This window comes from Salvelinus fontinalis, chromosome 5 (genome assembly GCF_029448725.1).
Source record: "Salvelinus fontinalis isolate EN_2023a chromosome 5, ASM2944872v1, whole genome shotgun sequence".
NCBI classification, from domain to species: Eukaryota; Metazoa; Chordata; class Actinopteri; order Salmoniformes; family Salmonidae; genus Salvelinus; species Salvelinus fontinalis.
The window spans coordinates 54,246,228-54,309,083 of NC_074669.1; the positions used below are offsets into that span (position 1 = coordinate 54,246,228).

At 42.0% G+C, this 62,856-nt stretch overlaps 1 protein-coding gene across 1 annotated transcript; it reads right to left on the reverse strand.

The window, feature by feature from the left end:
- Positions 1–10,679: 10,679 nt before the first annotated feature.
- LOC129856122 (GATA zinc finger domain-containing protein 14-like) lies at positions 10,680–53,546 on the reverse strand. The gene is made up of 5 exons (XM_055924227.1): positions 53,491–53,546; positions 14,265–15,404; positions 12,484–12,726; positions 11,830–12,249; positions 10,680–11,595 (listed from the first exon to the last, which is right to left on the reverse strand). The coding sequence occupies exons 1-5, from the start codon at positions 53,544–53,546 to the stop codon at positions 10,680–10,682; spliced, it is 2,775 nt and encodes a 924-aa protein (XP_055780202.1).
- Between the last annotated feature and the right edge of the window lie 9,310 nt (positions 53,547–62,856).

The following is a 62,856-nucleotide window of genomic DNA, read 5'->3' on the forward strand; positions in this document are numbered from 1 at the left end:
GTTATATATGTCCATTTAAATATTCATGCTTAAGTCAATTATCAACATTTACCTCAGTTGTCAGATTTGAAGCCAAATTCAGGTACTCATTGGACTGTGGACTTTTGTAGGCTTCCAAAAATGTACGATTCAGCCGGAAATGCAGAATAAGTACACCTTCATTTGCTGTTGGAGGGTCAGTGGAATCACTGGTTGGGGCAACAGTAGTTGTTGGAGCAACATGTGTTGTTGTTGTAAGTGCAGCTGTTGTTGTCGTAGCAGCTACGGTTGTTGTGGGGGAAGCTGTGGGTGTTGTGGCGGCAGCTGTGGTTGTGGGGGTAGCTATAGTTGTTGTACGAACAGCTGTGGATGTTGTGGGGACGGCTGTTGTCGTAGCAGAATCTGTGGTTGATGTGGGGGAAACTTTAAATGTTGTGGGGCTTGCTGTGGTTGTCGCAGCTGCGGCTGTGGTTGTCGTTGTGGACGTGGTTGTTGCGGGAGCATCTGTGGTTGTGGGGATGTCTTTGGTTGTTGTAGCTGCAGCTGTTGTTGTCGTAGCAGCTACAGTTGTTGTGGGGGAAGCTGTGGGTGTTGTGGCGGCAGCCTTGGTTGTGGGGGTAGCTATAGTTGTTGTATGAACAGCTGTGGATCTTGTGGGGATGGCTGTTGTCTTAGAAGAATATGTTGTTGATGTGGGGGAAGCTGTGGATTTTGTGGGGCTGGCTGTGGTTGTCGGAGCTGCGACTGTGGTTGTCTTTGTGGACGTGGTTGTTGCGGTTGCATCTGTGGTTGTTGTAGCTGCAGCTGTTGTTGTCGTAGCAGCTATGGTTGTTATGGGGGAAGCTGTGAGTGTTGTGGGGGTAGCTATAGTTGTTGTACGAACAGCTGTGGATGTTGTCGGGGCGGCTGTTGTCGTAGCAGGCTGTGTGGTTGATGTGGGGGAAACTTTGGATGTTGTGGGGCTGGCTGTGGTTGTTGGAGCTGCGGCTGTGGTTGTCGTTGGGGACGTGGTTGTTGCGGGAGCATCTGTGGTTGTGGGTATGTCTTTGGTTGTTGTAGCTGCAGCTGTTGTTGTCGTAGCAGCTACGATTGTTGTGGGGGAAGCTGTGGGTGTTTTGGCGGCAGCTGTGGTTGTGGCGGTAGCTAAAGTTGTTGTATGAACAGCTGTGGATGTTGTGGGGATGGCTGTTGTCGTAGCAGAATATGTGGTTGATGTGGGGTAAGCTGTGGATGTTGTGGGGCTGGCTGTGGTTGTCGGAGCTGCGACTGTGGTTGTCTTTGTGGACGTGGTTGTTGCGGGAGCATCTGTGGTTGTGGGGATGTCTTTGGTTGTTGTAGCTGCAGCTGTTGATGTCGTAGCAGCTACGGTTGCTGTATGGGAAGCTGTTGGTGTTGTGGGGGTAGCTATAGTTGTTGTACGAACAGCTGTGGATGTTGTGGGGACGGCTGTTGTCGTAGCAGAATCTGTGGTTGATGTGGGGGAAACTTTGGATGTTGTGGGGCTGGCTGTGGTTGTCGCAGCTGCGGCTGTGGTTGTCGTTGTGGACGTGGTTGTTGCGGGAGCATCTGTGGTTGTGGGGATGTCTTTGGTTGTTTTAGCTGCAGTTGTTGTTGTCGTAGCAGCTATGGTTGTTGTGGGGGAAGCTGTGGGTGTTGTGGGGGTAGCTATAGTTGTTGTACGAACAGCTGTGGATGTTGTGGGGACGGCTGTGGTTGTGGGGGTAGCTATAATTGTTGTATGAACAGCTGTGGATGTTGTGGGGATGGCTGTGGTTGTCGGAGCAGCGGCTGTGGTTGTCGTTGTGGACGTTGTAGTTGCGGGAGCATCTGTGGTTGTGGGGATGTCTTTGGTTGTTGTAGATGCAGCTGTTGTTGTCGTAGCAGCTACGGTTGTTGTGGGGGAAGCTGTGGTTGTTGTGGTAACAGCTGTTGTTGTTAGGACTGCTGTTGTTGTTGTAGCCACAGTTTTAGTTGTCGTAGCAGAAGCAGCTGTGGTTGTTGTTGGAGCAGCTGTGGTTTTTGTGGGAACGACTGTGGTTGTTAGTTCTTGGCATGGTTTTGGGTGTTGTTGCCCCTGCTGTTGTTGATGTTTCGGCTTATGTGGATCTGGGTGCAGCTGTGGTTTGTGAGGGTGCAGTTCTTCTTCTTGTGTCTGCAGTGTGGTTGTTGTGGGAGCACCTGTAGTCGCTGTTGGTGCTGCTGTGGTTGTTTTTGGAGAAACTGTTGTTTTTGTAACCACAGCTGTAGATGTTGTAGCTGCAGCAACTGTGGTTGTTGTGGAAGTTGTGAGTACAGCTGTGGCTGTTGTGGGAGAAGCTGTTGTGGTTCTGGGAGCTGATGTAGTTGTTGTCAACATTTTTGTGATTGTTGTGGGTGCATCTGTGGTTGTTGTATCCGCAGCTGTTGTTGAAGTAGCAGCAACTGTGGTTGTTGTGGGGAAAGCTGTGGTTGTTGAAGAGGATAGTGTTGTGGTTTTTGGAATTGCTGAAGTTGTTGTTGGAAAATATGTGGTTGTTGTGGGTTCATCTGTGGTTGTTGTGGGGCCAACTTTGGTTGTTGGTTCTGTGGCTGTGGTTGTCGGAGCTACGGCTGTGGTTGTCGTTGATGCCGATGTGGTTGTTTCGATTGCAGCTGTGATTGTTGTAGCCACTGCTGTACTTTTCGTAGCAACAGCTGTAGATGGCATTGGTGTGGCTGGGGTTGTTGTTGGATCATTTGTTGTTTGGGGAGCAGCTGTGGTTGTTGTTGTAATGGCTGTGGTTGTTGTAGCAGCAGCCGTTGTTGTCGTAGCCGCAGCGGTGGTTGTTGTGTGGGAAGATGTGGTAATTGTGGGAGCAGCTGTCATTGTGTTGGTAGTCGTAGTAGCAGTCGTGTTATTCTGGAGTTCTGTATAAAAAGAAATTGATTACGACCATTAAAATGCTCTACAAAATCTGAAAAACGTGCTGAACTAAATTTGTTTGGCAACCCAATACCAAAGTCCCGGGACAACTCGGACAACTACTCTACCCCCCATAATGTGTTTGAATTGTATTATGTGTTGTGTTTAGATGAATCCTTACCAGCTTTGATACTGCCAATAATAACATCTAAGAAGACTGTGAACGTGTCGATCAAAATCTTGAGGGAGACCTCTACAATTGTAACGTTAGGGACCACAGGCTGGCTTGTGAAGATCAAGATAGCTGTCACACCCACAGAACCAGACCTAAATATCAAAGAACAGAATTGATGTGAAATGCAATAAAAGTTATTACTGTTGTTAGTAGTAGTATTAATAATATTAGTATTGTTAAAGAATGGTTTACATGTGACTAATAATCTTTGTCTACCTGCAAATAAGTACGTTGTAGAAATGTGGACCAAAAAGAAAACTGAACATACCAGAAACTGATGATGTTGCATCTGAGGAAGATATCAGGATATATTCTTTTGAATCCTTGATTCAACTGTAGAAAAATAGCAGTGCACACAATAAGCATTAAACGGACAAGAAAAATAGTATATACAACTCACAAACAAGTTTTGTTATATATGTCCATTTAAATATTCATGCTTAAGTCAATTATCAACATTTACCTCAGTTGTCAGATTTGAAGCCAAATTCAGGTACTCATTGGACTGTGGACTTTTGTAGGCTTCCAAAAATGTACGATTCAGCCGGAAATGCAGAATAAGTACACCTTCATTTGCTGTTGGAGGGTCAGTGGAATCACTGGTTGGGGCAACAGTAGTTGTTGGAGCAACATGTGTTGTTGTTGTAAGTGCAGCTGTTGTTGTCGTAGCAGCTACGGTTGTTGTGGGGGAAGCTGTGGGTGTTGTGGCGGCAGCTGTGGTTGTGGGGGTAGCCATAGTTGTTGTACGAACAGCTGTGGATGTTGTGGGGACGGCTGTTGTCGTAGCAGAATCTGTGGTTGATGTGGGGGAAACTTTAAATGTTGTGGGGCTGGCTGTGGTTGTCGCAGCTGCGGCTGTGGTTGTCGTTGTGGACGTGGTTGTTGCGGGAGCATCTGTGGTTGTGGGGATGTCTTTGGTTGTTGTAGCTGCAGCTGTTGTTGTCGTAGCAGCTACAGTTGTTGTGGGGGAAGCTGTGGGTGTTGTGGCGGCAGCCTTGGTTGTGGGGGTAGCTATAGTTGTTGTATGAACAGCTGTGGATGTTGTGGGGATGGCTGTTGTCGTAGCAGAATATGTGGTTGATGTGGGGGAAGCTGTGGATGTTGTGGGGCTGGCTGTGGTTGTCGGAGCTGCGACTGTGGTTGTCTTTGTGGACGTGGTTGTTGCGGGAGCATCTGTGGTTGTGGGGATGTCTTTGGTTGTTGTAGCTGCAGCTGTTGATGTCGTAGCAGCTACGGTTGTTGTGGCGGCAGCCTTGGTTGTGGGGGTAGCTATAGTTGTTGTATGAACAGCTGTGGATGTTGTGGGGATGGCTGTTGTCGTAGCAGAATATGTGGTTGATGTGGGGGAAGCTGTGGATGTTGTGGGGCTGGCTGTGGTTGTCGGAGCTGCGACTGTGGTTGTCTTTGTGGACGTGGTTGTTGCGGGAGCATCTGTGGTTGTGGGGATGTCTTTGGTTGTTGTAGCTGCAGCTGTTGTTGTCGTAGCAGCTACGGTTGTTATGGGGGAAGCTGTGGGTGTTGTGGCGGTAGCTGTGGTTGTGGCGGTAGCTAAAGTTGTTGTATGAACAGCTGTGGATGTTGTGGGGATGGCTGTTGTCGTAGCAGAATATGTGGTTGATGTGGGGGAAGCTGTGGATGTTGTGGGGCTGGCTGTGGTTGTCGGAGCTGCGACTGTGGTTGTCGTTGTGAATGTGGTTGTTGCGGGAGCATCTGTGGTTGTGGGGATGTCTTTGGTTGTTGTAGCTGCAGCTGTTGTTGTCGTAGCAGCTACGGTTGTTATGGGGGAAGCTGTGGGTGTTGTGGGGGTAGCTATAGTTGTTGTACGAACAGCTGTGAATGTTGTGGGGACGGCTGTGGTTGTGGGGGTAGCTATAATTGTTGTATGAACAGCTGTGGATGTTGTGGGGATGGCTGTGGTTGTCGGAGCAGCGGCTGTGGTTGTCGTTGTGGACGTTGTAGTTGCGGGAGCATCTGTGGTTGTGGGGATGTGTTTGGTTGTTGTAGATGCAGCTGTTGTTGTCGTAGCAGCTACGGTTGTTGTGGGGGAAGCTGTGGTTGTTGTTGTAACAGCTGTTGTTGTTAGGACTGCTGTTGTTGTTGTAGCCACAGTTTTAGTTGTCGTAGCAGAAGCAGCTGTGGTTGTTGTTGGAGCAGCTGTGGTTTTTGTGGCAACGACTGTGGTTGTTAGTTCTTGGCATGGTTTTGGGTGTTGTTGCCCCTGCTGTTGTTGATGTTTCGGCTTATGTGGATCTGGGTGCAGCTGTGGTTTGTGAGGGTGCAGTTCTTCTTCTTGTGTCTGCAGTGTGGTTATTGTGGGAGCACCTGTAGTCGCTGTTGGTGCTGCTGTGGTTGTTTTTGGAGAAACGGTTGTTTTTGTAACCACAGCTGTAGATGTTGTAGCAGCAGCAACTGTGGTTGTTGTGGAAGTTGTGAGTACAGCTGTGGCTGTTGTGGGAGAAGCTGTTGTGGTTCTGGGAGCTGATGTAGTTGTTGTCAACATTTTTGTGATTGTTGTGGGTGCATCTGTGGTTGTTGTATCCGCAGCTGTTGTTGAAGTAGCAGCAACTGTGGTTGTTGTGGGGAAAGCTGTGGTTGTTGAAGAGGATAGTGTTGTGGTTTTTGGAATTGCTGAAGTTGTTGTTGGAAAATATGTGGTTGTTGTGGGTTCATCTGTGGTTGTTGTGGGGCCAACTTTGGTTGTTGGTTCTGTGGCTGTGGTTGTCGGAGCTACGGCTGTGATTGTCGTTGATGCCGATGTGGTTGTTTCGATTGCAGCTGTGATTGTTGTAGCCACTGCTGTACTTTTCGTAGCAACAGCTGTAGATGGCATTGGTGTGGCTGTGGTTGTTGTTGGATCATTTGTTGTTTGGGGAGCAGCTGTGGTTGTTGTTGTAATGGCTGTGGTTGTTGTAGCAGCAGCCGTTGTTGTCGTAGCCGCAGCGGTGGTTGTTGTGTGGGAAGATGTGGTAATTGTGGGAGCAGCTGTCATTGTGTTGGTAGTCGTAGTAGCAGTCGTGTTATTCTGGAGTTCTGTATAAAAAGAAATTGATTACGACCATTAAAATGCTCTACAAAATCTGAAAAACGTGCTGAACTAAATTTGTTTGGCAACCCAATACCAAAGTCCCGGGACAACTCGGACAACTACTCTACCCCCCATAATGTGTTTGAATTGTATTATGTGTTGTGTTTAGATGAATCCTTACCAGCTTTGATACTGCCAATAATAACATCTAAGAAGACTGTGAACGTGTCGATCAAAATCTTGAGGGAGACCTCTACAATTGTAACGTTAGGGACCACAGGCTGGCTTGTGAAGATCAAGATAGCTGTCACACCCACAGAACCAGACCTAAATATCAAAGAACAGAATTGATGTGAAATGCAATAAAAGTTATTACTGTTGTTAGTAGTAGTATTAATAATATTAGTATTGTTAAAGAATGGTTTACATGTGACTAATAATCTTTGTCTACCTGCAAATAAGTACGTTGTAGAAATGTGGACCAAAAAGAAAACTGAACATACCAGAAACTGATGATGTTGCATCTGAGGAAGATATCAGGATATATTCTTTTGAATCCTTGATTCAACTGTAGAAAAATAGCAGTGCACACAATAAGCATTAAACGGACAAGAAAAATAGTATATACAACTCACAAACAAGTTTTGTTATATATGTCCATTTAAATATTCATGCTTAAGTCAATTATCAACATTTACCTCAGTTGTCAGATTTGAAGCCAAATTCAGGTACTCATTGGACTGTGGACTTTTGTAGGCTTCCAAAAATGTACGATTCAGCCGGAAATGCAGAATAAGTACACCTTCATTTGCTGTTGGAGGGTCAGTGGAATCACTGGTTGGGGCAACAGTAGTTGTTGGAGCAACATGTGTTGTTGTTGTAAGTGCAGCTGTTGTTGTCGTAGCAGCTACGGTTGTTGTGGGGGAAGCTGTGGGTGTTGTGGCGGCAGCTGTGGTTGTGGGGGTAGCCATAGTTGTTGTACGAACAGCTGTGGATGTTGTGGGGACGGCTGTTGTCGTAGCAGAATCTGTGGTTGATGTGGGGGAAACTTTAAATGTTGTGGGGCTGGCTGTGGTTGTCGCAGCTGCGGCTGTGGTTGTCGTTGTGGACGTGGTTGTTGCGGGAGCATCTGTGGTTGTGGGGATGTCTTTGGTTGTTGTAGCTGCAGCTGTTGTTGTCGTAGCAGCTACAGTTGTTGTGGGGGAAGCTGTGGGTGTTGTGGCGGCAGCCTTGGTTGTGGGGGTAGCTATAGTTGTTGTATGAACAGCTGTGGATGTTGTGGGGATGGCTGTTGTCTTAGCAGAATATGTGGTTGATGTGGGGGAAGCTGTGGATGTTGTGGGGCTGGCTGTGGTTGTCGGAGCTGCGACTGTGGTTGTCTTTGTGGACGTGGTTGTTGCGGGAGCATCTGTGGTTGTGGGGATGTCTTTGGTTGTTGTAGCTGCAGCTGTTGATGTCGTAGCAGCTACGGTTGTTGTGGGGGAAGCTGTGGGTGTTGTGGGGGTAGCTATAGTTGTTGTACGAACAGCTGTGGATGTTGTGGGGACGGCTGTTGTCGTAGCAGAATCTGTGGTTGATGTGGGGGAAACTTTGGATGTTGTGGGACTGGCTGTGGTTGTCGCAGCTGCGGATGTGGTTGTCGTTGTGGACGTGGTTGTTGCGGGAGCATCTGTGGTTGTGGGGATGTCTTTGGTTGTTGTAGCTGCAGCTGTTGTTGTCGTAGCAGCTACGGTTGTTATGGGGGAAGCTGTGGGTGTTGTGGCGGTAGCTGTGGTTGTGGCGGTAGCTAAAGTTGTTGTATGAACAGCTGTGGATGTTGTGGGGATGGCTGTTGTCGTAGCAGAATATGTGGTTGATGTGGGGGAAGCTGTGGATGTTGTGGGGCTGGCTGTGGTTGTCGGAGCTGCGACTGTGGTTGTCGTTGTGAATGTGGTTGTTGCGGGAGCATCTGTGGTTGTGGGGATGTCTTTGGTTGTTGTAGCTGCAGCTGTTGTTGTCGTAGCAGCTACGGCTGTTATGGGGGAAGCTGTGGGTGTTGTGGGGGTAGCTATAGTTGTTGTACGAACAGCTGTGAATGTTGTGGGGACGGCTGTGGTTGTGGGGGTAGCTATAATTGTTGTATGAACAGCTGTGGATGTTGTGGGGATGGCTGTGGTTGTCGGAGCAGCGGCTGTGGTTGTCGTTGTGGACGTTGTAGTTGCGGGAGCATCTGTGGTTGTGGGGATGTGTTTGGTTGTTGTAGATGCAGCTGTTGTTGTCGTAGCAGCTACGGTTGTTGTGGGGGAAGCTGTGGTTGTTGTTGTAACAGCTGTTGTTGTTAGGACTGCTGTTGTTGTTGTAGCCACAGTTTTAGTTGTCGTAGCAGAAGCAGCTGTGGTTGTTGTTGGAGCAGCTGTGGTTTTTGTGGCAACGACTGTGGTTGTTAGTTCTTGGCATGGTTTTGGGTGTTGTTGCCCCTGCTGTTGTTGATGTTTCGGCTCATGTGGATCTGGGTGCAGCTGTGGTTTGTGAGGGTGCAGCTCTTCTTCTTGTGTCTGCAGTGTGGTTGTTGTGGGAGCACCTGTAGTCGCTTTTGGTGCTGCTGTGGTTGTTTTTGGAGAAACGGTTGTTTTTGTAACCACAGCTGTAGATGTTGTAGCAGCAGCAACTGTGGTTGTTGTGGAAGTTGTGAGTACAGCTGTGGCTGTTGTGGGAGAAGCTGTTGTGGTTCTGGGAGCTGATGTAGTTGTTGTCAACATTTTTGTGATTGTTGTGGGTGCATCTGTGGTTGTTGTATCCGCAGCTGTTGTTGAAGTAGCAGCAACTGTGGTTGTTGTGGGGAAAGCTGTGGTTGTTGAAGAGGATAGTGTTGTGGTTTTTGGAATTGCTGAAGTTGTTGTTGGAAAATATGTGGTTGTTGTGGGTTCATCTGTGGTTGTTGTGGGGCCAACTTTGGTTGTTGGTTCTGTGGCTGTGGTTGTCGGAGCTACGGCTGTGATTGTCGTTGATGCCGATGTGGTTGTTTCGATTGCAGCTGTGATTGTTGTAGCCACTGCTGTACTTTTCGTAGCAACAGCTGTAGATGGCATTGGTGTGGCTGTGGTTGTTGTTGGATCATTTGTTGTTTGGGGAGCAGCTGTGGTTGTTGTTGTAATGGCTGTGGTTGTTGTAGCAGCAGCCGTTGTTGTCGTAGCCGCAGCGGTGGTTGTTGTGTGGGAAGATGTGGTAATTGTGGGAGCAGCTGTCATTGTGTTGGTAGTCGTAGTAGCAGTCGTGTTATTCTGGAGTTCTGTATAAAAAGAAATTGATTACGACCATTAAAATGCTCTACAAAATCTGAAAAACGTGCTGAACTAAATTTGTTTGGCAACCCAATACCAAAGTCCCGGGACAACTCGGACAACTACTCTACCCCCCATAATGTGTTTAAATTGTATTATGTGTTGTGTTTAGATGAATCCTTACCAGCTTTGATACTGCCAATAATAACATCTAAGAAGACTGATAACGTGTCGATCAAAATCTTGAGGGAGAACTCTACAAGTGTAACGTTAGGGACCACAGGCTGGCTCGTGAAGATCAAGATAGCTGTCACACCCACAGAACCAGACCTAAATATCAAAGAACAGAATTGATGTGAAATGCAATAAAAGTTATTACTGTTGTTAGTAGTAGTATTAATAATATTAGTATTGTTAAAGAATGGTTTACATGTGACTAATAATCTTTGTCTACCTGCAAATAAGTACGTTGTAGAAATGTGGACCAAAAAGAAAACTGAACATACCAGAAACTGATGATGTTGCATCTGAGGAAGATATCAGGATATATTCTTTTGAATCCTTGATTCAACTGTAGAAAAATATCAGTGCACACAATAAGCATTAAACGGACAAGAAAAATAGTAAATACAACTCACAAACAAGTTTTGTTATATATGTCCATTTAAATATTCATGCTTAAGTCAATTATCAACATTTACCTCAGTTGTCAGATTTGAAGCCAAATTCAGGTACTCATTGGACTGTGGACTTTTGTAGGCTTCCAAAAATGTACGATTCAGCCGGAAATGCAGAATAAGTACACCTTCATTTGCTGTTGGAGGGTCAGTGGAATCACTGGTTGGGGCAACAGTAGTTGTTGGAGCAACATGTGTTGTTGTTGTAAGTGCAGCTGTTGTTGTCGTAGCAGCTACGGTTGTTGTGGGGGAAGCTGTGGGTGTTGTGGCGGCAGCTGTGGTTGTGGGGGTAGCTATAGTTGTTGTACGAACAGCTGTGGATGTTGTGGGGACGGCTGTTGTCGTAGCAGAATCTGTGGTTGATGTGGGGGAAACTTTAAATGTTGTGGGGCTTGCTGTGGTTGTCGCAGCTGCGGCTGTGGTTGTCGTTGTGGACGTGGTTGTTGCGGGAGCATCTGTGGTTGTGGGGATGTCTTTGGTTGTTGTAGCTGCAGCTGTTGTTGTCGTAGCAGCTACAGTTGTTGTGGGGGAAGCTGTGGGTGTTGTGGCGGCAGCCTTGGTTGTGGGGGTAGCTATAGTTGTTGTATGAACAGCTGTGGATGTTGTGGGGATGGCTGTTGTCTTAGAAGAATATGTTGTTGATGTGGGGGAAGCTGTGGATTTTGTGGGGCTGGCTGTGGTTGTCGGAGATGCGACTGTGGTTGTCTTTGTGGACGTGGTTGTTGCGGTTGCATCTGTGGTTGTTGTAGCTGCAGCTGTTGTTGTCGTAGCAGCTATGGTTGTTGTGGGGGAAGCTGTGAGTGTTGTGGGGGTAGCTATAGTTGTTGTACGAACAGCTGTGGATGTTGTCGGGGCGGCTGTAGTCGTAGCAGACTGTGTGGTTGATGTGGGGGAAACTTTGGCTGTTGTGGGGCTGGCTGTGGTTGTCGGAGCTGCGGCTGTGGTTGTCGTTGGGGACGTGGTTGTTGCGGGAGCATCTGTGGTTGTGGGTATGTCTTTGGTTGTTGTAGCTGCAGCTGTTGTTGTCGTAGCAGCTACGGTTGTTGTGGGGGAAGCTGTGGGTGTTTTGGCGGAAGCTGTGGGTGTTTTGGCGGCAGCTGTGGTTGTGGCGGTAGCTAAAGTTGTTGTATGAACAGCTGTGGATGTTGTGGGGATGGCTGTTGTCGTAGCAGAATATGTGGTTGATGTGGCGGAAGCTGTGGATGTTGTGGGGCTGGCTGTGGTTGTCGGAGCTGCGACTGTGGTTGTCTTTGTGGACGTGGTTGTTGCGGGAGCATCTGTGGTTGTGGGGATGTCTTTGGTTGTTGTAGCTGCAGCTGTTGATGTCGTAGCAGCTACAGTTGTTGTGGGGGAAGCTGTGGGTGATGTGGGGGTAGCTATAGTTGTTGTCCGAACAGCTGTGGATGTTGTGGGGACGGCTGTTGTCGTAGCAGAATCTGTGGTTGATGTGGGGGAAACTTTGGATGTTGTGGGGCTGGCTGTGGTTGTCGCAGCTGCGGATGTGGTTGTCGTTGTGGACGTGGTTGTTGCGGGAGCATCTGTGGTTGTGGGGATTTCTTTGGTTGTTGTAGCTGCAGCTGTTGTTGTCTTAGCAGCTACGGTTGTTATGGGGGAAGCTGTGGGTGTTGTGGCGGTAGCTGTGGTTGAGGCGGTAGCTAAAGTTGTTGTATGAACAGCTGTGGATGTCGTGGGGATGGCTGTTGTCGTAGCAGAATATGTGGTTGATGTGGGGGAAGCTGTGGATGTTGTGGGGCTGGCTGTGGTTGTCGGACCTGCGACTGTGGTTGTCGTTGTGAACTTGGTTGTTGCGGGAGCATCTGTGGTTGTGGGGATGTCTTTGGTTGTTGTAGCTGCAGCTGTTGTTGTCGTAGCAGCTACGGTTGTTGTGGGGGAAGCTGTGGGTGTTGTGGGGGTAGCTATAGTTGTTGTACGAACAGCTGTGAATGTTGTGGGGACGGCTGTGGTTGTGGGGGTAGCTATAATTGTTGTATGAACAGCTGTGGATGTTGTGGGGATGGCTGTGGTTGTCGGAGCAGCGGCTGTGGTTGTCGTTGTGGACGTTGTAGTTGCGGGAGCATCTGTGGTTGTGGGGATGTGTTTGGTTGTTGTAGATGCAGCTGTTGTCGTAGCAGCTACGGTTGTTGTGGGGGAAGCTGTGGTTGTTGTGGTAACAGCTGTTGTTGTTAGGACTGCTGTTGTTGTTGTAGCCACAGTTTTAGTTGTCGTAGCAGAAGCAGCTGTGGTTGTTGTTGGAGCAGCTGTGGTTTTTGTGGCAACGACTGTGGTTGTTAGTTCTTGGCATGGTTTTGAGTGTTGTTGCCCCTGCTGTTGTTGATGTTTCGGCTCATGTGGATCTGGGTGCAGCTGTGGTTTGTGAGGGTGCAGCTCTTCTTCTTGTGTCTGCAGTGTGGTTTTTGTGGGAGCACCTGTAGTCGCTTTTGGTGCTGCTGTGGTTGTTTTTGGAGAAACGGTTGTTTTTGTAACCACAGCTGTAGATGTTGTAGCAGCAGCAACTGTGGTTGTTGTGGAAGTTGTGAGTACAGCTGTGGCTGTTGTGGGAGAAGCTGTTGTGGTTCTGGGAGCTGATGTAGTTGTTGTCAACATTTTTGTGATTGTTGTGGGTGCATCTGTGGTTGTTGTATCCGCAGCTGTTGTTGAAGTAGCAGCAACTGTGGTTGTTGTGGGGAAAGCTGTGGTTGTTGAAGAGGATAGTGTTGTGGTTTTTGGAATTGCTGAAGTTGTTGTTGGAAAATATGTGGTTGTTGTGGGTTCATCTGTGGTTGTTGTCGGTTCATCTGTGGTTGTTGTGGGGCCAACTTTGGTTGTTGGTTGTGTGGCTGTGGTTGTCGGAGCTACGGCTGTGGTTGTCGTTGATGCCGATGTGGTTGTTTCGATTGCAGCTGTGATTGTTGTAGCCACTGCTGTACTTTTCGTAGCAACAGCTGTAGATGGCATTGGTGTGGCTGTGGTTGTTGTTGGATCATTTGTTGTTTGGGGAGCAGCTGTGGTTGTTGTTGTAATGGCTGTGGTTGTTGTAGCAGCAGCCGTTGTTGTCGTAGCAGCAGCGGTGGTTGTTGTGTGGGAAGATGTGGTAATTGTGGGAGCAGCTGTCATTGTGTTGGTAGTCGTAGTAGCAGTCGTGTTATTCTGGAGTTCTGTATAAAAAGAAATTGATTACGACCATTAAAATGCTCTACAAAATCTGAAAAACGCGCTGAACTAAATTTGTTTGGCAACCCAATACCAAAGTCCCGGGACAACTACTCTACCCCCCATAATGTGTTTGAATTGTATTATGTGTTGTGTTTAGATGAATCCTTACCAGCTTTGATACTGCCAATAATAACATCTAAGAAGACTGAGAACGTGTCGATGAAAATCTTGAGGGAGAACTCTACAAGTGTAACGTTAGGGACCACAGGCTGGCTTGTGAAGATCAAGATAGCTGTCACACCCACAGAACCAGACCTAAATATCAAAGAACAGAATTGATGTGAAATGCAATAAAAGTTATTACTGTTGTTAGTAGTAGTATTAATAATATTAGTATTGTTAAAGAATGGTTTACATGTGACTAATAATCTTTGTCTACCTGCAAATAAGTACGTTGTAGAAATGTGGACCAAAAAGAAAACTGAACATACCAGAAACTGATGATGTTGCATCTGAGGAAGATATCAGGATATATTCTTTTGAATCCTTGATTCAACTGTAGAAAAATATCAGTGCACACAATAAGCATTAAACGGACAAGAAAAATAGTAAATACAACTCACAAACAAGTTTTGTTATATAGGTCCATTTAAATATTCATGCTTATGTCAATTATCAACATTTACCTCAGTTGTCAGATTTGAAGCCAAATTCAGGTACTCATTGGACTGTGGACTTTTGTAGGCTTCCAAAAATGTACGATTCAGCCGGAAATGCAGAATAAGTACACCTTCATTTGCTGTTGGAGGGTCAGTGGAATCACTGGTTGGGGCAACAGTAGTTGTTGGAGCAACATGTGTTGTTGTTGTAAGTGCAGCTGTTGTTGTCGTAGCAGCTACGGTTGTTGTGGGGGAAGCTGTGGGTGTTGTGGCGGCAGCTGTGGTTGTGGGGGTAGCTATAGTTGTTGTACGAACAGCTGTGGATGTTGTGGGGACGGCTGTTGTCGTAGCAGAATCTGTGGTTGATGTGGGGGAAACTTTAAATGTTGTGGGGCTTGCAGTGGTTGTCGCAGCTGCGGCTGTGGTTGTCGTTGTGGACGTGGTTGTTGCGGGAGCATCTGTGGTTGTGGGGATGTCTTTGGTTGTTGTAGCTGCAGCTGTTGTTGTCGTAGCAGCTATGGTTGTTGTGGGGGAAGCTGTGAGTGTTGTGGGGGTAGCTATAGTTGTTGTACGAACAGCTGTGGATGTTGTCGGGGCGGCTGTTGTCGTAGCAGACTGTGTGGTTGATGTGGGGGAAACTTTGGATGTTGTGGGGCTGGCTGTGGTTGTCGGAGCTGCGGCTGTGGTTGTCGTTGGGGACGTGGTTGTTGCGGGAGCATCTGTGGTTGTGGGTATGTCTTTGGTTGTTGTAGCTGCAGCTGTTGTTGTCGTAGCAGCTACGGTTGTTGTGGGGGAAGCTGTGGGTGTTTTGGCGGAAGCTGTGGGTGTTTTGGCGGCAGCTGTGGTTGTGGCGGTAGCTAAAGTTGTTGTATGAACAGCTGTGGACGTTTTGGGGATGGCTGTTGTCGTAGCAGAATATTTTGTTGATGTGGGGGAAGCTGTGGATGTTGTGGGGCTGGCTGTGGTTGTCGGAGCTGCGACTGTGGTTGTCTTTGTGGACATGGTTGTTGCGGGAGCATCTGTGGTTGTGGGGATGTCTTTGGTTGTTGTAGCTGCAGCTGTTGATGTCGTAGCAGCTACGGTTGTTGTGGGGGAAGCTGTGGGTGTTGTGGGGGTAGCTATAGTTGTTGTATGAACAGCTGTGGATGTTGTGGGGATGGCTGTTGTCGTAGCAGATTCTGTTGTTGATGTAGGGGAAGCTTTGGATGTTGTGGGGCTGGCTGTGGTTGTCGGAGCTTCTGCTTTGGTTGTCGTTGTGGACGTGGTTGTTGCGGGAGCATCTGTGGTTGTGGGGATGTCTTTGGTTGTTGCAGCTGTTGTTGTCGTAGCAGCTACGGTTGTTGTGGGGGAAGCTGTGGGTGTTGTGGGGGTAGCTATAGTTGTAGTACGAACAGCTGTGGATGTTGTGGGGACGGCTGTTGTCGTAGCAGAATCTGTGGTTGATGTGGGGGAAACTTTGAATGTTGTGGGCATGGCTGTGGTTGTCGGAGCTGCGGCTGTGGTTCTCGTTGTGGACGTGGTTGTTGCAGGAGCATCTGTGGTTGTGGGGATGTCTTTGGTTGTTGTAGCATCATTTTTAGTTGTCGTATCAGCCTCAACTGTTCTTGTTGTTTGAGAAGCTGTTGATTTTCTGGGGACGACTTTGGTTGTTTGTTGTTGGCAGGGTTTTGGGTGTTGTTGCCTCTGCTGTTTTTTATGTTGTTGCAGATGATGTTGCTGTTCGTGCCGCTGTGGTTTTTGTAGCCACAACTCATTTTGTTGTGTCTGCTGCATGGTTGTTGTGGGAACAGCTGTGGTTGTATTTGGAGCATCTGAGGTTGTTATGGACTTATGTGTGGTTGATGATGCTGACTCAGTTGCCACGATTGCTGTTGCCGTAAGTACTGTTGATGGAATGTAAATTATTATTGGTATTTATTTTGTTGTTTCACGTTTCATCATGTCAAGCACATTTAAGGGGACATTTGAAGTGTCATTCCTATATCTGAGAGACATACGAATGATCAGTAAGCAAATCATGTTTTTACACATATTTAACCCCTATTTTTGGCACTAAACTACTTCCTTACATATTTTCATAATTTACATTTACTGGCACCGGTCTGCCTTCAGGCAAGTCTTATGAGGCTTGTTGGCATCCTAGAGCAATACAACTGACGTACGTGTTCATGAGAGACTCACCTTTACATCGAGGGGTCAACAGTTTGTATGCCTGTCACGTTCTGACCCTAGTTCTTGTGTTATTTCTTTGTTTTAGTTGGTCAGGACGTGAGTTGGGTGGGTTATCTATGTCTTGTGTTTCTATGTTGGGTTTCTTGTTTGGCCTGATATGGTTCTTAATCAGAGGCAGGGGTTAGTCATTGTCTCTGATTGGGAACCATATTTAGGTAGCCTGTTTTCTGTTGTGTTTTGTGGGTGGTTGTCTTCCGTGTCTGTATGTTCTACACAGAACTGTTTCGGTTTTCGTTCGTTACTTTATTGTTTTGTATTTCAGTGTTCAGTTTTTGTTCTATTAAAACTCATCATGAACACCTACCACGCTGCGCATTGGTTCTCCGATCCTTGTTACTCTTCATCCTCAGAGGAGGAAGAGGAAAGCCGTTACAAGGCCAAACCATTTGGACACTACAGAGTATTTTTGTTTTTGAATGTATCATTGTCTTTAGCTCTGCCACTTTTCACCGCAGGTGCGGAATGCGGTCGATTGAGAAGCAGCCCATCCAAAAATACATCTCTAGCTGAAACAGACTGATTTGTACAGGGATTTATTTTATTATGCGCGTTACATTTCTGGAAATTGACCCAAGAGGGTTTTAATATGTATCTGAGCTATTGCCATTCAAGCAGGTAGAAAAACAGCTGGTATGACGAGTTTTTAATAATTTCTGCCTGCTGTATTTCTTACATTTGGCATTACATAAACATTTGTTGTGTGGTTATTGGACTGTGTTATGCAGTAATGATTGGTCAAATTTGATTTTGCTAAACATTTTCCAATTTCAGGATCAGGAACTGAAAAATTATGTCTTCCATTTTGAAGAGGTGGTAACCTACTCCAGAGGCCTTTCAGAGGCATTTGGGGCTCAGACCAAGGGGTAAACAAAGGTCCGGGCAAAATTGTGCAGTTCGCGATTCATTTTTTTTGAATGAATCTTTCTACTGATTCAAGAGTCATAATTTTTCTCCCAAGTTACTCCTTCCTTGTATATATTTGTTTGACCTGCTGGCACAATGAATCCTACACCAGGATTAATTTGCGCTCTTCCGGCTCACCGGCTGCTGAGATTTGTTCCAATTACCAACTGTCTATCATACCTTCATGCAGGAAAATACATAATGCTGCAGGCAGCATAGAGAAGACAAATACATGTTCAGAACTGATCATTGAAAGTATGCTGCAGGAATGAGTGCAATGAATTTATTATTTCATGTTATCGATGGACATTGCTTTGTAGAACTAAAACACACAACAACAAAAAACTAACTCAAACTCGAGAGTGAATCATTTGGGGAGTTGCTGCAGTTTGTGAACGATATTGTGTTAGGCAGAACAACCACAGCTGCTCCTGTAAGCAGACTGGTTGGCTTCTAATCCACAAATTGGCATATGGTCAGACCATACTGTATCAAATCACAACATGTCTATTCCAAGCAATTATGTTTATGCCTATCAGTCAAAAATGAGTCTCAGTCACAAATGACAGCACCAATAAGCCCCCTATGAAGAAAGACAAGGGGAAAATCTCTCCTCGCCTCCTTATCTAAAACCTATTGGATGAGAAGGTCCGCAGAGGTCCCTCCCCTGGGACCTTCTCATCCAATGTCATTGGAGATGGAGGTGAGAAGAGAGGATGCAAGGAATCAAGGAAATGCAATTGAGATTCTCCCACGTTTAAACATTTGGATGCGTTCGGGTCTTGTGTCCCAGGCAATAACTTGGATCTGCCCGCAAAGGGTATAGAAAAGGGAATCTCTATCAATCCTACTTGTTTTAGTTCTGTGTTAAATGGCATGAATATAATATTGTAATATAACCATGTTCTCTATATATAACCGATTTGATGTGTGATGTGCTGAACCAGAAAGTCACATTTCTTAATAAATAACTTTTACCACTTGTTTAAAGGTATGTAGCCAAGGTGGTGAAATTATGATTCAATGCAATAATTGCATGCACACGTGTGCCCCATGCCACAGGCAAGTTTGGTTGGTCCGTATCTAGTGTGGGTGGGAACATTATCACTGTTTCTACTTGCTTCTTCTCCACTGCAATGTATTTCTGGATTCTTGGACTGGAAATATTTCGTGCACACGTTAGCTGGTTAGACAGCCACCCGCGCATTGTTGAAACGCTCTGCTAATTATTGGCTAGTAGTAGCCGATAACAACGAGGCAAACATAATTAGCATGTCTATTTTATTTGAGATGAACTAAGAAGAGGACTTCTGTCAACTGTCTTGCATGCCATGTATAGCTAGCTAGATGTAGCTAGCTTGATTGCTTGAGGCAAGGCAGAAGCAGAGGCACTTTTCATCATAAATCACAAATACTGTTGAGAAAAATGACATCACTACTTTGTGTGCTATTAAAAAACCTGAGCCAGCTAGATGTCATCGATAACCGATCGGGTTTGAATAACTTAAACATGTGTTTTACGGTTGTGACGGACTTCACACCAAAGTGAGCGAGTGACTCAAGCGCGAGCTGTTGCGAATGTTTAACATGCCAGTATTCAAGCAACCTAAAGCCAGAAGGTAGCTAGCTAACTATTTCCAAGTACAGGCATTCATTTGACCAAACATATAAGGAATCTAGCAAGGCAGCTGGATATCTAGCCTACAATACTATCCAGTTCCAACCTGCCTGGCTGCCCACCCAACCAGCTAGCAATGTGAAACTAGCTAGCTACATCTTTCTAGTACAGAAGTGACAATCTTGAAGTCAACGTTGTATATTAGTAGTGCTGTAGCAAAGGATGAATTATCCAGCCAGTTAAGACTGCATGAATATGTTTTAAACCTAAAACTGTAGCATCATACTGTTAATTAAAAAAAATATGGTACGGTTTTCCCAGCATTCTGAAGCAATCTATACCTTTTGTGGGCATTGCTAAGGGTAACAATGGACCAAATGTCATTGATGATACAAGCTTGTCTTCCTCCATGGTGAACAAGAGCCTTGTGGAATAATGCTCTGGGCATTACTGAATCAAATGAATGAAATTAGTAGGAAGATGTGTTCTTTTGACTGAAAGACCTATAAAAACAGAGTCAGTGAAAAGAAACTAACTTCCAATCAATGCTTTTACAACCATATTTCATGTAACTCTATGTAGTTTTACATGCTTTGAGACATTACCAAAATTGTTTTAATTCCACAAAAATGACCGAAATGACAGGCTATGCAAATACTGACATCCAAAGGTAAATAAAAACGGCCTTGTCTTCAATGCAACCAATACTAAAATAAAGAGATGTACAACTTGTATGTCTCCCTACCTTTAGGCTCCTTTCCCTTTTTGCCCATGTGATCCAGAATAAAGTCTGGCATAGAAACACAGCGTCACACACTGCCTTCGCTTATTTTGAATCTGCTCCCCAAAAACGGATACATGACATTTTATAAACTTGAGTGGGCAGGCAGTCAAAGAAGCTGAACCAGCTAGGCTAACTTGGAGAACAAACACTACACTTTAACACATCCTTGAAATGGTTTGTTTTACATCTTACCTTAGAAATTGGTCCTTTCAAAGTATACATGGTATAATTCCATGATAGGCAATGCATTCTATTTCACTACTATCATGTACACTGATGATTAGTCAGCTGGCTACAGTGGTTAACGCTTCAGTGGACGCATGTGCAACAATGATGGGGCTTGAGCCAGGAGCCATTGCCATTTAGCATTAACCATGCTACTTGCTATTCATCCCAGTTCATGTGCACCCTCTGCTGTTTGAGTCTTTGGTAATGCAGTCATTTGATGTGTGCTCCCAGTGGCACACAATATATAGTTTTTTTTTGTGCCACTGATTATCAGATCATCTTTGGCATGACTAGGGTTGGAAAATTATGTCACTTCCCAAAAATGTCCAAGTTTTCCAGAATTCTTGGTCGGAGAATTCCAAATTTCCTGGATATTCCCTCCTAATTCCGGGAATCTTCCAACCGGGATATCTGTCAAACCTTGGAATTTGGTTTATATTACCAGAATTTTCAATCCTAGGTTTGACTATGTGGAGCGGACACATTTTAGCTCAGTTTTTTATCTCTGTGCTGAAGCCGCAGTAGCCAGGTCTTGGACTCATCAACCCTAAATCAACCCATCCATTGTCAACTAACTCCTACGCCCATTTTTTAAAGAGTAAATGCAGCTGTTTTTATCTCACTACCAAAATCATGTCTGGGTAACAATTAAGTATCTTACTGTGATTGTTTTAAATTAAAATGGGCAAAAAGAGAAATAGCTTTTTAGCAAAGAGCAATTTCTCAAGCAACATTTTTGCCAGGACTGTCATGGAGTGGTTTGAGTGGGGTGGGAAAACTGAAAATTAGCTGTTTTTGGAGAGGTTTGGAAAAATTGGTATTGTTCCATTATCTAATTTACCACATGGTGACATCACCATGGATTGCCAAACTACATCCCACCGGAACATTCTCAAATTTCAAGTGACTTTTCAAACCGCTCCTACACCAAAAAGGCGTTGTCGTAGTTTTCACAGTTTCACAGTATTGTTCCAAACTCATAGTGTGGAAATATAAATAAAACACAGAAGAATCACGTTGTGGACTGCACTGGGATTTTAACAATTTCAAAATCTCCATATAATTGTTTTACACATCGTTTAAGACATATTCTCATATGAACCTCGGGAACTCGGTAATCACACAGAAGTTTAATGCACCACTCTTGAAACTATGGAGCTAAACCCCAACGTTTTCGAGCATGTTCTGCTCTCATTTCTTACCTGTTAGACATAGCAGTGTAGTGCTCATCTTGATTTTGGCCATATTTCCACCACCTAAGAGAGAAGGATGATATCAGGTTTTCTACTGCACACATAACTGTTTCAACTATTTTGATATTCTGCCTCATACAATATATGTACATTTTGGCATGTACATTTGTTTACACACTTACCCAAAGGGTTCAGATCCCAGGTGAAGACAATTTCAATAACAATTACTGTATAAATTAATATGCACAATGTACTCATTATGTAAAATATGTTGGTTTAAAATACTGTTAAAAAGGCTATGTTAAAAAGGCTATGTGGCTTGTATGCATTGAGGCCTAGAGATGCTAAACATGTTGATGTTAATTTAAGGTCGATTACCATGAGACCGGCAACATTTTGCATGACAATAACCATCTGACAAAATGTCATGACCGCCACAGCCCTAGCTCTGCCTGGGGCCTCCAAATCACTAAGTCTGCCCCTATCACTTCTAATCTAAATAACTTCCTCGCCCTTCAAAGGACAATCAAAACATGTATCAAGATTCAAGGTGATGGAAGTTGTTGTTTCTTTCATATATAATTTGCTATCAGACATACAGTGCCTTCAGAAAGTGTTCACACATCTTGACTTTTTCCCAAAAGTATTGTGTTACAGCCTGAATTAAACTATTTGTCACATTGTTATTTTGTTCACTGGCTTAGACACTGCCCCATAATGTAAAAGTGGAATTACGTTATTTTAGAAATGTTTACACATTGATAAAAATTGAAAAGCTGAAATGTCTTGAGTCAACAAGGGTTCAACCTCTTTGTTATGGCAAGCCTAAATAAGTTCAGGAGTAAACTTTTGCTTATCAAGTTGCATGGACTTACTCTGTGTGCAATAATAGGGTTTACATGTACCCCATACACACTTATATGTAGTCAAGCAGTGAATTTCAAACAGATGCAACCACAATGACCAGGAAGGTTTTTCAATGACCAGGAAGGTTTTTCAATGCCTCACATAATTAAAGTATTTATTTAACCAATTATGAATGTGTAATTCAATGCATTTCTATGGGCTAATTTGGCTATGGCAAATCCAAATACTTAAAAAATGTATCTTTACACCGAGTCACTAAAAAGATGCAGGCGCCCTTTCTAACTCAATTGCCGGAGAGGAAGGAAACTGCTCAAGGAGTTCACCATGAGGCCAACTTTAAAACAGTTTTTATGGCTGTGATAGGCGAAAACTGAGGACTGATCAACAACATTATAGTTCTCCACAATACTAACCTAAATGACTAGAGTGACTAAATGACTATATTCACTTTTCAGCAGAACAATTACCAAAAACACAAGGCGAAATATACACTGGCGTTGCTTACTAAGACTACATTGAATGTTCCTGATTGGCCTAGTTACAGTTTTGGCTTAAATCGTCTTGAAACTCTATGGTAAAACTTATGTAAATAGATAAATATTGTACATTCCATTTGTACAGATTTTCCCAGAAAGACTCACATCTGTAGTTGCTACCAAATATGATTGTAATATGTATTGACTCAGGGGTGTGAATACTTATGTCAATGAGATATTTTTGTATTTCCTTGTTAGTAAATCAGCAAACATGTTTTCATTTTGTCCTTATGGGATATTGTGTGTAGATGGGTGTAACACAACGAAATGTGGAATAAGTTATGACTACTTTCTAGAGGCACTGTGTAATGAAATAATCCTATTATGTCTCATGTCCTTTCTTGAACTGACTTGATAACCTTCTTGATTGAATTGGCAGATATAAATCAATGATGTTTGGGGCCACATATCTACTTGGTGGCAAGATCATTTCATGTGATGTTATTGGATTGGTGAAATATCACTCACTGATTTTGAGAGGCATTTCAATGTTTGAGTCTTCATCAATAGTGTGCAATTTCAAATGAAATTCTGTCAAATACCTATTTTGATGACATGTTGATATTAAGAATTGTTATTATTTCTCACTCATTTGTTTTTATGGATTTTAAATGTGCAACTGCTATTTTTGAAGTTCAGATATGAGTGTATGAAGTTTGCACATAAAATAAAGTAACGCTATAAAACCAAAATCATTTGAAAATACTTGGTACAGTGGTTATTTTTTTTAAAGTTGTGGCGTACTGCAGCACAGCTTGCGGGGTGCTGCAGAATTCCATGGCACGTTAGTGTCAGCCATTGTTGCCAGAATGACGCAATTTACCACAATCTGCCACCTTCTACCACACACAGTCTTGGCATAAGCTCAAAACTTTTAAAGGAAGAACAACTGCAGCATTCTAACACTAAATGCAGTATCTCCATGCCAGATTCCACTCACCTGAAGTTCTTGAAATAAATCAATTAAGTCCACTTGAAGTTGTACCCTGAAAGGGTCACAGGGTTATGGTCAACCAGGTATACAAGTTGAAAACGTCTTCTCTCTCTATCACCTCACAATCAGTAATGCCAGTGCGACAGGAGGATACAGGTATGCTCAATGTGATTCTCAGACCGTATGTAAAGCCTTAATGTGGCAACTGATGATTAGCGGGTTGTGTGGCGTCTTGTGTTGTTAGGCCCTCTTTATAGGTGACAACCTTCCTAAACATTCCTCAGCCCCGGCAAATCCATCTACCCTACCACACTGTGGAAAGACATCATCAATACCATCCGCCTATCTGTTGTTTTTGTTCATTGTCTGATTGCAAAAGAGGTATCCAAATTATTTTCCATACCGGTTATTCCACAAGTCACAGATAATTGCACATAGGACTGGCATTACAGATATGTATCTGTCATCCACAGATATCTTGGAGGAAGAAAAGGTAAGGGCGTGGATCAGAAAACCCCTGTTTATTAATTTAGCTACTTACCTTTTCTATTGTTGTTGCATTGTTCAGAGGTGAACCTGCAAGTGAGTATGTCCTTGCACCGTGTACTCCATGTTGTCGATCATGTGCACTGTGCCTTTGTAGTATTAAGACCCCCTTGACTTTTCCCACATTTTGTTAGGTTACAGCCTAATCTACACACAATAGACCATAATGACAAAGCAAAAACAGGTTTGTATAAAGGTTTGCTAATTCAAAAATAGAAAAAAAAAGAAAATAACCTTCATTTACAAAGGTATTCAGTCCCTTGATTCAGTACTTTGTTGAAGCACATTTAGCAGCAACTACAACTTTGAGTCTTCTTGGGTATGACGCTTCAAGCTTGGCACACCTGTAATTGGGGAGTTTCTCCCATTCTTCTCTGCAGATCCTTGCAAGCTCTGTCAGGTTGGATGGAGAGTGTTGCTGCACAGCTATTTTCAGGTCTCTCCAGAGATGTAAGATCTGGTTCAAGTCCGGGCTCTGGCTAGGCCACTCAAAGACATTCAGAGACTTTTACCGAAGCCGGTCCTGCATTGTCTTGGCTGTGTGCTTAGGGCCATTGAACCTTAACCCCAGTCTGAGGTCCTATGCGCTCTGGATCAGGTTTTCATCCAGGATCTTTCTGTACTTTGCTCCGTTCATCTTTTCCTCGATCCTGACTAGTCTCCCAGTCCCTGCCGCTGGAAAACACCACAACAGCATGATGCTGCCACCACCATGCTTCACTGTAGGGATGGTGCCAGGTTTCCTCCAGACGTGACACTTGGCATTCAAGCCAAAGAGTTGAATCTTGGTTTCATCAGACCAGAGAATCTTGTTTCTCATGGTCTAAAAGTCTTTAGTTGCCTTTTGGCAAATTCCAAGTGGGATGTCATATGCTTTTTGCTTGGGAGTGGCTTCCATCTGGCCACTTTACCATAAAGGATTGCTTGGTTGAGTGCTGCGTAGATGATTGTCCTTCTGGAAGGTTCTGGAAAACACCACAACAGCATGATGCTGCCACCACCATGCTTCACTGTAGGGATGGTGCCAGGTTTCCTCCAGACGTGACACTTGGCATTCAAGCCAAAGAGTTGAATCTTGGTTTCATCAGACCAGAGAATCTTGTTTCTCATGGTCTAAAAGTCTTTAGTTGCCTTTTGGCAAATTCCAAGTGGGATGTCATATGCTTTTTGCTGGGGAGTGGCTTCCATCTGGCCACTTTACCATAAAGGATTGATTGGTTGAGTGCTGCGTAGATGATTGTCCTTCTGGAAGGTTCTCCCAAACCTACAGAGGAATGATAGAGCTCTGTCAGAGTGACCATTGCACTGCTGCCTCCGCTATTTCACAACACTCCTCGTCTGAGGAGGAGAAGTTTGAAGGATCGGAGGACCAAAATGCAGCGTGGTAAGTGTTCATATTGATATTTATTAACACAGAGAACACTTAACGAAACTATACAAAACAATAAACGAACAACGAACGTGAAGCTATATAAGAACTGTGCTGACACAAGCAACTAACATAGACAATCACCCACAACCCACAATGACAAAACAGGCTACCTAAATATGGTTCCCAATCAGAGACAACGACTAACACCTGCCTCTGATTGAGAACCATATCAGGCCAAACACAGAAACAGACAAACTAGACATACAACATAGAATGCCCACTCAGATCACACCCTGACCAAACAAAACATATAAACATACAAAGCAAACTATGGTCAGGGTGTGACAGTTAACTTGTGGAAACCCCACGAGGCACATGATGTTTCTGGACCACGGACAGTTACTGAGTCAGAGCAAAGAACAGCAGTGCTGCCTCCGCTATTTCAGTGCCATCAGTTGGACACTGTGCCTAGCATCTCAATGAGCACATTGACACTCATCAAAATACGCAATATATTTTTCAAAGAAATTATAGAAGCATTGGTCCTCTTAAATGTTTTTTTAAAGGTTGCACCTCAAAAAATGTAATGGCCTATCCAGTGTTCTGCTGTGCCCATAACAAGGGTTATTGTCTAATAAAATGCAAGGACCCACATTGAAATAGTGCAGCACCCTGATTACATGTGATGTATAGGCTATAATTCAATCACAATTTGAATTTTGACCACTAACAATCTGCAGAAATGGGAGGGAAAAGTGAGATCCGAATCCAATACAGACACAATGCGGCCAAAGTGCCTGCTATTAAAATACCATCTGTAATTAAGCAGTAATGCCCGAGGGGGTGTGGTGTATGGCCAATATACCACGGCTAAGGGCTGTTCTTATGCACGATGAGAGCGATCCTCGGAGCGGCCGTCTGTGTGACCAGAGCCACAGGAGAAATCCTTTCAATGGACAGTCTCCCTCCCATACATCAGAGGGGCTCCATTCTTTCATCAAGATCCTGAAGAACACCTGATGATGCTAGAGCAAGGATAGAACAAAAGCATGCAGGCACACAGTAGGTCTCCAGAAGGAGTTTTGCAATCCTTCAAACCCCTCTCCCAAAGAGAGAATCAAGCCCCAGTCATATGCCAAACCCAGTCCTAAACCGAATGTCCCCTTTTGAAGGTTCCCATCCCCATGTAATTACATTGTTTGAGTACCACTTTATGACATGCAGTCTAAAGTTGCATGATAAGGAGGAAAATGATCATTCGGGACCAAAGGCTGGGCTGGTCTCACCAAACCAGATTAACCCTGCTCGTTTTGATTGAATGAATTGACTTTCAATCAAAACTAAAGATGATTTAGTTTCATTACATGTCTTCAAATATCTGTGAACTACTGTATGGTTAAAGATTGGCTTATCATTATGAAATATTTTTTTGTTACTTGTAAACTACTTCTAAATCAATATATCAGCGCAATTCGGTGGGAGTAGTCACTGAGCAGACCTTAAAATAAAGTTTTACCTTTAATTCCCTGAATTAATAGAATTATATGTATTTTACTGAATTTACAATATTTTAGCAACCTTGACGTAAGACAATTTTGTTTGTGAAGCTAAAAGCATAATATTTAAAGGGTTGAAAATTAAACTGTTTTTACTAATGTTTGGAACTCTGGTGATGATGCATTATTCAAGTCTGCTGTGAAGTTTTGCTCCAATTTGAACTCCAGCTTTACCTCTGGTGGTGGAGGTGCCGGTGTTGTGGTGTTGGTAAGAGAATGTGGGTTGTAGACATATTGACTGGAGTCAAAGTTGCGTTGACAGTTGATGTTGATGATGCATCATGCAAACATGAATAGTTGTACTGATGTTAGTTGGTGCCGTAGTTATGTTGTTACCCTGTGACAGGATTGTTGTGTTTGCACCTTGATTTTGAGTTGTCACATTTGAAGGTAAAGAAGTAATGAAGTTGTCGGCTGGTTGTGGAGAAAGTGTTGCTTTTATTGTCAATGAAGCACTGGTATATGGTGTCGCTGCAATGATATGTGCAGTTGGAGGTCTGTGCGGGACTTATTTCTTCATCCCACTACCGCCCACACCAGTAGCTTTTCATACCACACCCTGCCAGCCCCCGCTGGCTTTCGGTCCGACTCCCACCCGCTACCACAAGACCTGGTCCCAAACACAACAGCAGCTCCGCAATATTATTTTTGGCGTACGTGACGCCTATACTTAGCAGCCATGGTCCCAGCAATTGGCAGCCATGGTCCCAGGGGAACAACTTTCAATGGTGCCAGGGGGGGACAAGACCATACCCCCTTTCTGAAATTGCATTTTTGTCATCCCTAGTTTTATCATTGGACTGTGATACAAAAAGAGGCATTGGTGTGCTTTAGGACACTGGTGTCAGCCGGCTGGATTTAGGACCATGTGGACGCCACAGAGCGTGCAGACAGACTGTGTGAAAGCAAAGCTTCACAGGAGAGATGAAGAGAGGCAACTGCTTGCTGGGAGATGGAAGCGCAGCTTGGCAAATAGTCCTAGCTTCTCTAGGTTTTGTAGCTGATGAGGAGGAAGAAGATGACGGTCAAGGAAAAAAGTAAGAAAGTGGGAACATATTATTAATAGATATGAAGTGGGGGATTGCATCTTTCGGGTGAAGGAGAAGATGATGGTTTTGGGGAAATGAAGGAAAGTTCTGACGTCTTCGCGAGGATGAAAAGCATGATTCTGGCCCAGTGGGAGAGAGATTTGTGGAGAGAATGGCTCCTTGCATTTCAGCTGATCCATATGTGGTGTCAGATTGGGTGGAAAAGAGGTTGGGGACTATTGAGTAGGTGAGAGTAACTCGAAGTGGACTAGTGATGAGTTATTGCATTTCTTCAGTCAAAAGGGAGTGGGTGCTCCAGATCATGCGATTAGAGACAAGAAATGTGACTTGCTTTGTTCTCCAGAGTAGGGCGCCATTGAAAGGAGTGACAACGGGGGATGGCATTAAGTGTTGAGGAGGATCACTTGAAATTGAAAAATTCCCGGTGTCTGTGATGCAAGCCATTTGGTGCTACACATATCTGGTGAAGAGTGTGGGAAAAGACATTGTCTGTCCTGCTGAGTTTTGATGTAGTCTTTGTTCAACAAGGTCAATTTAGGAAGTGTAAGTTATCCCATTAGAGCTTTTGTTCCAAAACTACTACAGTATTTTAAAGGTGTAATGTTTATGGGCATGTTGCAGCAGTGTGTAGGAGGGAGATTCCTAGATTTGAGAAGTGTGCAGGTGGGCATGAGGTGAAGGAATGTGTAGTATCGATGGAGAAAGTTGTGTGTGTTAGCTGTGGGGGTGCCCATGGGGCTGGACATTGGGGGTGTCCAGTGAGAGAAAGGCAAGGTTGAGTTTGCCAGGGTTAGAGTTGTACAGAAAGTGTCTTATGCCGAAGCAGTGAAAAGAGTGCTAGAGGAAGATGGGTACAGGTTGAGGGATCCTCAGAGGATTCCTGTGAGTAGGCAGAGACCAAGAGAGTGATGGGAAGAATACGGTACCTGATTGAAGTCACAGAAAATAGAGGTTGTGGTCGCAGCGGCAAAGAAGTACTTATGATTGCGAGAATTTACTGCATAACTGTTGCAGGGGGTGTTGAGTGGTAGTGTTATGTCCTCTCACACCATAGGATTAGATCATGTGAAATAGTGGAAAGGGGTGGTGTTTTTTTATAGAGGGCTAATAGTTGGCAGGGCAGTTTTCCTTTTCCCTTTTCAAAAAATTGTTTCTTACGGTATCAATAATTGAATGTAGGTCATTAATGCCTTTACACACCAGTACAGTAGGTGGTGGTCTATGCACCTAGTTGTTGAATGCAATCTGACAACAAAATCCTAAAGAAGAAGAAGAAGAAGAAAAAGAGACAACTAATGTCTGTGTGTTGCACTTTTTCTCCAAGTTGTAAAAGCAAGCAGAACAGAAACTGACTACTCTTTATTTGACTGATGCAGCTGGCAAGGCAACTGCTGTTTGACTCAACATAAAGTATTCATTCCCAGTGCTGAGCTAGTAGTGTAACTGACATGTAATGTTTGCTAAAGTTTCATCGCCTCTTGACTGAAGTTCTGTCTGAAGTAAATTATCTAACATTAGCTAGCAGCTATAATTTTTACCAAAATCACACAAACATTAGACTTGAATCAAATTATGAAACAAATGGCCAAACAATCGAAGACCGATGATTTGACGTTTTTTGACAGCGCAACGCAAGTTTTTATTAATTAGTATAGCAATGTAACGTTATTGATCGGTCAGTTTCCCTAGCTAATTCACTACTTTTCACACTTGACACGATATAAACAGTTCTACAGGCTTCACTGTCAAAGTGAAAACAGTCAGTACACAACACTATGCTCATCATGTCTTAAAAGGATCAGATGGTGACAGGTGTCCCAGCAAGGTCAGACATCCAGGGAAGACCAGTCTACGAAGCTCAGGTGAATTTTACAGTATATTATTGCAATCAGTGAATGGATACAACATTCAATCTTGAGTTGATGGGCTACAGTCTGGGATCTGGGAATAATGGTCATTTGAATTATTTAACCATTGATTCTATTATTGGTTAATATAATGTATACACGCTGAGGTGAGCTTTTGCAGATACAGCAAACACTGGACAGAAAACACAGGACAAGCCATAAGCTTGATCTAAACTATTTTAAGGCAGTTTGACTAACCTCTAAAGTTGATGGATGGCATACATGTAAAGTTATCACTAGATTTGATTTGTTACAATATTAAGGGTGTGCAACTGTCATAGGGTCTGGATGACTTATATGGAATACTGTATGACAAAAGGAGTCTGTATTGAAAACATGTCCACGTCAGGGGAAATACCTATTTAAGCAATCACTAGTTGCTGCGTTGCTCAGTCAGGTGAACTGCAAAAATATCATACCCCCAAGACATGCTAACTTTTCACCGTCAGAATACATTTTGAAGGGAGGTAGGATATTCGTGCTTCTATAACTGTCTCACTCATCATTACTCATCATTACAATTCAGTCAGGATGATCCATAATCATGGTAGCATCCACATTAATTGTAGAAGGATTTAGAAACAAATTATATTCATATTTACAATAAAAGTGACTCCAAAATGACACAACACAATATTTACCATTTATATCTATTGGCACAAAATTATCTGAAACACAACTCAGAAAATCAGCAAACGCATCCCACATATTTGTAGAATCACAAGCTTGACATACTGTATGTAGTCATTGTGTGCTATGAATATGGGACCCAATACTTAACGTTTTACTGCTTTAATACACATATGTGAATTGTCCCAATACTTTTGCTCCCCTAAAATAGGTGGACAATGTACAAAAAGTGTTGTAATTTCTAAACGGTTCACCCGATATGGATAAAAATACATTCAAAATAAAGCTGACAATCTGTTTGATTTCAAATCCAAAGTTCTGAGTAATCAATACTGAAAACGAAAAGGTGCAAAGCTCGCTCACCATGGTATCCTACACTACCAATCAAAAGTATGGACACACCTACTCATTCCAGGGTCTTTCTTTATTTTTACTATGTTCTACTTTGTATAATAATAGTCGACATCAAAACTATGAAATAACACATATGGAATCATGTAGTCACCAAAAAAGTGTTTAACAAATCAAAATACATTTTCTATTTGAGATTCTTCAAAGTAGTCGTCACCCTTTGCCTTGATGACAGCTTTGCACACTCTTGGCATTCTCTCAACCAGCTTCATGAGGTAGTCATCTGGAATGCATTTCAATTAACAGGTGTGCCTTATTAAAAGTGAATAGCTTTCTCGCAAAATCCTCCATTTCGTCCGCACTACACGCCACCATTTCCCATTCCCTGAGGCAGTGGATTGAGATTGATTCACTGTAAAAACGGAAATCTCTAGCTTAAACTGACAGATTTTTATAGGGACTTTTTTTTTGTGCTAATTAGCTTTCCACGAGGAAGCGGACATCGACTCTAGGGCGTTAATTGCTTTGAATTATTTTGAATAATTGTATTCCTTCTTTTCAGAGGAAGCAAGGTTTTTGGCTAAAATGTTCTGATACTTGCTAAAGTTCATGATGACGCTGACCTAATAAGGTCCCCAGGACCAGGGGAAGCAAAATAGTTCTATAACATCATAAATCAGCAAAGATCCCCCACCATAGGTGGAGAGGTACTTTTCTTCATTTGCTGCTGTGCATGACCAAACAGCTCTATTTTCATGTCATCTGAATCTGACAATAGCACTGGTTCAAATCCAAGTGTCAATGCTGTTAATCAGTATCCTGACATCAACATATTAAAACCGATGTTTTGAATTAAAGAGGGCAGTCCATAAGCACTGACGAAGGATATCAAAGACGTGGAAAGATGTTGTATGCATGAATGGTCTAGATTCCTCCCAATGTGTTCTCCAATATCATAAACATTTTAGAAAAAGACTCCTCAGTGTCATGATCCTTTCAAGGGTAGTGTGCTGGAGTATTGAAAACAGGGGTACCAATAATTCTGACCTTTTTCTTTTTTTCTATTTCATGGTATTAATTGTTAAATTCAGAATTGTATTAGTATATAATAATACATTTTAATATTAATATATATTATTTTTGAGCATGCAATGTAGCTCAGTAGTTGTAGTATTTATTTTCAAATCAAATCAAGTGTTATTGTTCACATACACATGTTTAGCAGATGTCATTGCGAGTGTAGCGAAATGCTTGTGCTTCTAGTTCTGACAGTGCAGCTATACCTAACATGTGATCTAACAGTTCCACAACAACTACTAAATACACACAAATCTAAGTAAAGGAATGGAATAAGAATATATACATACAAATATATGAATGAGAAATGACAGAGTGGCATAGGCAAGATGCAATAGATGGTATACAAAAACAGTATATACATATGAGATGAGTAATGCAAGATATGTAAACATTATTAAAGTGACATTATTAACTAGTGATTAGTGATTCATTTATTATATTAACCAATGATTAACCATAGTCTGTATGTAGGCAGCAGCCTCTCTGTGTTAGTGACGGCTGTTTAACAGTCTGATGGGCTTGAGCTAGAAGCTGATTAGGAGCTAGGTGCCTACCACCTCCCTGTAGGCTGTCTCGTAGTTGTTGGTAATCAAGCTTACTACTGTTGTGTCGTCTGCAAACTTGATAATTGAGTTGAAGGTGTGCATAGCCACGCAGTCATGGGTGAACAGGGAGTACAGGAGGGGGCTGAGAACACACCCTTGTGGGGCCCCAGAGTTGAGGATCAGCGAAGTGGAGATGTTGTTTCCTATCTTCACAACCTGGGGACTGCCCATCAGGAAGTCCAGGACCCAAATGCACAGGGCGTGGTTGAATCCCAGGGCCTCTTGCTTAATGATGAACTTGGAGGGTACAATGGTGTTCAATGCTGAGCTATAGTCAATGAACAGCATTCTTACATAGGTATTCCTCTTGTCAAGATGGGATAGGGCAGTGTGCAGTGTTATGGCGATTGCATCTTCTGTGGACCTATTGGGGTGGAAAGCAAATTGAAGTGGGTCTAGGGTGACAGGTAAGGTGGAAGTGATAGGATACCCGAGTAGCCTCTCAAAGCACTCTTTATCAAGGGTGCCAATAATTATGGACCTGACTGCATGTCATACTGTATGTAACTGACAAATTTCAAATACATCCAATATTTGACATGTAACTGACACGTCCACTGATGTGATGTACAAGTCTAAAGAAAACCCCTTACTTGAAATAGAACTATAGACCAGCATGCCAGTTTATAGGTTACAAAAAGTTAAAATGCCTAGTTGTCAGCATTTTGATGTTTTCTAATAATAACATGTTGGAAAGTACGTTGACCTAAGTGAAAGTCAAACAGGAAACAGAAGCATAATTTCTTAAAACCCATATTGTCTATCCGCATTCCTCTCAAGGTAAACTGGGCGGTAGGTACCTAGTTGTCGTTTCACTAATTGTTTTCTGACAGTGTCTCTGTTCTACATTTGTGTTTCTCACGAAAGCATCTAATTAATAATCTACCAGATCCTGATTTTACTTCCTCAATCCTATCAGATCATTACACTTGCCACTTTAACACAACATCAAGCAATTTCGAATAGTAATGCATGAAAGTAGAACTACAGTCAAACACAATATGCTGTGTCTACAAACATGATTATCTTGGTTTTCTTGGTTTGACTAGGAAACAATGTTAACTATACAATTCATTTTCTATCTGCAACTTTCTAAGCAAGACCACTGGGGAAATTTTCAGATGAGGACAAAGGTTACAAAACATTCAGAAAGAAGTACAGGAGGCTCTGTATGTCTTTCCTGGGCATGCATTCTAAGTATGCAGTTGCAGATATTGGAACAGCCATTTCCTATCTACATCCTATATGGTCTTCTCCTTGTATAAATGTTGTATTCATCTGAATAATCCCCTAATCTGTAATGTTTTCATCCTCAATATTAGATTGTATTGTTTGCTAAAGGACGACAGACATTGTGAGCATTTAATCACATGAAGCAAACAAAGGTTATATGCAAATTCCAAACTTTAGAAATCTGTTGCTGGGAAAAACGTCTTTAATATATATAATATATATATATATATATATATATATATATATATAGGACTGGGTGACTCGAGGGGATGCTTTGTGCTTTTAGATGAAAACTGTTGGTTGTGCAGCACCATGTGTGGCTGCGAAAGACAAAACTTGAGTTAAAGTATTTTCTACAGCTTCTGCAGGTACACTTTTAGACAGTTGCCCAAATCAACCCTTCACAATTCCATTGTATCATACTTTTATATAAGATCACAAAATGATTTAATAGATTAACTGCTTTGTGGCTCTCCATGTTCGCAACAACTGATACGACCTTATTTTTTGAGCATGCAATATACAGTTGAAGTCGGAAGTTTACATAGACTTTGTTGGACTCATTAAAACTTGTTTTTCAACCACTCCACACATTTCTTGTTAACAAACTATACTTTTGGCAAGTCGGTTAGGACATATACTTTCTGCATGACAGAAAGTAATTTTTCCAACAATTGTTTACAGACACATGATTTCACTTATTATTCGCTGTATCACAATTCCAGAGGGTCAGAAGTTTACATGCTCTAAGTTGACTGTGCCTTTAAACAGCTTGGAAAAATCCAGAAAATGATGTCATGGCTTTAGAAGCTTCTGAAAGGCTAATTGATATAATTTGAGTGTCACGTTCCTGACCTATTTCTGTTAATTTGTTATATGTGTTAGTTGGTCAGGACGTGAGTTTGGGTGGGCATTCTATGTTTTCTGTTTCTGTGTTGGTTTATTGGTTTGCCTGGTATGGCTCTTAATTAGAGGCAGGTGTTTGGCGTTCCTCTAATTAAGAGTCATATTTAGGTAGGCGTTGTCACAGTGTTCGTTGTGGGTAATTGTCTTCCGTGTCTGTGTAATTGGTTGCACCATAGGGGACTGTTACGGTTTGTGTAGTCTAATTGTCCTATTCATGCGTTCTACTTGTTTTATGTAAGTTCGTCGTTTAGGTCTGTCTACACCGTTTGTTGTTTTGTTAGTTTAATCAAGTTCGTGTTTTTGTTTAAATAAATATGTGTTCAAACTTCGCTGCGCCTTGGTTCCCTCAATACTCCTCCTTTTCGGTCGAAGAGGAGGAGGACCGCCGTTACATTGAGTCAATTTGAGGTGTACCTGTGGATGTATTTCAAGGCTTATCTTCAAACTCAGTGCCTCTTTGCTTGACATCATGGGAAAATCTAAAGAAATCAGCCAAGACCTCAGATAAAAAATTGTAGACCCCTACAGGTCTGGTTCATCCTTGGGAGTAATTTCCAAATGCCTGACGGTACCATGTTCATCTGTACAAACAATAGTACGCAAGTATGAACACCATGGGAGCACACAGCCGTTATACCGCTCAGCAAGGAGACGCATTCTGTCTCCTAGAGATGAACGTACTTTGGTGCAGGAGGGACTTGTGCACTTCATAAAATAGATGGCATCATGAGGCAGGAAAGGGCAGGAAAGTTATGTGGATATATTGAGAAACATCTCAAGACATCAGTCAGGGGGTTAAAGCTTGGTTTCAAATGAGTCATCCAAAGGGACAATGACCCCAAGCATACTTCCAAAGTTGTGGCAAAATAGCTTAAGGACAACAAAGTCAAGGTATTGGAGTGGTCCTCACAAAGCCCTGACCTCAATCCTATAGAAAATGTGTGGGCAGAACTGAAAAAGCGTGTGTTACCAATGAGGCCTGCAGACCTGACTCAGTTACACCAGCTCTATCAGGAGGAATGGGCCAAAATTCACCCAACTTATTGTGGGAAGCTTGTAGAAGGCTACCTGAAACGTTTGACCCAAGTTAAACAATTTAAAGGCAATGCTACCAAACGCTAATTGAGTGTATGTAAACTTCTGACCCACTGGGAATGTGATAAAAGAAATAACAGCTGAAATAAATTATTCTCTCTGCTATCATTCTGACATTTCACATTCTTAAAATAAAGTTGTGATCCTAACTGACCTAAAACAGGGAATTTGTACAAGGATTAAATGTCAGGAATTGTGAAAAACTGAGTTTAAATGTATTTGGCTAAGGTGTATGTAAACTTCCGACTTCAACTGTAGCTCAGTATGGGTATTATCTATTTTATACAATATTTTTTTGCTCATCTTTATCAATGGGGCCAATAATTATGGACCTGACTGCATGTCATATATGTAACGGACGTATTTCAAATACGACCGATATTTGACATGTAACTGACACATCCACTGATGTGATGTACTACTCTAGAGAAAACCCCTTACATGAAACAGAACTATAGACCAGCATGCCAGTTTATACGTTACAAAAAAGGTAAAATGCCTAGATATCAGCATTTTGATATTTTCCAATATTAACATGTTGAAAAGTACTTTGACCTCACTGACAGTCAAACAGGAAACAGAAGCATCATTTCTTAAAACCCACATTCAAATGTTCAGTATAGAGGTATAATAAAATGTTATAGTCAAAGCCGAATGTTTTAAGAAGTCCTGAATAATATAACAGCAATCTGGTATGTCTATCCGCATTCCTCTCAAGGTAAACTGGGCGGTAGGTACCTAGTTGTGGTTTCACTAATTGTTGTCTGACAGTGTCTCTGTTCTACATGTGGGTTTCTCACGAAAGCATCTAATTAATAATCTGCCAGATCCTGATTTTACTTCCTTAATCCTATCAGATCATTACACTTGCCACTTTAACACAACATCAAGCAATTTCTATTTGTAGCGCATGAAAGTAGAACCACAGTTAAACATGTCTTCCAATATGTTGTGTCTACAAACATGATTATCTTGGTTTTCTTGGTTTGACTAGGAAACAAGGTTAACTATACAATTCATTTTCTATCTGCAACTTTCTAAGCAAGACCACTGGAGAAATTTTCAGATGAGGACAAAGGTTACAAAGCATTCAGAAAGAAGTACAGGAGGCTCTGTATGTCTTTCCTGGGCATGCATTCTAAGTATGCAGTTGCAGATATTGGAACAGCCATTTCCTATCTACATCCTATATGGTCTTCTCCTTGTATAAATGTTGTATTCATCTGAATAATCCCCTAATCTGTAATGTTTTCATCCTCAATATTAGATTGTATTGTTTGCTAAAGGACGACAGACATTGTGAGCATTTAATCACATGAAGCAAACAAAGGTTAAATGCAAATTCCAAACTTTAGAAATCTGTTGCTGGGAAAAACGTCTTTAATATATATAAAATATATATATATATATATATATATAGGACTGGGTGACTCGAGGGGATGCTTTGTGCTTTTAGATGAAAACTGTTGGTTGTGCAGCACCATGTGTGGCTGCGAAAGACAAAACTTGAGTTAAAATATTTTCTACAGCTTCTGCAGGTACACTTTTAGACAGTTGCCCAAATCAACCCTTCACAATTCCATTGTATCATACTTTTATATAAGATCACAAAATGATTTAATAGATTAACTGCTTTGTGGCTCTCCATGTTCGCAACAACTGATACGACCTTATTTTTTGAGCATGCAATATACAGTTGAAGTCAGAAGTTTACATAGACTTTGTTGGAGTCATTAAAACTTGTTTTTCAACCACTCCACACATTTCTTGTTAACAAACTATACTTTTGGCAAGTCGGTTAGGACATATACTTTCTGCATGACAGAAAGTAATTTTTCCAACAATTGTTTACAGACACATGATTTCACTTATTATTCGCTGTATCACAATTCCAGAGGGTCAGAAGTTTACATGCTCTAAGTTGACTGTGCCTTTAAACAGCTTGGAAAAATCCAGAAAATGATGTCATGGCTTTAGAAGCTTCTGAAAGGCTAATTGATATAATTTGAGTCAATTTGAGGTGTACCTGTGGATGTATTTCAAGGCTTATCTTCAAACTCAGTGCCTCTTTGCTTGACATCATGGGAAAATCTAAAGAAATCAGCCAAGACCTTAGATAAAAAATTGTAGACCCCTACAGGTCTGGTTCATCCTTGGGAGTAATTTCCAAATGCCTGACGGTACCATGTTCATCTGTACAAACAATAGTACGCAAGTATGAACACCATGGGAGCACACAGCCGTTATACCGCTCAGCAAGGAGACGCATTCTGTCTCCTAGAGATGAACGTACTTTGGTGCAGGAGGGACTTGTGCACTTCATAAAATAGATGGCATCATGAGGCAGGAAAGGGCAGGAAAGTTATGTGGATATATTGAGAAACATCTCAAGACATCAGTCAGGAGGTTAAAGCTTGGTTTCAAATGAGTCATCCAAAGGGACAATGACCCCAAGCATACTTCCAAAGTTGTGGCAAAATAGCTTAAGGACAACAAAGTCAAGGTATTGGAGTGGTCCTCACAAAGCCCTGACCTCAAACCTATAGAAAATGTGTGGGCAGAACTGAAAAAGCGTGTGTTACCAATGAGGCCTGCAGACCTGACTCAGTTACACCAGCTCTATCAGGAGGAATGGGCCAAAATTCACCCAACTTATTGTGGGAAGCTTGTAGAAGGCTACCTGAAACGTTTGACCCAAGTTAAACAATTTAAAGGCAATGCTACCAAACGCTAATTGAGTGTATGTAAACTTCTGACCCACTGGGAATGTGATAAAAGAAATAACAGCTGAAATAAATTATTCTCTCTGCTATCATTCTGACATTTCACATTCTTAAAATAAAGTTGTGATCCTAACTGACCTAAAACAGGGAATTTGTACAAGGATTAAATGTCAGGAATTGTGAAAAACTGAGTTTAAATGTATTTGGCTAAGGTGTATGTAAACTTCCGACTTCAACTGTAGCTCAGTATGGGTATTATCTATTTTATACAATATTTTTTTGCTCATCTTTATCAATGGGGCCAATAATTATGGACCTGACTGCATGTCATATATGTAACGGACGTATTTCAAATACGACCGATATTTGACATGTAACTGATACATCCACTGATGTGATGTACTACTCTAGAGAAAATCCCTTACATGAAACAGAACTATAGACCAGCATGCCAGCTTATACGTTACAAAAAGGTAAAATGCCTAGATATCAGCATTTTGATGTTTTCCAATAATAACATGTTGGAAAGTATGTTGACCTCACTGACAGTCAAACAGGAAACAGAAGCATAATTTCTTAAAACCCACATTCAAATGTTCAGTATAGAGGTATAATAAAATGTTATAGTCAAAGCCGAATGTTTTAAGAAGTCCTGAATAATATAACAGCAATCTGGTATGTCTATCCGCATTCCTCTCAAGGTAAACTGGGCGGTAGGTACCTAGTTGTGGTTTCACTAATTGTTGTCTGACAGTGTCTCTGTTCTACATGTGTGTTTCTCACGAAAGCATCTAATTAATAATCTGCCAGATCCTGATTTTACTTCCTTAATCCTATCAGATCATTACACTTGCCACTTTAACACAACATCAAGCAATTTCGATTTGTAACGCATGAAAGTAGAACCACAGTTAAACATGTCTTCCAATATGCTGTGTCTACAAACATGATTATCTTGGTTTTCTTGGTTTGACTAGGAAACAAGGTTAACTATACAATTTATTTTCTATCTGCAACTTTCTAAGCAAGACCACTGGGGCATTTTCAGATGAGGACAAAGGTTACAAAACATTCAGAAAGAAGTACAGGAGGCTCTGTATGTCTTTCCTGGGCATGCATTCTAAGTATGCAGTTGCAGATAATGGAACAGCCATTTTCTATCTACATCATATATGGTCTTCTCCTTGTATAAATGTTGTATTCATCTGAATAATCCCCTAATCTGTAATGTTTTCATCCTCAATATTAGATTGTATTGTTTGCTAAAGGACTACAGACATTGTGAGCATTTAATCACATGAAGCAAACAAAGGTTATATGCAAATTCCAAACTTTAGAAATCTGTTGCTGGGAAAAACGTCTTTAATATATATAAAATATATATATATATATATATATATATATATATATATATATATATATATATATATATATATATATATAGGACTGGGTGACTCGAGGGGATGCTTTGTGCTTTTAGATGAAAACTGTTGGTTGTGCAGCACCATGTGTGGCTGCGAAAGACAAAACTTGAGTTAAAATATTTTCTACAGCTTCTGCAGGTACACTTTTAGACAGTTGCCCAAATCAACCCTTCAAAATTCCATTGTATCATACTTTTATATAAGATCACAAAATGATTTAATAGATTAACTGCTTTGTGGCTCTCCATGTTCGCAACAACTGATACAACCTTATTTTTTGAGCATGCAATATACAGTTGAAGTCGGAAGTTTACATAGACTTTGTTGGAGTCATTAAAACTTGTTTTTCAACCACTCCACACATTTCTTGTTAACAAACTATACTTTTGGCAAGTCGGTTAGGACATATACTTTCTGCATGACAGAAAGTAATTTTTCCAACAATTGTTTACAGACACATGATTTCACTTATTATTCGCTGTATCACAATTCCAGAGGGTCAGAAGTTTACATGCTCTAAGTTGACTGTGCCTTTAAACAGCTTGGAAAAATCCAGAAAATGATGTCATGGCTTTAGAAGCTTCTGAAAGGCTAATTGATATAATTTGAGTGTCACGTTCCTGACCTATTTCTGTTAATTTGTTATATGTGTTAGTTGGTCAGGACGTGAGTTTGGGTGGGCATTCTATGTTTTCTGTTTCTGTGTTGGTTTATTGGTTTGCCTGGTATGGCTCTTAATTAGAGGCAGGTGTTTGGCGTTCCTCTAATTAAGAGTCATATTTAGGTAGGCGTTGTCACAGTGTTCGTTGTGGGTAATTGTCTTCCGTGTCTGTGTAATTGTTTGCACCATAGGGGACTGTTACGGTTTGTGTAGTCTAATTGTCCTATTCATGCGTTCTACTTGTTTTATGTAAGTTCGTCGTTTAGGTCTGTCTACATCGTTTGTTGTTTTGTTAGTTTAATCAAGTTCGTGTTTTTGTTTAAATAAATATGTGTTCAAACTTCGCTGCGCCTTGGTTCCCTCAATACTCCTCCTTTTCGGTCGAAGAGGAGGAGGACCGCCGTTACATTGAGTCAATTTGAGGTGTACCTGTGGATGTATTTCAAGGCTTATCTTCAAACTCAGTGCCTCTTTGCTTGACATCATGGGAAAATCTAAAGAAATCAGCCAAGACCTCAGATAAAAAATTGTAGACCCCTACAGGTCTGGTTCATCCTTGGGAGTAATTTCCAAATGCCTGACGGTACCATGTTCATCTGTACAAACAATAGTACGCAAGTATGAACACCATGGGAGCACACAGCCGTTATACCGCTCAGCAAGGAGACGCATTCTGTCTCCTAGAGATGAACGTACTTTGGTGCAGGAGGGACTTGTGCACTTCATAAAATAGATGGCATCATGAGGCAGGAAAGGGCAGGAAAGTTATGTGGATATATTGAGAAACATCTCAAGACATCAGTCAGGGGGTTAAAGCTTGGTTTCAAATGAGTCATCCAAAGGGACAATGACCCCAAGCATACTTCCAAAGTTGTGGCAAAATAGCTTAAGGACAACAAAGTCAAGGTATTGGAGTGGTCCTCACAAAGCCCTGACCTCAATCCTATAGAAAATGTGTGGGCAGAACTGAAAAAGCGTGTGTTACCAATGAGGCCTGCAGACCTGACTCAGTTACACCAGCTCTATCAGGAGGAATGGGCCAAAATTCACCCAACTTATTGTGGGAAGCTTGTAGAAGGCTACCTGAAACGTTTGACCCAAGTTAAACAATTTAAAGGCAATGCTACCAAACGCTAATTGAGTGTATGTAAACTTCTGACCCACTGGGAATGTGATAAAAGAAATAACAGCTGAAATAAATGATTCTCTCTGCTATCATTCTGACATTTCACATTCTTAAAATAAAGTTGTGATCCTAACTGACCTAAAACAGGGAATTTGTACAAGGATTAAATGTCAGGAATTGTGAAAAACTGAGTTTAAATGTATTTGGCTAAGGTGTATGTAAACTTCCGACTTCAACTGTAGCTCAGTATGGGTATTATCTATTTTATACAATATTTTTTTGCTCATCTTTATCAATGGGGCCAATAATTATGGACCTGACTGCATGTCATATATGTAACGGACGTATTTCAAATACGACCGATATTTGACATGTAACTGACACATCCACTGATGTGATGTACTACTCTAGAGAAAACCCCTTACATGAAACAGAACTATAGACCAGCATGCCAGCTTATACGTTACAAAAAGGTAAAATGCCTAGATATCAGCATTTTGATGTTTTCCAATAATAACATGTTGGAAAGTACGTTGACCTCACTGACAGTCAAACAGGAAACAGAAGCATCATTTCTTAAAACCCACATTCAAATGTTCAGTATAGAGGTATAATAAAATGTTATAGTCAAAGCCGAATGTTTTAAGAAGTCCTGAATAATATAACAGCAATCTGGTATGTCTATCCGCATTCCTCTCAAGGTAAACTGGGCGGTAGGTACCTAGTTGTGGTTTCACTAATTGTTGTCTGACAGTGTCTCTGTTCTACATGTGGGTTTCTCACGAAAGCATCTAATTAATAATCTGCCAGATCCTGATTTTACTTCCTTAATCCTATCAGATCATTACACTTGCCACTTTAACACAACATCAAGCAATTTCTATTTGTAACGCATGAAAGTAGAACCACAGTTAAACATGTCTTCCAATATGCTGTGTCTACAAACATGATTTTCTTGGTTTTCTTGGTTTGACTAGGAAACAAGGTTAACTATACAATTCATTTTCTATCTGCAACTTTCTAAGCAAGACCACTGGGGAAATTTTCAGATGAGGACAAAGGTTACAAAATATTCAGAAAGAAGTACAGGAGGCTCTGTATGTCTTTCCTGGGCATGCATTCTAAGTATGCAGTTGCAGATATTGGAACAGCCATTTCCTATCTACATCCTATATGCTCTTCTCCTTGTATAAATGTAGTATTCATCTGAATAATCCCCTAATCTGTAATGTTTTCATCCTCAATATTAGATTGTATTGTTTGCTAAAGGACTACAGACATTGTGAGCATTTAATCACATGAAGCAAACAAAGGTTATATGCAAATTCCAAACTTTAGAAATCTGTTGCTGGGAAAAACGTCTTTAATATATATAAAATATATATATATATATATATATATATATATATATATAGGACTGGGTGACTCGAGGGGATGCTTTGTGCTTTTAGATGAAAACTGTTGGTTGTGCAGCACCATGTGTGGCTGCGAAAGACAAAACTTGAGTTAAAATATTTTCTACAGCTTCTGCAGGTACACTTTTAGACAGTTGCCCAAATCAACCCTTCAAAATTCCATTGTATCATACTTTTATATAAGATCACAAAATGATTTAATAGATTAACTGCTTTGTGGCTCTCCATGTTCGCAACAACTGATACAACCTTATTTTTTGAGCATGCAATATACAGTTGAAGTCGGAAGTTTACATAGACTTTGTTGGAGTCATTAAAACTTGTTTTTCAACCACTCCACACATTTCTTGTTAACAAACTATACTTTTGGCAAGTCGGTTAGGACATATACTTTCTGCATGACAGAAAGTAATTTTTCCAACAATTGTTTACAGACACATGATTTCACTTATTATTCGCTGTATCACAATTCCAGAGGGTCAGAAGTTTACATGCTCTAAGTTGACTGTGCCTTTAAACAGCTTGGAAAAATCCAGAAAATGATGTCATGGCTTTAGAAGCTTCTGAAAGGCTAATTGATATAATTTGAGTCAATTTGAGGTGTACCTGTGGATGTATTTCAAGGCTTATCTTCAAACTCAGTGCCTCTTTGCTTGACATCATGGGAAAATCTAAAGAAATCAGCCTAGACCTCAGATAAAAAATTGTAGACCCCTACAGGTCTGGTTCATCCTTGGGAGTAATTTCCAAATGCCTGACGGTACCATGTTCATCTGTACAAACAATAGTACGCAAGTATGAACACCATGGGAGCACACAGCCGTTATACCGCTCAGCAAGGAGACGCATTCTGTCTCCTAGAGATGAACGTACTTTGGTGCAGGAGGGACTTGTGCACTTCATAAAATAGATGGCATCATGAGGCAGGAAAGGGCAGGAAAGTTATGTGGATATATTGAGAAACATCTCAAGACATCAGTCAGGAGGTTAAAGCTTGGTTTCAAATGAGTCATCCAAAGGGACAATGACCCCAAGCATACTTCCAAAGTTGTGGCAAAATAGCTTAAGGACAACAAAGTCAAGGTATTGGAGTGGTCCTCACAAAGCCCTGACCTCAATCCTATAGAAAATGTGTGGGCAGAACTGAAAAAGCGCGTGTTACCAATGAGGCCTGCAGACCTGACTCAGTTACACCAGCTCTATCAGGAGGAATGGGCCAAAATTCACCCAACTTATTGTGGGAAGCTTGTAGAAGGCTACCTGAAACGTTTGACCCAAGTTAAACAATTTAATGGCAATGCTACCAAACGCTAATTGAGTGTATGTAAACTTCTGACCCACTGGGAATGTGATAAAAGAAATAACAGCTGAAATAAATGATTCTCTCTGCTATCATTCTGACATTTCACATTCTTAAAATAAAGTTGTGATCCTAACTGACCTAAAACAGGGAATTTGTACAAGGATTAAATGTCAGGAATTGTGAAAAACTGAGTTTAAATGTATTTGGCTAAGGTGTATGTAAACTTCCGACTTCAACTGTAGCTCAGTATGGGTATTATCTATTTTATACAATATTTTTTTGCTCATCTTTATCAATGGGGCCAATAATTATGGACCTGACTGCATGTCATATATGTAACGGACGTATTTCAAATACGACCGATATTTGACATGTAACTGACACATCCACTGATGTGATGTACTACTCTAGAGAAAACCCCTTACATGAAACAGAACTATAGACCAGCATGCCAGCTTATACGTTACAAAAAGGTAAAATGCCTAGATATCAGCATTTTGATGTTTTCCAATAATAACATGTTGGAAAGTACGTTGACCTCACTGACAGTCAAACAGGAAACAGAAGCATAATTTCTTAAAACCCACATTCAAATGTTCAGTATAGAGGTATAATAAAATGTTATAGTCAAAGCCGAATGTTTTAAGAAGTCCTGAATAATATAACAGCAATCTGGTATGTCTATCCGCATTCCTCTCAAGGTAAACTGGGCGGTAGGTACCTAGTTGTGGTTTCACTAATTGTTGTCTGACAGTGTCTCTGTTCTACATGTGTGTTTCTCACGAAAGCATCTAATTAATAATCTGCCAGATCCTGATTTTACTTCCTCAATCCTATCAGATCATTACACTTGCCACTTTAACACAACATCAAGCAATTTCGATTTGTAACGCATGAAAGTAGAACCACAGTTAAACATGTCTTCCAATATGCTGTGTCTACAAACATGATTATCTTGGTTTTCTTGGTTTGACTAGGAAACAAGGTTAACTATACAATTCATTTTCTATCTGCAACTTTCTAAGCAAGACCACTGGGGAAATTTTCAGATGAGGACAAAGGTTACAAAACATTCAGAAAGAAGTACAGGAGGCTCTGTATGTCTTTCCTGGGCATGCATTCTAAGTATGCAGTTGCAGATATTGGAACAGCCATTTCCTATCTACATCCTATATGGTCTTCTCCTTGTATAAATGTTGTATTCATCTGAATAATCCCCTAATCTGTAATGTTTTCATCCTCAATATTAGATTGTTGTCACGTTCCTGACGTTCCTGACCTGTTCGTTTTGTTATTTTGTTTTTTCTAAAGTGTTATTTTGTCTTTCGTCGTTTGTCTAATAAATCATTATGTCCACATACCTCGCTGCGTGTTGGTCTGATCCATGCTCCTCCTCATCCGAGGAGGAGGAATATGATGACGATCGTTACAATTGTATTTTTGCTAAAGGACTACAGACATTGTGAGCATTTAATCACAGGAAGCAAACAAAGCTTATATGCAAATTCCAAACTTTAGAAAACTAATGCTGGGAAAAACATCTTATAATATATAAAGTTGAAGTCGGAAGTTTACATACACTTTTGCCAAATACATTTAATCTCAGTTTGACAATTCCTGACATTTTATCCTAGTAAAAATTCCCTGTTTTAAGTCAGTTAGTATCACCATTTTACTTTAAGAATTTGAAATGTCAGAATAATAGAGAAAATTATTTATTTCAGCTTTTATTTCTTTCATCACATTCCCAGTGGGTCAGAAATGTACATACACTCAATTAGCATTTGGTAGCATTGCCTTTAAATTGTTTAACTTGGGTCAAACGTTTCAGGTAGCCTTCCACAAGCTTCCCACAATAAGTTGGGTGAATTTTGGCCCATTCCTCCTGACAGAGTTTGTGTAACTGAGTCAAGTTCGTAGGCCTCTTTGCTCGCACACGCTTTTTCAGTTCCATCCACAAATTTTCTATAGGATTGAGATCAAGAATTGTGTTGGCCACTCCAATACCCTGACTTTGTTGTCCTTAAGCCATTTTGCCACAAATTTGGAAGTATGTTTGGGGTCATTGTTCATTAACTTCCTGACTGATGTCTTGAGATGTTGCTTCAATATATCCACATAATTTGCCTTCCTCATGAGACCATCTATTTTGTGAAGTGCACCAGTCCCTCTTGCAGCAAAGCACCCTCACAACATGACGCTGCCACCCCCGTGCTTCACGGTTGGGATGGTGTTCTTTAGCTTGCAAGCCTCCCGCTTTTCCTCCAAACTTAACAATGGTCATTATGGCCAAACAGTTCTATTTTTGTTTCAGCAGACCAGAGGACATTTCTCCAAAAAGTACAATCTTTGTCCCCATGTGCAGTTGCAAACCGTAGTCTGGCTTTTTTATGGCAGTTTTGGAGCAGTGGCTTCTTCCTTGCTGAGTGGCCTTTCAGGTTATGTCGATACAGCACTCATTTTACCGTGGATATAGATATCTTTGTACCTGTTTCCACCAGCATCTTCACAAGGTCCTTTGCTGTTGTTCTGGGATAGAATTGCACTTTTCGCACCAAAGTACATTCATCTCTAGGAGACAGAATGCGTCTCCTTCCTGAGCCGTATGACGGCTGCGTGGTCCCATGGTGTTTATACTTGCGTATTATTGTTTTTACAGACGAACTTGGTACTTTCAGGCGTTTTGAAATTGCTCCCAAGGATGAACCAGACTTGTGGAGGTCTACAATTTTTTATCTGAGGTCTTGGCTGATTTCTTTTGATTTTCCCATGATGTCAAGCTAAGAGGCACTGAGTTCTGAGGTAGGCCTTGAAATATATCCACAGGTCCATCTCCAATTGACTCAAATTATGTTAATTAGCCTATCAGAAGCTTCTAAAGCCATGACATAATTTTGGGGAATTTTCCAAGCTGTTTAAAGGCACAGTCAACTTAGTGTATGTAAACTTCTGACCCACTGGAATTGTGATACAGTGAATTATAAGTGAAATAATCTGGCTGTAAACAATTGTTGGAAAAATGACTTGTGTCATGCAGAAAGTAGATGTCCTAACCGACTTGCCAATAGTATAGTTTGTTAACAAGAAATTTGTGGAGTGGTTGAAAAATGTGTTTTAATGACTCCAACCCCTTGTGTATGTAAACTTCCGACTTCAACTGTATAGGCCTGTGTGATTCGAGAGAATGCTTCGTGCTTTTAGATGTCAACTGTTGGTTGTGCAGCATCCTGTGTGGCTGCGAAGGACAAGCCTTGAGTTACAATGTTTTCTACAGCTTCTGCAGGTACAATTTTAGACAGGTGCCAAAATCAAAGCTTCAAAATTCCACTGTATCATACATTTATATCTGATCACAGTATTATTTAATAGATTAACTCTTTTTTGGGCTCTCCATGTCTGCAACAACTGATATGACCTTGTTTTTTGAGCACGCAGTATAGCTCAGTATGTGTGTTATATATTTCATCCAATCATTTTTTGCTCATCTTTATCAAGGGTGCCAATAATTATGCACCTGACCGCATGTCATATATGTAACGGACGTATTTCAAATACGACCGATATTTGACATGTAACTGACACGTCCACTGATGATGTACAAGTCTAGAGAAAACCCCTTACATGAAACAGAACTATAGACCAGCATGCCAGCTTATAGGTTACAAAAAGGTAAAATGCCTAGTTGTCAGCATTTTGATGTTTTCTACTAATAACATGTTGGAAAGTACGTTGACCTAACTGACAGTCAAACAGGAAACAGAAGCGTAATTTCTTAAAACCCACATTCAACTGTTCAGTTTAAAGGTATAATACATCTTTAGAGTCAGACCTGAATGTTTTAAGAAGTCCTGAATAATTTACCAGCGATCTGGTATGTCTATCCGCATTCCTCTCAAGGTAAACTGAGCGGTAGGTACCTAGTTGTGGTTTCACTAATTGTTGGCTGACGGTGTCTCTGTTCTACATTTGTGTTTCTGTCACGCCCTGGCCTTAGTATTCTTTGTTTTCTTTATTATTTTAGTTAGGTCAGGGTGTGACATGGGGAATGTTTGTGTTTTGTTGGTTTTGGGTGTTTTTATGGTAAAGGGGTTGTTGGGTATAATACATGGGTTTGTGTTGAGTACATGTGTCTAGTGTTGTCTATGTATGTTTAGTTGTCTAGGAGAGTCTATGGTTACCTGAATGAGTTCCCAATTAGAGACAGCTGATTTCGGTTGTCTCTGATTGGGAGCCTTATTTAGGGTAGCCATAGGCTTTCATTGGTTGTGAGTATTTGTCTATGTCAGAACGTTAGTAGCCTGTTGTATGTGCACGACGTTTATTAGCTTCACGATCAATTGTTGTTTTGTTAGTTTGTATTAAGTGTTTCGTGTTTATTTTTCGTCATCTTTAAAATAAAAGAAGATCGCTTATTTTCCAAATGCTGCGTTTTGGTCCGTCAATCCGCCACACGATCGTGACAGTTTCTCACGAAAGCATCTAATAAATAATCTGCCAGATCCTGATTTTACTTCCTTAATCCCATCAGATCATTACACTTGGGGCTTTAATACATCATGACATTTCGTATAGTAGCGCATGACAGTTGAAGAACAGTTAAACATGTCTTCCAATATGATGTGTCTACAAACATGACTTTCTTTGTTTGACTAGGAAATAAGGTCAACTAAATACATCATGTTTCTATTTGCAACTTTCTAAGCATTGCACCTAAAGGATTAGACCCCTGGGGCATTTTGAGGACAAAGGTTACAAAACATTCAGAAAGAAGTACAGGAGGCTATGTATGTCTTTCCTGGGCATGCATTCTACGTATGCAGTTGCAGATTTTGGAACATAGCCTTTTCCTATCTACAACATATATGGTCTTCTCATTGTATGAATGTTGCATTCATCTGAATAATCCACTAATCTGTAGTGTTTTCATCCTCAATATTAGATTGTATTGTTTGATAAAAGACTATAGACATTGTGAGAATGAAATCACATGAAGCAAACAAAGGCTCATGCCCTGACCATAGAGAGCCTTTCTTTCTCTATGGTAAAGTTAGGGTGTGACTGGGGGGTATTCTAGTTTATTATTTCTATATGGGGTTCTAGGTTATTATTTCTATGTTGGTGATTTATTTGTTTGATTCGCAATTAGAGGCAGCTGGTAATCGTTGTCTCTAAATGGGGATCATATTTTAGGTAGCTGTTTTCCCACCTGTGTTTGTGGGATATTGTTTTGTGTTTGTGCATGTGCACAACGTCTTCGGGTTTCGGTCATTCTTTATTGTTTTGTGCGTTTCACTATAAATAAACATGTGGAAACCATATCGCGCTGCACCTTGGTCTAGTTATTACGATGAACGTGACAGAATATCCCACCTCAAAAGGACCAAGCAGCGTGCCCAGGAGGAGAAGGTATCCTGGAGTTGGGAGGAGATTTTGGATGGGAAGGGATCCTGGACTTGGGAGGAAATCCTGGCAGGAAAGGATCGCCTTCCGTGGAGGCAGACAAAAGGTTATGATGGAGGACAGTGACAACGCAGGGGTTCGCGGCTACATGGAAAGCACAAGAAACAGCCCAATTTTTGGGGGGGGAGGCACAAGGGGTGGTCGGCGGAGCCGAAGAGTGAACGGAGAGAGTCAGAGAGTCAGTGATTAGATGGAGATATTGGAGGAGAAAGAACGGAAAGAGTTGTTGAGTTGGTGGATGATGCACGACATTTGCCCTAAGAAGCGTGTTATCAATTTAATGCCACCTGAGTCAGCTCCCCGTACTTGTCCTGAGGAGCATACTATTAGTCTGGTGAAATCTGTGCCGGCTCCGCGCACCAGGTCTCCAGTACGCATCCACAGCCCAGTAAGTCCTGTACCAGCTCTCCACACTCGCCTTGAGGAGCGTGTCACTTGTCCGGTGCCATGTGTGCCGGCTTTACGCACCAGGTCTCCAGTGCGCCTCTACAGCCCAGTACGTCCTGTGCCAGCTCCTCGCACTCGCCGTGCGAAGTGTGTCATTGTTCCGGTACAATTTGTGCCGGCTCTACGCACCAGGTCTTCAGTGCGCCTCCACAGCCCAGTGCGTCCTGTGCCAGCTCCTTGCGCTTGCCGTGCGAAGTGTGTCATCAAACCGGTACAATTGATGCCGGCTATACGCACCAGATCTCCAGTATGCCTCCACAGCCCAGTACGTCCTGTGCCAGCTCCACGCATCAGGCCTCCAGTGCACCTCTCCAGTCCGGTACGTCCTGTGCCTGCTCCCCGCACTCTCTCTGAAGTGCGTGTCACCAGACCGGTGCCACCTATACCGGCCCCACGCATCAGGCCTCCAGTGCGCCTCACCAGTCCGGTACATCCTGTGCCTGCTCCCCGCACTCTCTCTGAAGTGCGTGTCACCAGTCCGGTGTCAAATATGTCCGATATCTGACATTTAACTGACATGTCCACTGACATGTACACTGATTCCTATATATGGCATATCTGAAAGACTATAGACATTGTGTGTATTTAATCACATGAATCATACAAAGGGTATGTGTTAATTCCAAACTGTAATGGCAGTCTTTTCCACAGCTTCTACAGGTAAAATGTTTGTCTAATTCAAATAAATCAAGTTACGAAGTGGTTCCTGGTATGAAGTGGTGGTTATTCTAGTTTCTGTGGCTATTGTTATATTGCTCAACTGGTAATGTTACTTCTGTCACTTTACAGAAAATGAGAGACAAACAACTATTGAGAGTATTTTTTACATCTCTATGTGCTATTTAATCCATATATTATAAGTAATAGACAACATACAGTACCAGTCATAAGTTTGGACACACCTACTCATTCAAGGGGTTTTCTTCTACAATGTAAATCAATAGTGAAGACATCAAAAATATGAAATAACATATTTGTAATCATGTAGTAACAAAAACAAGTGTTATAAACAAGTCAAAATATATTTTAGATTTTAGATTCTTTGAAGTAGCCACCATTTGCCTTGACGACAGCTTGCCCACTTTTGCCACACTGGTACTGTATATATATGTAACACTTGTTTTTTTTCAGTATTATATTATATCATTTATTTGGTATTAAATGCACTATTCTTATTGTTGTCACTGTTGTTTTCATAATGTATATGTGTATCACTTTGCTTTGGCAACATTGACCTTGTCATACATGCGATTAAAGAATATTGAATTACAGAGAGAGAGAGAAAGAGAAAGAGAAAGAGAAAGAGAAAGAGAGAGAGAGAGAGAGAGAGAGAGAGAGAGAGAGAGAGAGAGAGAGAGAGAGAGAGAGAGAGACAGAGAGAGACAGAGAGAGACAGACAGACAGACAGACAGACAGACAGACAGACAGAGAGAGAGACAGAGAGACAGAGAGACAGAGAGACAGAGAGACAGACAGACAGACAGACAGAGAGACAGAGAGACAGAGAGACAGACAGACAGACAGACAGACAGACAGACAGACAGACAGACAGACAGAGAGACAGACAGAGAGACAGACAGACAGACAGACAGACAGACAGACAGAGAGACAGACAGACAGACAGACAGACAGAGAGACAGACAGACAGACAGAGAGACAGACAGACAGACAGACAGACAGACAGACAGACAGACAGACAGACAGACAGACAGACAGACAGACAGACAGACAGACAGACAGACAGACAGACAGACAGACAGACAGACAGACAGACAGACAGACAGACAGAGATGAAGGGTGTGGTCACCCCGAGGCACAAGTGTGTTTGTCGCAACTTGGTTGTTGAGAAACCAGCCCTCCCATGTGTACTTCCAGATATCAGAATGTATTCTGCAAAACAATATGCAACCATTGGCGGTCGGTGACATTTAAGATAAGGGGCTTATTTCTATTACAGCATATTGGTTGACTGTCATTCATATTCCATTCACCTAGCTCAATGTAACATTGATAGGTTTAGGCTACTACATGATACTCAAATTGTCCCTATACCCATTATGAGGTTGCTACAACCTAGTCTATAAAAATAAGTTTACAACGTAGCTGCACAGGTCAAGATAAAAAATATAGATATCAAGGTGACAGACAGTGATACATTCAATACCGCCTTGCACACTCTTGCCTGCATATATAGCTGGTCTAGGGTATAATCATTAGTCCAACCATTGCAAACGAGAATTTCTATTGGACAAATTCAGGAATGTTTATCCCCATTTCGTTCCGTTTGCTTCCAACTAAGAAAGGTATTCCCACATAATCGGCGGAACGAAAACACACTTGATCACAAACAAACACAGTTCACTTTCATAGAACTTTCCACCTTCCGTGGAGGCAGACAAAAGGTTATGATGGAGACAGTGACAACGCAGGGGTTCGCGGTCACATGGAAAGCACAAGAAACAGCCCAATTTTTGGGGGGGGGAGCACAAGGGGTGGTCGGCGGAGCGGAAGAGTGAACGGAGAGAGTCAGAGAGTCAGTGATTAGATGGAGATAATGGAGAAAAAAGAACGGAAAGAGTTGTTGAGTTGGTGGAAGATCCACGACATTTGCCCTAAGAAGAGTGATATTAATTTAATGCCACCTGAGTCAGCTCCCTGTACTTGTCCTGAGGAGCGTGCTATTATTCTGGTGAAATCTGAGCCGGCTCCACGCACCAGGTCTCCAGTACGCATCCACAGCCCAGTAAGTCCTGTACCAGCTCTCCACACTCGCCTTGAGGAACGTGTCACTTGTCCGGTGCCATGTGTGCCGGCTTTACGCACCAGGTCTCCAGTGCGCCTCCACAGCCCAGTACGTCCTGTGCCAGCTCCTCGCACTCGCCGTGCGAAGTGTGTCATTGTTCCGGTACAATTGATGCCGGCTATACGCACCAGATCTCCAGTATGCCTCCACAGCCCAGTAAGTCCTGTACCAGCTCCACACTCGCCTTGAGGAACGTGTCACTTGTCCGGTGCCATGTGTGCCGGCTTTACGCACCAGGTCTCCAGTGCGCCTCCACAGCCCAGTGCGTCCTGTGCCAGCTCCTTGCGCTTGTCGTGCGAAGTGTGTCATCAAACCGGTACAATTGATGCCGGCTATACGCACCAGATCTCCAGTATGCCTCCACAGCCCAGTACGTCCTGTGCCAGCTCCACGCATCAGGCCTCCAGTGCACCTCTCCAGTCCGGTACGTCCTGTGCCAGCTCTACGCACTCGCCCTGAAGTGCGTGTCACCAGTCCGGTGCCACCTATACCGGCCCCACGCATCAGGCCTCCAGTGTGCCTCCCCAGTCCGGTACATCCTGTGCCTGCTCCCCGCACTCTCTCTGAAGTGCGTGTCACCAGTCCGGTGTCACCTGTACCGGCTCCACATACTAGGCCTCCAGTGCGTATTCACAGTCCAGAGCCGCTAGCGAAGGCTCCCAGTCCAGAGCCCCCAGTGACGGTTTCCATTCCAGAATCCGGCGACGATTCCCAGTCCAGAGCTTCCGGCGACGGTTCACAGTCCGGAACCTCCTGCGACGGTCCACAGTCCGGAACCTCCTGCGACGGTCCACAGTCCGGAACCTCCGGCGACGGTCAATGGTCCGGAACCTCCAGCGAGGGTCAACGGTCCGGAGCTTATAAACATGGCGTCCAGTCCAGGTCCATGGCAGGAGCTCTCCTCTGCGCCGAGGTCCAGTCCAGACATGGCGTCCAGTCCAGCTCCATGGCAGGAGCATCCTCTGCGCTGATGCCCAGTCCAGACACGGCATCCAGTCCCGCTCCATGGCAGGAGCCTTCCTTGACACCGAGGTCCAGTTCAGGCACAGTGTTCCGCCCGGGTCCATGGTTGGGTCTGCGGGATGAGCGGGTTCTTCGGCCACCGACACTAATCACCCCCCCCCCCCCCCTACCCTCCCCATTTGGTTTCAGGTTTTGCGGCCGGAGTCTGCACCTTTGTGGGGGGGGGTGGGGGGGGGGGTGGGGGGGGGGGGGGGGTTCTGTCACACCCTGACCATAGAGAGCCTTTGTTTCTCTATGGTAAAGTAGGTCAGGGCGTGACTGGGGGTTATTCTAGTTTATTATTTCTATGTGGGGTTCTAGGTCAAATTTCCGGTCATTCTTTATTGTTTTGTGCGTTTCACTATAAATAAACATGTGGAAACCACGCTGCACCTTGGTCCAGTTATTACCACGAAGGTGACACAAAGGTTATATTCAAATTCCAAACTTTAGAAAACTGGTCCTGGGAAAAACGTTTTATATATGTACAGTATATATATATATATATTTAGGCCTGCGTGACTCGAGAGAATGCGTCGTGCTTTTAGATGTCAACTGTTGGTTGTGCAGCATTATGTGTGGGTGCGAAGGACAAGCCTTGAGTTGCAGTCTCTTCTACAGCTTCTGCAGGTATCATTTTAGGCAGGTGCCAAAATCAACACTTCGCAATTCCACTGTATCATACTTTTATATCTGATCACAATATTATTTAATAGATTAACTCCTCTGTGGCAATAATTATAGACCTGACTGCATGTCATATATGTTACAGATGTATTTCAAATATGTCCGATATCTGACATTTAACTGACATGTCCACTGATTCCTATATATGGCATATCTGAAAGACTATAGACATTGTGTGTATTTAATCACATGAATCATACAAAGGGTATGTGTAAATTCCAAACTGTAATGGCAGTCTTTTCCACAGCTTCTGCAGGTAAAATGTTTGTCTAATTCAAAGAAATCAAGGTACGAAGTGGTTCCTGGTATGAAGTGGTGGTTATTCTAGTTTCTGTGGCTATTGTTATATTGCTCAACTGGTAATGTTAGTTCTGCCTTGACGACAGCTTGGCCCACTTTTGCCACACTGGTACTGTATATATATGTAACACTTGTTTTTTTTTCAGTATTATATTATATAATTTATTTGGTATTAAATACACTATTCTTATTGTTGTCACTGTTGTTTTCATAATGTATATGTGTATCACTTTGCTTTGGCAACATTGACCTTGTCATACATGCGATTAAAGAATATTGAGAGAGAGAAAGAGAGAGAGAAAGAGAGAGAGAAAGAGAAAGAGAAAGAGAGAGAGAGAGAGAGAGAGAAAGAGAAAGAGAAAGAGAGAGAGAGAGAGAGAGAGAGAGAGAGAGAGAGAGAGAGAGAGAGAGAGAGAGAGAGAGAGAGAGAGAGAGAGAGAGAGAGAGAGAGAGAGAGAGAGAGAGAGAGAGAGAGAGAGAGAGCGAGAGAGATATGAAGGGTGTGGTCACCCCGAGGCACAAGTGTGTTTGTCGCAACTTGGTTGTTGAGAAACCAGCCCTCCCATGTGTACTTCCAGATATCAGAATGTATTCTGCAAAACAATATGCAACCAGTGGCGGTCGGTGACATTTAAGATGAGGGGCTTATTTCTATAACAGCATATTGGTTGACTGTCATTCATATTCCATTCACCTAGCTCAATGTAACATTGATAGGTTTAGGCTACTACATGATACTCAAATTTTCCCTCTACCCATTATGAGGTTGTTACAACCTAGTCTATAAAAATAAGTTTACAACGTAGCTGCACAGGTCAAGATAAAAAAATATAGAAATCAAGGTGACAGACAGTGACACATTCAATACCGCCTTGCACACTCTTGCCTGCATATATAGCTGGTCTAGGGTATAATCATTAGTCCAACCATTGCAAACGAGAATTTCTATTGGACAAATTCAGGAATGTTTATCCCCATTTCGTTCCGTACGCTTCCAATTAAGAAAGGTATTCCCACATAATCGGCGGAATGAAAACACACTTGATCACAAACAAACACAGTTCACTTTCATAGCAGCCACATACAAACATTATGATCATTTTGTATAAGTCTTTCTCGCATCTACTTGCTCTCCTCCTCTCAGCTTTTCCCTTGTGGACTTCAGTGGACAAAATATCAGCTGTCTGTGACCAGACTAAAAATCATTGTTATCACCGTATTAGCTAACGTCATAGTCAACATAGCTACTAGTACCAACACGTTAGTTAACCCGCTACAATCATGCAGTACAGTGTACAATCAGCAAGCAGTTTAGCAGTTACACTGGCGGGTCACGGTGGCAATACATTAATAAAAGCAAAAGCTTAGAGGGGAGGTACGTGCCGCGAGTTTGGCTACCTCTGCTGGGAGTACACTGGCTGGGCACCCCGATGCTGATGGTCCAATTAGAGGTAATTAGGGGAAAGTGCCAACCAGCCGTGCAGGAAGCACCGTAGCACACCGCCATGGAAGACAGTCACAGAGCAGAATCCTAGAAGAAGGACCGAGCCAAACCTAAGTTATTTTGTTGTTATGTTTATTTTGTTTTCTAGTAAAGTCATGTTTTCTGACTAGAACCTCCCTGTCTCTGTGTTAATCTCTGCACGCTCAACACAACACCCCACGGTTTAACACAGGAGGATGGTCCCCCCCTTCCTCCTCTGAGGAGCCTCCACTGGTGTACACTGCATGACATTGTGGCATTGTATGGCCATCCCATTCTCAAGATTCTGTGTGTACTTTCATTTTGCATATCTATCACCTGAAGAAGAAAAACAACAGACAGCTAAGAATAAAGTCAAACGTGATATGTCACCTGCTAAGTCAATAACCTTGAACTCACCGAAAAGGTTTAAAGTATGAAAGAGTTTAGAGTTTAGTTTAAATGACTCCTATTGAACACTACAAAACTCTACTTGTGTAAATTGAGTAGTGCACATTCGCTACACAATCCCTACAAGTCTGCATAGTCACTACTGCACCAATAGGTTTTGTGTAGTAATTCAGTAACACTTTTTCACAAGAACACTCTCAATCAGGGATGTGTACACCACGGTCAGTGAGTGTTTGTTTGTATTAAAACTAGAATGCGATGCTGCCTTGTCTTCTTGTAAATTAAGTTAAGTTTGTGGTCTAAAATGTGACTTTCTCCATGTACTGTCCTTTGACAGTGAAATGCTTGAAAGTGTGTATTTTGTTATTCCCCAACTTACCTCAAAGGCATAGATAGTTGTTAAGTATTGGTGACACTGAGATCAAGGAAGCTGTTGTCAAACCATGTCATTACTGCAGTTAAAAGCTTAGCCATGGGAAGTAGTGGTACTGGGGTGGGGGAATGGCAAAATGGCAGAACTCCCTGCTGAATATGTGGAAGAGTTCGTTTTGATCACTACACGTTTGTAACGCTTGTCGTCTGGAGGAGAAGAAGAGGACCAAGGTGCAGCGTGGTAAGTGTTCATATTCTTTAATCCAATACGCAACACTAAACAAAACAACAAACACGACAAATGAACAGTCCTGAAAGGTGAAACAAACACTAAAGAGGAAACAACCACCCACAAACACAGGTGGGAACAGGCTACCTAAATATGATTCTCAATCAGAGACAATGAAAGACAGCTGCCTCTGATTGAGAACCATACCAGGCCAAACACACAGAAATACAACATAAGGACAACATAGAACACCAGACATAGAATGCCCACCCAAACTCACGCCCTGACCAACCAAAACAGAGACATAAAAAGGATCTCTAAGGTCAGGACGTGACAACGTTATTGTTTTTGTCTATTTTTGGAGGGAACTCAGCTTAATGTTGAAAGTTGTTGGCTGACCCCCCCCCCCCCCCCCAAAAAAATGTAATATACATACACTGCTAAGAAATCTTCTTGTTTTTGAAAGAAAAGCCCATTTTTTGTCCATTAATGTTGTTAATGACTATTGTAGCTGGAAACGGCAGATTTTTTATGGAATATCTACATGTGCGTAAGGAGGATTATTGTCAGCAACCATCACTCCTGTGTTAAAATGACACGTTGTGTTAGCTAATCCAAGTTTATAATTTGAAAAAGCTAATTGATCATTATAAAACACCTCACAAATCCTCAACTGGCAGCTTCATTAAATAGTACCCGCAAAACACCAGTCTCAACGTCAATAGTGAAGAGGCGACTCTGGGACGCTGGCCTTCGAGGCAGAGTTCCTCTGTCCAGTGTCTGTGTTCTTTTGCCCACCTTAATCTTTTATTTTTATTGGCCAGTCTGAGATATGGCTTTTTCTTTGCAACTCTGCCTAGAAGGCCAGCATCCCGGAGTCGCCTCTTCAAGTTGAGACTGGTGTTTTGCGGGTACTATTTAATGAAGCTGCCAGTTGAGAACTTGTGAGGCGTCTGTTTCTCAAACTAGACACTCTAATGTACTTGTCCTCTTGCTCAGTTGTGCACCAGGGCCTCCCACTCCTCTTTTTATTCTGGTTAGGGCCAGTTTGCACTGTTCTGTGAAGGGAGTAGTACACAGCGTTGTACGAGATCTTCAGTTTCTTGCCAATTTCTCACATAGGATAGCCTTCATTTCTCAGAACAAGTATAGACTGATGAGTTTCAGTAGAAATTCTTTGTTTCAGGCCATTTTGAGCCTGTTTTCGAACCCACAAATGCTGATGCTCTAGATACACAACTAGTCTAAAGAAGGACAGTTTTATTTCTTCTTTTATCAGAACAACAGTTTTCAGCTGTGCTAACATAACTGCAAAAGGGTTTTCTAATGATCAATTAGCCTTTTAAAATGATAAACTTGTATTAGCTAACACAACGTGCCATTGGAACATAGGAGTGATGGTTGCTGATAATGGGCCTCTGTACGCCTTTGTAGATATTCCATAAAGAATCTGCCATTTCCAGCTACATTAGTCATTTACAACATTAACAATGTCTACACTGTAAATCAATCTGATCAATTTTATATTATTTTAATGGACAAAAAAAATTGCTTTTCTTTCACTGCTCCAGAGTCCAATGGCGGCGAGCTTTACATCACTCCAGCCGATGCTTGGCATTGTGCGTGGAGATCTTGGGCTTGTGTGTGGCTGCTCGGCCATGAAAACCCATTTCATGAAGCTCCCGACAAACAGTTATTGTGCTGACATTGCTTCCAGAGGCAGTTTGGAACTCAGTAGGGAGTGTTGCAAACGAGGAAAGATGATTTTTACGTGCTACGCGCTTTAGCACTTGGCAGTCCCGTTCTGTAACATTGTGTGGCCTACCACTTTGCGGATGAGCCGTTGTTGCTCCTAGACATTTCCACTTCACAATAAAAGCCCTTACAGTTGACCAGAAATGTTACGGTGCCACTTTGAAAGTCAATGAGCTCTTTAGTAAGATTGTTTAAGGAGAGTTCATGGCTGTGTGCTCGATTTTAACACCTGTCTGTGGCGTGTATTCATTGACGCCAAGGGACGCCAGGCTTCCCCAAAAAATGTACACAAATAAATAATAGAAAAATATATTTTGTCTCTCTGTGTTTCGTAATTTTCTTTCAATTCGCAAGAGGCTGAATGTATCTCACAGGAGAAATTCATCCAAGCAAAGTGTTGAGCTAAACTGTGTTGAGCTAAACTGAGAGCGCTCAACTGTGAATGATCCTGGCACACCAAAAGAAAAGTGTCACAGGTATAAGTACCCAGGGGATAATGGGGAAGATGGGCGACACCTGGAGGGTGGTGGAGACAAGCACAAGAGCAGGTGAAACAGATCAAGGCGTGACACCAGCTTGGATTTTGGCGTCACTCCTATCAAATCACATTGACCGCTTACGTCATTGACAAAAACACTTGAATTGTTGCATCTCTTTGTTTTGTTATCCTCCGGTGGCTAGCTAGCTAGCTAAAATTGTCTCTTTCCTAAATTAGCCATGGATGGAGATAGGGATTTGGACTTCTTGTTTTACTTAATTCTCTGTACTGGTCGATGATTATTACGGTGATTCTGATCCAACCATTAATTCATAAATTATTGTGCCCCTGGCCTGAGAGGATGGAATATCAATAAATAGCTAAATGTAGAAGGCTATCATTAACTAGCTAACATTGCCCATGAATGGGAGTTAGGCTAGCGAGCAAGTATTTTAGCCAGGTAGCCTAGGACAAAAATAAATACAAGTGTGTACTGTATAACAGTGTGATAGACCATTTCGTCAACATTAAAGAGAGAAGGATAGCCTTGGCGTTTCTCTACAAGTAGGGTGGCAACATGTTTTTCTACTTGCACGAACATGCACGAATGTGCACACGCACACACACGCGCAGAACCATGGAATCAGAACCATGGACAACCACATCATATTTAGCTTACTTTGATTGGATTAAAATGTTTTTGATATCTTTTAGGTTTCACTGTATTAGACTAAGCAGGGGTGATTTGATGATGTTGAAAATTTGAAAGTTGAAATGGTGCTGGAATAGTGGAGGCAGTTCCTGTTTTCTTTGCGGCAGCGGTAACTCTCTGTCGTTCTAAATCAATAGTTGTTTAGTGCTCCGAAAATGTCGAAAAACATTTAAACTTGCTTGACAATGCTGTAGGTCATGTAACTAACTGTCTGTTACTGTAAATGAAATATTATTTTTGGACTTCACTGGACAGAGGTTGCTATCCAGTTTTATGATAAAACAACGGTGTGGTTGAACTTATTCTGCCACTGTGTCTTCTTGTTGTCTCGGCCTACAGTGGGGAGAACAAGTATTTGATACACTGCCGATTGTGCAGGTTTTCCTACTTACAAGGCATGTAGAGGTCTGTCATTTTTATCATAGGTACACTTCAACTGTGAGAGACGGAATCTAAAACAAAAATCCAGAAAATCACATTGTATGATTTTTAAGTAATTCATTTGCATTTCATCATTAAAATCATCCTTAAAATCATCATTAAAGTCACATCATACAGCCTTAGCATGTATAAAAAAATCTAAAGATATAGTCCAACGTTTGTATCACAACAAAAGTTACATGAATAACATTAAATGAAGCATATAGGAGTACCTGTTTCTTTGTTAAATGCTCAACACAGAACTCAATTAGTTTGGAAAAAAATATTCCTACTATTTTATTCAGCCATGTTCAATTGTATTCTTCATACTATTAAGTAATATAAAACAATGTCAGAGAATTCTTAGCAGCCGTGTCTGCTAAATTATAGCCAGATCAGAGCCTAACATAAGGACAACAGAGTATGCTATTCTGTTATTCTGAAATAGACTACATTTTCTTCATATCATGTTTCTTTAGATCTGTCTAAAATAAATAATAGATGTATTGTGATGGTGTAGGCTATATTACATGGATTATTTCTTTTCAAATGTAGATTTTCAAAAGGTCTGCACCAGTGGCTTGTAGTCTATGCGTGAATGCCAGGAGATGCTAAATGTGTTTATGTTAATTATTGGTCAATTACTGTGAGACCGGAAGTTATTTGCTTTACATTCACCGGCTGACAAAATTGTATGACGCCACAGCCCTAGATGCAACTCAATATTGATGTTTGGTCTAAAAATGTTTGGTCTACTCAGTGTAATTCAGCTAGCCCATCAATTATGAAATATGTCAGAACTATACCTCTGAAAAAATGGATTTTGACTAAAACCCGGCCAGAACATGAATACATGAATGTAGTTATTCACAGGGGTACCCTAACTGGGACTCAAACCCTAGTACCTGGGACTGTCATTCTAAAACCATTCCCAAAGGCTAAAACCTCTTGATGCATCAATAACAATGAGAACTAAGAAAATCCCAATTATGATGATAAAAACTGTTTTCAAAACAACAACATAACAAATTCTCGTCTCAGACCCATCTTGAATAATAGGTCTGACACATATTTTCTGAATACATGTGAAAGTAAGCGACCAACTTCCGTGTTCTATAAACATCATCGCAAGGCAAACAGTAGCAAACACCCCCCAGAAACACACAAAGCATCCAATCCCCAAAACGCCAGAAGCACATCCTCCAAAAGTGTCTCAGAACCACTTGCATCCTGTTAAGCCCCTTCCTTCCCCCTCCTCCCACCACCCTATTGGCTCCACCCTGTAGGTGGATACTTCAGTGCATGCAGGAAGAGTGTGGTTAGAAAAAACAAACAAATAATGAGGCTCGGTGCAGTTGTCGAACCCATGTGCTGAAAGGTAGAAATTATTCTACAATAAAAGCAGTTTTGAAAGGTCTCAAAAAAAATAAAAGAAAGGCTGTGCAAACACACAACGCAGAGTGTGACCTAAAAATGAAACAACATTTGTTAGATTAACAGTCGTTCTGTCCTGTTTCCTTATCTCAAGTGGTTATAATTGTATTGTCTGGTACGGTGGCAGTGCTACCTGCTACCAGTGTTGCCAAGAAGCCAGGTAGCCTAAGATAATTTATGTATCAAAGAGATAAAAAAGTATTCAAATTACATAATATGATCAGTGAAAGAGAGATAGAAAATGAGAGGCTGAGAGAGAGAGAGAGAGAGAGAGAGAGAGAGAGAGAGAGAGAGAGAGAGAGAGAGAGAGAGAGAGAGAGAGAGAGAGAGAGAGAGAGAGAGAGAGAGAGAGAGAGAGAGAGAGAGAGAGAGAGAGAGAGAGATTATACGTTTGCTACATACGGCACAAATGACCAGAACTGATGTGGTTCTAACCCTCTCTTTAACTGATGTGGTTCTAACCCTCTCTTTAACTGATGTGGTTCTAACCCTCTCTTTAACTGATGTGGTTCTAACCCTCTCTTTAACGGATGTGGTTCTAACCCTCACTTTAACTGATGTGGTTCTAACCCTCACTTTAACTGAAGTGGTTCTAACCCTCTCTTTAACTGATATGGTTCTAACCCTCTCTTTAACTGATGTGGTTCTAACCCTCTCTGTGATGAAGTTCTAAGCCTCTCTCTGATATGGTTTTGTCTCTTTCTTTAACTGATGTGTTTCTAACCCTCTCTCTGATGT

Bases quoted from the DNA above. Each gene is read 5' to 3' on its own strand.
- LOC129856122 (XM_055924227.1), bottom strand. From the start codon at position 53,546: ATGGAAACCGTCACTGGGGGCTCTGGACTGGGAGCCTTCGCTAGCGGC. The intron at 15,405-53,490 runs GTGAATACGCAC...CCACAACCACAG, and splicing joins TTCGCTAGCGGCTCTGGACT to ATGCTCCTGCAACAACCACG. The intron at 11,596-11,829 runs GTCCGACAACCA...CCACAACCACAG, and splicing joins AACGACAACCACAGTCGCAG to ATGCTCCCGCAACAACCACG.